At 34.2% G+C, this 72,089-nt stretch overlaps 1 protein-coding gene across 4 annotated transcripts; it reads left to right on the top strand.

Moving 5' to 3' along the window:
- Positions 1-62,206: 62,206 nt before the first annotated feature.
- Positions 62,207-70,433, top strand: LOC110672461 (putative RNA polymerase II subunit B1 CTD phosphatase RPAP2 homolog). Of its 4 annotated transcripts, none has more exons than XM_021835251.2 (7): positions 62,207-62,355; positions 63,026-63,667; positions 64,231-64,890; positions 65,430-65,605; positions 65,686-65,952; positions 67,470-67,628; positions 70,026-70,433. In XM_021835251.2, the coding sequence occupies exons 2-7, from the start codon at positions 63,079-63,081 to the stop codon at positions 70,122-70,124; spliced, it is 1,950 nt and encodes a 649-aa protein (XP_021690943.2). In that variant the 5' UTR covers positions 62,207-62,355; positions 63,026-63,078; the 3' UTR covers positions 70,125-70,433. The 4 variants fall into 4 exon arrangements, with proteins under 4 accessions (XP_021690943.2, XP_021690945.2, XP_021690941.2 ...); XM_021835253.2 differs by lacking the exon at positions 70,026-70,433 and adding an exon at positions 69,863-70,019; XM_021835249.2 differs by lacking the exon at positions 70,026-70,433 and adding an exon at positions 68,822-69,668.
- The last annotated feature ends 1,656 nt before the right edge of the window (positions 70,434-72,089 follow it).

Here is a 72,089-nt window from a genome sequence, read left to right as displayed (position 1 = left end):
TAGTCTGCTGCCCTGTCAGTCTGTCTACCTGCGACAGCAATGAAAAGTTATCGCTGAGTAAAATTTACTCAGTGGTGCACAATAACAATTTGAAATGCAATATATAAAACTTTTATTGACAATTAGCAAATTAAATAATTGACAATTCCATTTTACAATTTACAAAGTTCATATAACACAAATTTGATCAAACAATTGAATAACATAGTTTTGGCCAATCAATAACACCATTTGATCAAATAACTGAATAACACAGTTTTGCCAATCAATAACACCATTTGATCAAATAACTGAATAACACAGTTTTGCCAATCAATAACACAATTTGATCAAATAACTGAATAACACAGTGTTGCCAATCGATAACACAATTTAGGTCATGACACAAACTTTTCCGAACATGCCGTGTGTACATCACGACAAGGCACACTCACCCCACTAATTGAAATCAATGAGGGAGGAAGCTAGCTAGATAATGAGAACTCATCCAAACTCATCTCAGACTGGCAAGTCAAAGAGGGAGGAATATAATCACACTCACCCCATAAATGGAGGAGGAACATAGTAACATTATCATGCCAAGTGTGAATCAAAACAATTCCAAATCACAATATTTCATACAAACCATAATTCACATTTTATCTCAAAATTTCCATTTGCAAAGTAGGCAACACAATAATTTCCAAATAAAATTCTCACAGCTAAAACAATAAAAAATTATTCATAACTCATTTCTCTAAATAAATTTTATGGTAAAAGCAATAAATATGAAAAAGTATTGTGCACAAACACAATTTAAAACTATAATGTTCAATTAAATTTTTAAGTAGAAAATGAGAAGTCAAAATTATTGTGCACAAACCTTTGATATATGCCTCTTGGCCCTGACTCAGTGTTCCTTACACTTCTCAATATCCTTTTCAACTGAAACACACAATTTAAATTGTTTCAGTACTCAATGAATTTGTTTCTAACAATAAAATCCAATATTTAAATTTCCTTGGTACTATTCCCTTCAATTCATTTCATTAGTCAACCTATCATGTTGACCCTTGATGCACCCTAAGTGAGTCAATTGTAATGTTATCAATATGTCACATTTTATAGCCCTTTAGTGTTGGTACATGTTACCAAATTCATTTTCAAGTATATTGCATTTTATTGCAATTTGCCGGATTTTGGTATACTAATTTGACCTAGCCGGATGACCTAGTTCCCTTGGTTTTCGGGTTTCGGTCCAAACTACAAACTTGTAGGTCTATGTCTTATTGCATGCGGGGCAAAATTTCAGATCATTCTGAGTTGTGTAGACCAAGATATGGTCAATTTACCAATGCTGGACAGAATGCACCAAAATGGTAACTTTAGGTCATTTTTAGGTCACTTTTGGTTCGACCAGTTTTGATACCTGAATTTTTGCAAGCTATTTGTCTTGGTTCTGGCCATTTATGGGCTTTGGTGTCATCATAAGAATTGTAGATATATGTCTAAACTATTCATGGTAAAAATTTTAGGTTAATTGGACCTTATTCGAGTAAGTTATGGTCAAAACACTAACTACTGCCCAAATGGTCAATTTTCAGGCTTTCAAGTCACTAATCCAGATTTGGTCATTTTTCAAGTCACCTTTTAGGCAGAATTTTGGTAAGCTTCCTTCATGAAAGTTGGCACATTTTGTGCCTTGTTTCACCTCCAATTGGTCTCATACCAATTGGAGTCACACACTTAAGGTTCTAAGCCAAAACATACACTGCCCTACTACACACTCTTCATCACATACCAATTACATATTCAACACTTACCAATTTACTTCCTTCATGCCATTTCTAGTTTGTATCTTACCATTAACACATTTAACAACACATTTTGGTCATTTTGGACAGCTTGTAACCATTCTCAATATGCACACTATAACACAGAATTTTTCAAAGTCCATTTACACCATTTAACCACATGAACATACCCCATTTACATACCCAATTCCAAACCATGATACACATATCCATGCTGCCATCAATAACAACATCTTAAACAACCATAATCAAGTAAAAACAAGCTACATATACTGAATTCCCATGGCTACTGAAATGGTGTATCACCATTCAATCATCAAACATCAAAAATTCTTCCATAAATCAACTACCCACAACCTTGGTTACACTTTTAATGAAACAAGAATTGAAAACACTCACTTACCACTTTTCAACTTCTTCAAAACCTCACCAAAACTTAACTTTCTTGCTCCAAGAATTCTGCCCAAGGTATGGTGGTTAAGTTTAATGAAGAAAGCTAGTGTAAAGGATGGCTAAATCATGGTGAACTTGAGCTTGGAGTGTGGATGGCCATAGAGGACTCCCATGGAGGTTTTCGGCTGGTTCTCTTCCTAAGGTTGAAGATGAGTGCTGCACCTCCCAAGTGTCCCTTTAGGTGTCCAAATGCTGAAGTTAGTGGAGCACTATTAAACATTTTAATAGTTATTTATTTAGTTTCCAATTTTTGCACATTTTCCTCCTATCTTTTGCTATTTAGATTATGTACCACCATTTTAATTTTTCATGACATTTTCTTAGTGTAATATCATTTATTTTTAATAGACATTTAGGCCAAAAGGCAACTTAGGGTGTCAAATGACCACAATGCCCCTATTCGGGTTGCATTCCTAATTTTTCGGTAACACCGAGTTTTGTCATTTTCTCGATTTTTCGTTTTTCTTTGTACTAATTAATTAATTTTTCTTTGATATTTCTAATGACATTTATACTTCAATAGATATTCATTTAAGCCTTAAAAATATTTTTCAGGGTTTCCCGTGGTCCAAGGCTAGTCAACGGTCCACGCCGTAACTTCTCGGTGCGGTCACCCATCGCTATGGTTCTCGGCTCGTTTAACTTGGTTACATTTCATTGCTATTATTTTTTCTTTTTTTTCTTGTGTTTTCTTTTCTTGTATTTCATTATTTTATGTCTCTTCACTAATATTTAAATATAATTTCAAGCATCCTAGCTGTTCGGACAGACACTGTCACCAGAACAGTAGAACGCACTACCAAACATAGGGGTGTTACAAGTTGGGACATACACTTGCCTTTGATTGAGTTTGCTTGCAACAACAGCTACCAATCAAGCATTGGAATGCCTCCATATGAAGCTTTGTATGGAAAAAAATGCAGAACTCTCCTGTGTTGGGATGAAGTAGGTGAAAAGAAGATGGTTGGGCCCGAAATTATTCAACAGACCGAGGAAAAGGTCAGGGTGATTAGAGATTGACTTAAGATAACATCAGACCGTCAGAAGTCCTATATTGATCTGAAGAGAAGGGATATTAAGTATGCAGTGGGTGACAAAGTATTCCTCAAGGTTTTCCCTTGGAAGAGAATTATGAGATTCGTCAGAAAGGGGAAACTGAGTCTTCATTTCATTAGGGCATATGAGGTTCTGAAAAAAGTCAATCCTTTGGCATATCGATTGGCACTACCTCCAGAGTTGGAGAAGATACATAACGTCTTCCATGTGTCTATGTTGAGGAGGTATCGATTAGACTCATCTCATGTACTACCAGTAGAAGAAATTGAAGTGAATCCAAACCTCACATATGAAGAAGAACCCATAGAGATTCTGGCTTATGAGGTGAAGTAGCCACGGAACAAGCAGATCCCATTAGTAAAAGTGCTGTGGAACCATCATTTGGGCCAGGAGGCTACTTGGGAACGAAAGGAGGACATGAGAAGAAAGCACCCACAGCTGTTCAGAGACTGATTACCAGGTAAAATTTCTAGACGAAATTTATTTTAAGGGGAGGAGAATTATAACACCCCTATTTGTATAGCCTGGTATATTTCACTATTCCGGTGACCGGTGTCAGTCCGAAAAATTAAGGGGATTAGAACCATATCTAAGATAACTAGATAAGTCCTAAACATAAGTAATTATTAATTGTCAATTAGTTAAGTATAAATAAGAAAAACAGAACATAATAAGTTAAATGAGCCAAGAGTCACAGCGTTGGGTGACCTTCTCAGGAAGGATTGCGAAGTCGATTTAAACTCAAATTTCAAACCGTAAAATGTGACGCTGCGGTCCTTAGGACTATTGCGAACACAGTGGAAAAGAGAAAATCACAAAAAAGAATTGCTAAGCCAATCAAATAATTAGGTCAGGGATCCAGAAGAAATATTGAATTATTTGCAAACCGGTTTGAACCGGCGACGAGCAATTTGGTCAATCGACCCCTAGAGCTGATTTCTGACCTAACTTTCAAATAAAATCGGAGAAAAGAAAATTTCAAAATTGGGAATTAAATTAAAGAACTAATGAAAAAATAGAAAAAAAAAAGGAAAAAGAAAAAGTGAAAAAGTGATGATATCATGCATGACATCATGCATGATGCAATAAACATTATAATTAAAAAATTAATTTTGGATAATTGTGGTCTTCCTAAAGGATTAAAAAATGCATAAAAGAAAGAAAAAAAAACAAAAAGTCTCCTTCCTCATCCATTCTTGCCGTCCCTGTCCCTTGGTCTCTCTCTCATTTTTCTTTCTTGAAACCTCCATGGAAGCTTGACTCAAGCTTCATAAACCCTAATCTAGCCATAATTTCCCTAAGGTTTCTTAAGTAAATCTTGTCCTTGAACCTTGATTCACCTATTGATAACAAAAAGGAAGAAGAAAGTAAGAAGTTTTGAGGGAAAAAAAATTCTGCATAAAGGTTAGTTGATTTCTCTTTTTGTATCTTTACATATATACTTAGACAACTTGATGGAGTGATGATTTGTTGAAAAAGGAAACAAAATGATATGTTTAAGAACTATATGAAATTTGATCATCTATGAGTGGTTAGGGTTTAGTGTGCTTTAACCTAATTGAATATGATTTCTAAGGTTAGTGAAGTTATATGTATGTTTAAAGTATTGAAATTGCATGAATTGAAACAATTGTGTAATTAGGGTTTGGACCTAGGGTTTTGGAAGACAAAAATTGGAGAATTAGTAAAATGGTGTATTTGACCTTGTTTGAGTTGAAAAATGGTCATTTGTGACCAATTGTGGTATGTTGGAAGTGTTGGAATTGAATGGAAATTCGGATTGGATGTGGTCAGTTTTTTAGCAGCATGACCAAGGTCCATTTCAGGGACCAAACTAAAAATTTACCAACCTAATTGGTGTGAGGCCAATTGGGAATGAAACTAGACACAAAATGGCACATTTTTCATTTAGGAATCATGCTCAAAAAGTGACCAAAACCTAGTGAACAAATTGACCAAATATGGAATTAGGTATGCTGCCCTGTACAAAAATGATCAAATGAATAGTGTTTGTTCATTTGGCCATAACTTGGTCTAGGCAAGTGGAAATGACCTGAAATTTTACTAGTAGAAAGCTGAGATATAGACCTAAAACTTTCATGAAGAACACAAACTCAAATTACACCCTTAACTAATTCATTTAGTCACCCAAATTTGGTGACCTAAAACTTCCAGAACCCTAAAATTTGCCCAAAAAATATGGGTTAGACCAATCCGGCAGCTATGATTCAAATGGCTATAACTTGAGCTAAAAAACTCCAATTGGAGTGATTCAAAAAGGAGAATAAAGTTAAGACAATAAGAAACAATTTCTATGAAGAAAACTTAGCCAAATTCTAATAGCAACATGACCAATGGAATAATGCAACATAGGACACCAAAACTGAAAATTTGCAAATTTGCCTAAAAGACTTAAAATTTGAGTAAACGACCAAAACCAACAAATTTAGTAATCAAAATGTGGTATGTGGGTGAAATTGGAATTCCCATACCTATTAAGCATTAGAAAGTCAACAAATTGACTTGAATAGTGTAGTGAATAGTAACCCCGAAACACAAATATTAAAGAATGCCAATTTTAGCATATTAAAGCTAGGTAAAAGTAAATTTGAATTTATTTTTGGATTTATGATAAGTTATGTTACTGAAACACTATGAGACTGTGTGTTTCAGTTGAAAAGAATACCGGGAAAGAACCCGAGGGATTGAGTCAAGGCCAAGAGGCGACTCGTATAAGATTTGTGCACAACATAGAATTTCTGCAAATTTTCTTCTGCACATCGTTTTGAATGAAGTGAAATATTGAATTGTGATATCATTGTCTTGAAATGTTTATTATGCTTTTAATTTAAATTGTTGAAAGTTTAATTGTATATATTTGAAATGGCCTAAATGTTTAGTAAATTGTTAAGATAGTTTTGAAACTACAGTGTCATGACCATATATTTGAATACCTCACTAGCATGACTAGTGGGGAAAATCAGTTTTGAATTTTGATTCCTTCTCTGGCTGAAGTGTTGAGGTGTGTGCCAGTAGAAGAAGAAAGAGAATGGATTGCCATATATTTGAGCTAGCTAGCCTTGTGATGTGACTTCTCCTTAGCCTCTAGCTATTAAGATTATATTTGTTTCGAATGGCATGATATAACTGTGTTTTTTTGAAATTTGTTTTCAGACTTTTGCAATGAAATTGTTTGGATTAAAATCTTATAAACAATGTTTTGAATTTATATTTCATGTTCAGTTTAATTTTTGAATAAATATGATTTAAATTCCGCATAAAGATTATTTTTATTATGTTATGCACCACTGAGTCCTAGTACTCAGTGATGGCTGTTATTGCTGTCATAGATATAGAGACTAGAGGAGCAGCAGAGTGAGCTGCTGAGGATTGAGGAGCTACCTACTCTGAAGTTTATTAGGTATATTTTATACCCTGATTGTAAAAATTATTTTGATGTATGTGTAAATGTAGAAAATGGTCATGAGCAGTTGTATAGAGTTGTATAAAGCTTGTAATAAATTTTGGTTTGGATTTTCCCTAATGTAAATTTTTAGAATGATGTATGTAAATTATTTTATCTTTAATGAAATATGAATGGAAGTATTTTGTTTAATTTGAATGAAATTAATTAGTAGTATTTTGATGATGTTGAATTTTGAAATTTGAGAAATGATGTTGAAATTGGTTGGGGTGAATGTTGAATTGATGAAGTTGTTGCGATAAATTATTGGAAGTGCCTTTTTACAGGTATTTGAAGAACTGTTTTCTCAAAATATAGACGGCACTCTGCCGAAATTTTTATAAAATTTGTGAAAAAATAAATTGGGATAAAAATCTTAACTAGTTTTCAAACTCTAATTAAATGTTTTAATACCTATTAGAAAATGCTCACCACTTATAAAAAGTAAGAAAATGATTTTAAAATCTCTTGTAGGGTACTTAATGAGTTATCGGTAGGTAAAGTTCGGTAGTTCATTAGGTATTCTACGGGATCATGTTATGCCTTACAGAGGGGTAAGGTGTAATATATATTCTGTGGTGCATTCAACTGTTCCGGTGACCGGTGCCTGTCCGGATAGTTAGAATATCGGGAATTATACTTAAATGTTAGTGATGAGACATTAAATAATGAAATACATGATAAGAAAATAAAAGAAAAATAGAGGAAAAATAAGAGCAATTAAATGTTATTAGGTTAAACGAGCCAGAAACTGTAGCGATGGGTAACCGCACCGGGAAGTTACGACGAAGACCGTTGACTAGTCCTGGATCACAGGGAACCCTGAAAAATATTTTTAAGACTTAAATAAACATTTATTGAGGTATAATTGACTTAGAAAATGTCAAAGAAAATTGAAGTAGTTAGTACAAAGAAAAATAAAAAATTGAGAAATCGATAAAAATCGTTGTTACCGAAAATCGGGAATACAACCCAAATAGGAGCATTTTGGTCAATTGACACCTAGAGTTGACTTTTGACCTAAATGTCCATGAAAATAAAGTAGTGTTAAAGTTTGGAAATTACATGAAAAATTGAAATTGGAATGAAGTGGGATTAAGGGAAATTATGGGGTAAGAAAATTGAATAAATAAAAGTTTAATTAAACAAATAATTTCTTAATACTTAGTGGACCACTAAGCACTATATAAGGACACAAATCAACAAAAAATTCCACTAACTTCTGCAACTCATCTTCTCCATTTAATCTTACTTTGGCCGAAACCAAGCTTGTGAGAACTCTCCTATGGGCGCCCACTTTATGAACTCAAAATCCCCATGATCAAGCCACCATTTTCCCTAACTTGCCTTCATTGAAGTTAGTCCCCACCTTGCAAGGAAGAAGTTAGTAGTAAATTCAAGAAGTTTTGGAGAAGTTTGGTCAAGCTCCAAAAAAGGTAAGTTCTTGTTTTCAATTCTTGGTTCATTAAAGTTATAGTGGAGGTTATGGGAAGTTGTATTATAGAAGAAATTGTGGGATTTGATGAGTTATGGTGCTGTCCAATTCTTGCTTCATTAAAGTCGTGGGCCGTTGACTAACCTTAGACCACGGGAAACTCTGAAAAATATTTTTGGAACTTAAATAAACATCTATTGAAAAATAAATGATATTAGAAATGTCCAAGAAAAATTAATGAATTAGTGCAAAGAAAAGTGAAAAATCAAGAAATCGACAAAAATCGGTGTTACCGAAAAAGCCGAAAAGCAACCCCATTATGGGTATTGTGGTCAATTGACACCCCGAGTTGCTTTTTAACCTAAATGTACATTAAAAATAAATGATATTAAATTTTTGAAATACCATGAAAATTAAAATGGTGGTCCATAATTTAAATAGTGAAAAAAAAGGGGTATAATGTTGAATAATTGAAAGTTGAATTAAATTAATCTTATTCTTACATTAGTGGACCACTAAGCACTTTGAAAATCAATAAAAATGTTGTCAACTTCCACTAACTTTTGCAAACCTTCTTCTTCCTCAAATTCTCTCCATTGTCGAAACCAAACTTTCTCCAAGTCTTCCATGGCCGTCCACCATGCAAAGGATAATCCACCATCATCAAGCCATTAGTTCTTTTAGGTTTATTCACTAAAATTGTTCTATACAGCTTGAGCAACATTTTGGGAGCAAGAAAGGAAAGTTTTGGTGGAGTTTTGAAGAAGTCCATAAGAGGTAAGTGTGTATTTTTCAATCTTGCTTCATTAAACTTTGAGTGGATGTTGTAAGGAGTTGTTTTGTGGAAGAAATTTTGAAGTATGATGGAGTAATGGTGGTACACCATTTCGACAGCCATGGAAACTCACTATTTGTTGTTTGTTTTCACTTGTAAATGGTTGTTTAAGATGTTGGTATAAGTGTTTATGTGTATAGAAATAATTTGGATAATGTATACTAAGTGTATGTGTGATAGTGCACTTGGTTTTGAAAGCTTAGAAGCAATTTGAAGGAGATGTGAAATTCGGTAACTTTTAAAGTGTAGTTGAAATGTATTGTTTCATGGTTTGGTTTATTGAATTATATTGTTTATGGTGGCAGCATGTATATGTGTATAATAGATTGGAATTGGATATGTAAATGGGGTATGTTCATGTGGTTAAATTGTGTAAATGGACTTTGGAAAATTCTGAGTTATAATGTATATGTTGAGAATGGTTACAAGCTGTCCAAAATGACCAAAATGTGTTGTTAAGTGTGTTAATGGTATGGTACAAACCAGAATTGGCATGAAAGAGTTAGCTTGGTAAGTATATAATGTGTAATTGGTAAGTAATGAAGAATGTGTAGTAGGGCAGTGTATGTTTTAGCTTAGAAACTTAATTGTGTAACTCCAATTGGTATGAGAACAATTGGAGGTGAAACTAGGCACAAAATGTGCCAACTTTCATGAAGGAAGCTTACCTAAATTCTGTCTAGAAGGTGACTTGAAAAATAATCAAATCCGGATTAGTGACTTGAAAGCCTAAAAATTGACCATTTAGGCAGTAGTTAGTGTTTTTATCATAACTTACTCAAGAGGTCCAAATGACCTGAAATTTTTATCATGAATAGCTTAGACATAGATCTATAATTCTTATGAAGACACCAAAGCCCAGAAATGGCAATAACCAAGCCAAATAGCTTGCACAAGTTCGGGTACCAAAACTGGCCGAACCAAAAGTAACCTAAAAATGACCTAAGCCTACCATTTTAGTACATTCTATCCAGCATTGGTAAATTGACCAAATCTTGGTCTACACAACTTAGAATGACCTGAAATTTTACCCCACGTGCAATAAGACATAGATCTACAAGTTTGTAGTTTGGACCGGAACCCAAAAACCGAGGGAACTAGGTCATCCGGCTAGGTCAAAATAGTGTACTGAAATCCAATAAATTGCAATAAAATACAATACACTTGAAAATGAATTTGGTAACATATACCAACACTAAAGGGCTATAAAATGTGACATATTGGTAACATTGGAATTGACTCACTTAGAGTGCATCAAGGGTTAACATTATAAGTTGACTAATAAAATGAATTACAGCGAATAGTACCAAGAAAATTTAGATATTGGATTTTATGGTTGGAAACAAATTCATTGAGTACTGAAACACTTTAAATTATGTGTTTCAGTTGATAAGGATATTAAGAAGCATAAAGAACATTGAGTCAAGGCCTAGGAGCGACTCAAATCAGGTTTGTCCACAATTAGTTTTTAACTGATTTTGTTCTGAATATTTCATATTATTAAATGACATTTTTCTTATGTATTATGTTTAACAAGCATTGGATTTAATTCAATGATTATTGAAATTGTTATAGTATGTATGAATTTAGCTTTGTGAAATGGTATTTCCACAAGTATTAAGCATTGTTGTGGATTGAATAAATTATGTTTTAGAAAATTGTGATAGAACATGTTTAGAAATGTGATGGGCAATTTGCATGGAAAAATGTAAATTTATGATTTGAATTGTGATGAGCATAAAAATTATTAGATATTGGAATTGACTTTGAATCGAATTGTATTGTGATTTATGCTCACTAAAAGGATTGTGATATTGTTTTATATCTCACTATAGATGCTTGACTAGGTTAATACCCGTCTCTCTCATTTATTGAGAAGACAATGGAGTTAGTTGTGTTTTGATTACCATAGTACGTGCACAGGCTTAGATTCTCCTCTTATTAGAGGTTAGATCTAAGTTTTTATGTTATGGCCCTTTCGGAAGATTCATTATTGTGGTGTGTACTATGCACGATGATTCGACCTCTCCGACCATAGGGAGTTAGAATCACCCAGAAGATGGCCCTTTCGGATTAGTCTTGCATAGTTATTGAGATAAAGAATGGTTTTTGAAATAAATAATATTTTTTGAATAGTAAAAAATTTCAATTTCAAATGGGATTTATGTATAATTGATTTTATTGGAATTAATCATTATTTCCATAAATTGTTGGAATTACCTTAAATGTTTAGTTGTGATTTGATAAATTGAAATTCATGATCAAAGTCATTTTATACAAATGATTTATATTATTGCCAATGAATATTTTGAGTTTTGAAATTTGATGAGTATTCAGATTTCCAAATTATTTGCTGTAAATTTTGTCAATGTATATTGTACTATGTTTTAAATTATAATTGTGCACCACTAAGTTCATCACTCAGCGATAGCTTTGTATGCTGTCGCAGGTGAAAAGAGCACAAAGCAATTGAGTAAGCTTTTTTGAAGACACATTCAGATCAGCTCCAGGTATATCATAGGTATACCCATGTACGTAGGTTTTGATGTATGCATGTGATAATATGTATGTAAATTATTTAAGCAGTTGTATAAAAACTCTTGTAAAATATTTTGATATGTAATTAAATGAAAATCATTGTAATATAAATTTGAGATTTCATTTACCTGTATAGTTTAGTAATATCAATTTTTGAGTTTTGTAATTAATGAAATGTTCTTTATGATGAGATTGGTTTGAAAATGAATTGATTTGATTATTGAGATTTGAATTGTGAGTTGACATGAAGTTATTGGAGTTGTATTTGAGAAAACATATTGGGAGTGTTTCGTTTTTAGGTTTGAAGAACTGTTTTCTCAAAACACAGCCGACACTTTGCCAAAATTTTGAAAAAAAATTTATAACACCAGATTTTAATCGACGATTTAAATTGCACGAAAATTGTTTTAAAATCCCTTGTAGTATATCTAATGGGTTATCAGTAGGTGAAGTATGGTAATTCATTAGGTGCACTACGGGATCATGTTACATCTTACGGGGGAGTAGGGTGTGACAGGGGTAAGGTGTAACAGTGAAGAATCAAACCTAGTCCTGAATTGGGAAAAATGCCACTTCATGGTAAGAGAAGGCATAGTTTTTGGTCATCTAATATCAGAAAGAGGAATTGAAGTTGACAAAGCGAAGGTTGAGATCATTGAAAAGATGCCACCACCAACATCAGTCAAAGGAGTACGAACTTTTTGGGGCATTCAGGCTTCTGCAGAAGATTCATCAAAGATTTTTCCAAAATAGCTAAACCATTGACAAATTTATTAAGTCAAGATGTTCCCTTTAATTTTGATGAAAATTGTCTTGTTTCTTTCAACAGGATAAAAGAAGCCTTGATCTCAGCACCCATTAAGCAACCAACTGATTGGGAGCTACCATTTGAAATCAGGTGCGATGCAAGTGATTATGCTGTGGGAGCAGTATGTTAGTAGTATACCCTAGAGCATATCATTTAGTATGTATCTTGTATATATTTTTATTAATAAAAGGCATTTCCACTTTTCCGTTTACATAATATATTTATGTGTAATAGAAAAGGTCCATTGATATTTTGTTAGAAATATTATTCTTAAGTTGTTAAGAATATGAGTGACAATATTTCTAGCACAAAGTATCATAAATAGGTTCACAATCGAGGATACTTCATAATAAGGACATGACTTATCCAGAAAGATTGTATTCATGTTTGTTCCCAAGTTATTTATATGAGATATAAATAAGATGGAATGGTGAGTCTCATGCCATATAACAAACATGATAGGCACTTATAAATGATAAGTAGGCCGAACCAGTGACACTTATGACAAGCACATGGAGTTTACTCTTGTCAATGTTTTGTCATAAATCATATCAGTGCATATAATCTTTAGACCTGAGATAGCACAGTTATCTTGTATATAGGTAGTTTGAGTTTGATCTGCTTTCATACTTGTACTATGTATGGGTATATGGGCATGTGTTGGCTCACTAGTTATATATGGAGGTAGGTGTTGATCAAGATGGAATCTGTTCCTCTAAGTAAATAGAGATAAAATCCTATGTTCATTTAATTGTTCTTGATGTTTCAAGTTCTGGCCAGACAGATAGATTTATTGAAAAGAGTTTCGATGAGAAAAATCTTTTAATCAAGAACTGGAATTAAAAGAAAACATAATATTCATAGCAAATGGAGTTTGACATAAACCATGACTCCAGCTTGAGTTGGGATTTTGTAACAGAGAGATTCTAGTGCATGGTAACATATGATTATAGGTTCATTTAAGGTAAATCTTATTACTAATTGGGTGGCCATGGCATGCTATGCTAGGTGTTAACCATGGTCTATGAGGTTCATAAAATGATTTAGAGAAATCATTTATGGTAAGAAAGAGTTCTGATGATATTAAGAGTTGATATCATGTCTCATTGCCAATTAGTGATGAGCCTAGTAAGTCACACACATACACAAGTTATCACCTATTTAAATATGATTTAATTAATTAATTAAAGAGTTTAATTGATTAATTAAATAGGTTTGGTTTGCAATTAGATTGCAAAGTCCCTAGTATGACTTAAAACCAAATCTAGATTATTGGATGTATAATATAAGTTAAATTTATATTTAAAGTGTTTAAATATGAATTTAATTAATGAGAAATTGATTAATAGAGATTAATTAATTAATTTATATTTGATATAAATTAATTAGAAGAAGAAAATAATTATTTTGGGTTAAGAACTCAAAATTAAGACACGAGGGCATTTTGGTCATTTCACGATTGTGACACGTGGCACCATGAGATGGTGACACATGGAATTACACATAAGCTTGCCAAATGTTTTTTTAATCATGTAAGATGATTAAAATCAAGATTAAATATAGGTTTGACACTTGGCACAATGTGATTGGGTCACTTAAACCTAGAGCTAATCAAAAGGTGACATGTGGCTAGGGTTTAATGTGTTAACCTAGCTATTTAAGTGTGGTTATGAAAAGAAAAAATAACCAGCAGCCTCTCCTCTCATTTGTCACGCCACTTTGAGCCTCTCCAGCTATTTCTCTTCATCTCTCATCAATTCAAAGAGATTAGCCATCAATCTCTTGAATTAAGAACACTAGAAATTGTTTCTAGTGTCCTGTTTACATCACTAATCTCTTAAAAGGTAGAACTTGAATTTCTAATTAATAGAAAAGGCTTTAGAAGCTGTTCAAGGGCTGCCATAGGTGTTCTAGGTGTGGACAAGCTAGATGGACAACATTTGGTGTCCTGAAGACGACTCTCAAAGGCAGACATTTGCAGTGCATCAAGAGGTTAGTGTAATCGTTCTTGATTTAATCTAGGGTTCTAAAATTAATCTGATTAATTTTAAAATCTTAAATGGAAAATACAGATCCAAAAACATATTAAAAGAGTTTTAATATGTTGTTTATCATTGAAATCAAATAGATAAAAATAAATCTTGCATGGTGCATGTGACCCTAGGCGAAATTTTTGAATTCAATGGTATAATCTTGTGTTTTTCACGCTTCCGTTCCTTCAATTGGTATCAGAGCCACTATATTTGCCATTTAGATTGTTGATTATATGATTTAATTGTGTGATTTGATCATGAGATGATTGATTCATTGCTGGTTGGATCAAGAGGTGTGGCGGCACACATGGTGAAGCCACCATTGGTGGCGGCAAGTATGGTTCCATGGGTGGTTCAAGGTTTGGCTTTTAATTCTGCAATTGTTGTATGATCTAAGGCATATTCTTTGACTAATTAAAGTGTTTAATTAGTTGTTTTAATCACACAATTAAATTATGATTCAAATCAGAATTTTAAAAATTGTTTGAATGTGATTCAAATCTGAATTTTAAAAGTTGTTTGAATGTGATTCAAATCTGAATTTTTAAAGTTGTTTGAATCATATTTAAATCTGATTTTTTAAAATTGATTCAATAAAATTCAGATCTGATTTTTTAAAAAATGTTTGAATGTGATTCAAATCTGATTTTTTAAAAAATGTTTGAATGTGATTCAAATCTGAATTTTTGAAGTTGTTTGAATGTGATTCAAATCTAAATTTTTAAATTTGTTTGAATGAGATTCAAATCTGAATTTTTAAATTTATTTGAATCATATTCAAATCTGGATTTTTAAGTTGAATATGAGATATTCAATTTAATTTAAGTATGTATGTTTTATTTAATTGTTAAATAGTGATATGCATGATGGATGATCATGGACTATAAAAGACCAATGTGATTGGATTTATTTCTTTTATGTTTCTTTGGGATTGTAAATTAATTAATTTATTTTAATTTATTTTGGGCATGTATTATTAAGTTTGTAATATTTTTGGGTTGTAATTTCATTTATTTAAGTTCTTATAAATTCGCCTTGGTATGCTAAGGATTACTATGTAATATTGGATTGCAAGAAGTTCAAGGAGGTCAAGAGCATTGGTGGGACCAGTGGGAGGAATTCAAGATCAAGTGTTGATTATGTACTCCTTCAGCAACTCTTGTAAAATGAATGAATGAAATGCACCTAGGAATGCCCTGATTCAATTCTTGGTGGCTCAGAATTGAATCCCTTAGAAAGTCCATGATCATACCATATTTACTGCTTATCCATGAATGCATGAGATGTATGGGAATGTATGCAATTATATGATATATGCATGCTAAATGGATAATGTGCAAAGTGAGACCTTAATAGTAATAAGGATGGCTATAAAATCTTCCAAATAAATGATTAAGTTGGAGATGCTATAATTAAAATAATTATAACATAAGCCCTCCATTGGGGCAATTATTTTAAGAAATTTTAAATAGTTGCATGAGATGCAATTTATTTAAGAGATTTTCTTAAGAATAATTGTTAAGCATGAGATGTTGTAAATATGTAAATGGTTTAGTGGCCAATATTGGATGTACCTGAGGACATTAAAATTATTTGCATAATTACTGGCTCAATGGGATCAACTTAACTAATGCAAGATAAGTCAATAATGGATGTACCTGAGATTTTGAGCATTAGGGGCTAGGTAAAGGATTGAACCTCACATGAGATGTGATGGGCAAAGAGTTGCTCACTTATAGTTTATTGTAATTCCAATAATGGATGTACCTGAGGATGATCAATAGAATTATAAGAATTGAATCACCCACTAGAAATCCATCCAACTAGGATTTCCGTTTCTACTCTGGAAGTGTAGGATTCGCTAAGTTAGTGGGAGGACCAATTTGATTAAAAGACCATAATCATTTTGGTTAATTACATGATATATTTACTAATTAATCTGGTTATTTTCTGCAGTTAATTTTCTGATAAAAATGAGCACAAAACAACCACCACCATCCAATATCCTTGCAAGCATACTTGATCACAACAGGTTGACAGGACCTAATCATGCGATTGGCTAAGAAATTTGAAACTTGTCCTGAACCTTGAACATATAGGATATGTTCTAGATTCAAATGTTCCTGGTCCCTTACCTCCAGAGGCCACACAAGAGGAACATGAAACTTTGGACAAGTGGAAGGAGCATGATATGAGAGCTAAGTGTTACATGCTTGCTTCCATGAGTAATGAGTTACAGAAGCAACATGAGAACATGCAGAGTGCGAGTGAGATCCTCCTTCACCTACAAGAGTTGTATGGTGAGCACAGCAGGAATGCTAGGTATGAGATATCTAGATAGCTATTCCGTATGAGGATGTCTGAGGGACAGAATGTTGGGGATCATGTCCACAAGATGATTCGGCTGATTGAGCAGTTGGAACATCTTGACTTCAACATGGATTTCCAACTACAGACGGATTTGATCCTTCAATCCCTTCCTGAGTCTTTTGGGAATTTTGTGACAAATTTTCATATGACTCAACAGGAATGCACCTTAGCTGGTTTACTCAACATGCTGGTTATTGCCCAAAAGAATATGCCAGGCAATAAAGGAAAAGAGGTAGCTTTGGTTGCATCTTCTTCTGCTGGAAAGTCCAACAAGAAGAAGGGCAATAAGAAAAAGAAACCTCACATTCCTGGTCCTTCTAAGAAAATAGCTAAACAGAAAAGGAAGACTAAAGCTGATGAAGGCAAAGGAAAGTGTTTCCACTACCAACAGGAAAGTGTTTCCATTGCTAATAGGAAAGTGTTTCCATTGCCAGTAAGAAAGTGTTTCCACTGGCCAGAGTATAGCAATCTAAAAGAATACAATGCCATGGTGAAAACCAACTCAAGTTCAAAATATATTTGGCACTTAAGGTTATGTCATGTTGCAGAAGATAGGATTGCAAAATTGGAGAAAAATGGGGATTCTATCCTTATTGGACTCTGAGCATACTCCAACTTGTGAATCTTGCCTTCAGGGCAAAATGACTAGATCACCCTTTGTTGGACAGGGGCTAAGAGCTGAAAATATTTTGGAGCTAATACATAGTGATGTATGTGGTCCATTTAAAGAAATGGCTAGAGGGGGCTTTCATTATTTTATTACCTTTACTGATGATAAATCAAGGTTTGGGTATTTGTATTTGATGAAATACAAACATGAATCTTTTGAAAAGTTCAAAGAATTTAAATCTGAAGTAGAAAATCAAACAGGAAAGAATATTAAAGCTCTTCGATCAGATCGTGGAGGTGAATATTTGAGTACTGAATTTGATGAATACTTGAGAGAGCATGGCATTGTTTCTCAGCTGACTCCTCCAGGAACGCCACAGCTGAATGGTGTATCTGAAAGGAGAAATCGTGCCCTATTGGATATGGTACGTAGTATGATGAGCTATACTGATATGCCAATCTCTTTTTGGGGATTTACATTAGAATCAGCTTTGTATATTCTGAATAGGATTCCATCAAAATCAGTTTCTTCCACACCTTATGAGATATGGCATGGAAGAAAACCAAGTCTTAAGCATGTTAAGATTTGGGGTTGTCCAGCTTATATCAAAAAGCTGAACACTGATAAATTGGAGACCAGATCAAAAAAAGGTCGATTTGTTGGATATCCAAAAGATAGTTTTGGATATTATTTTTATTTGCCTACTTCACAAAAGGTTGTGATAAGTAGAGATGCCACATTTCTTGAACAACAGTTTGTTCAAGAATGAGGCAAAGGAAGGCAAATAGAGTTAGAATTGGAGAATTCTGACCAACCAACAGATCAGATGGATATAAATCCATCTAGTCAACCTATACCCATTGATGAAACATCTACAGCTGTTCCTCGTAGAACAACCAGGGTATCTCACCCACCAGTGAGATATGGTTTTCTTCATAAAGAAGAACAAGAGTTGTCTACTCATGAAGAAGTAGATCATGGAGATGATCCACTTACCTATGAAGAAGCTATATCAGATATAGACTCTTCAAAATGGATTGATGCTATGAAATCTGAGATTGATTCCATGTATAAGAATCAAGTTTGGGATCTTGTTGACCCACCTGAAGGTATTGTACCTATAGGGAACAAATGGGTTTTCAAGAAGAAAATTGGTTCTGATGGAAAGGTAGAGACCTATAAGGCAAGGCTAGTAGCGAAAGGGTTTCGCCAAAGGCAAGGAATAGACTATGAGGAGACTTTCTCTCCTGTTGCCATGCTTAAATCAATTAGGATTTTATTAGCAATAGCTGCATACTATGATTATGAGATTTGGCAGATGGATGTCAAAACAGCTTTTCTCAATGGATACATTGAAGAAAACATTTTCATGGAACAACCTAGGGGATTTGAATCCCAAGATGGTTCCAAGGTATGCAAGCTAAAGCGATCCATTTATGGGTTGAAACAAGTTTCGAGGAGTTGGAACATCCGTTTTGATGAAGCCATTAAATCCTTTGGTTTTATCAAAAATGAGGATGAGCCATGTGTATATAAGAAGGTTAGTGACAGTGCTATCACTTTCCTTGTCTTATATGTGGATGACATACTGTTGATGGGTAATGACACAGGTATGTTGACGACTATAAAGGTATGGTTGTCAAATACATTCTCCATGAAAGACTTAGGGGAGGCAACCTATATTCTTGGGATTCGCATCTATAGAGATAGAGTGAAAAGAATAATAGGTTTATCCCAAAGTCTATACTTGGAAAAGGTGTTAAAGAGGTTTAACATGCTTGATTCCAAGAGAGGATTGTTACCAGTGAGACATGGTATCCATCTTTCTAAAGAGATGTCTCCAAAGACACCCGAAGAAAGAGATAAGATGGCCAGGATTCCATATGCTTTGGCTATTGGAAGTTTAATGTATGCAATATTGTGTACTAGGCCAGATATCGCATATGCTGTTAGTTTGACTAGCAGGTATCAATCCAATCCAAGTTTAGAACACTGGATAGCAGTCAAGAATATCCTTAAGTACTTGAGAAGAACTAAGGATTTATTCTTGATTTATGGAGGTGGAGACTTACAATTAGATGGTTATCTCGATTCGACTTCCAATCGGATATCGATGATAGAAAGTCTACCTCGGATATGTGTTCATTTGTAATGGAGGTGCGATCGGTTGGAAGAGTTCCAAATAGAGCATGATTGCAGATTCCACTCATCGAGGTCGAGTACATTCTTTGCATCGGATGCGGCAAAAGAAAAGTCGTTTGGATAAAGAAGTTCGTGACAGAACTTACATGAGTTCCTTCCATTGAGTCGGCGGTTCCACTACCTTGTGACAATAATGGAGCGATCATACTGCTAAGGAACCAAGGTCTCACCGAAATCCAAACACATAGAAAGGCGCTACCACATTATCGGAGAAATAGTTGGGCGGCGATGTAGCCATACGAGAAAATAGCATCGGTGAAAATCCGGTGATCCATTCACTAAGCCTATGTCACAGACTCAGTTAGACCGACATCTTGAGAAGATAGGTCTAAGATATTGTAATGAATGGCTCTAGTGCTAGTGGGAGATTGTTAGTAGTATGCCCTAGAGCATATCATTTAGTATGTATCTTGTATATATTTTTATTAATAAAAGGCATTTCCACTTTTCCGTTTACATAATATTTTTATGTGTAATAGAAAAGGTCCATTGATATTTTGTTAGAAATATTATTCTTAAGTTGTTAAGAATATGAGTGATAATATTTCTAGCACAAAGTATCATAAATAGGTTCACAATCGAGGATACTTCATAATAAGGACATGACTTATCCAGAAAGATTGTATTCATGTTTGTTCCTAAGTTATTTATATGAGATATAAATAAGATGGAATGGTGAGTCTCATGCCATATAACAAACATGATAGGCACTTATAAATGATAAGTAGGCCGAACCAGTGACACTTATGACAAGCACATGGAGTTTACTCTTGTCAATGTTTTGTCATAAATCATATCGATGCATATAATCTTTAGACTGAGATAGCACAGTTATCTTGTATATAGGTAGTTTGAGTTTAATCGCTTTCATACTTGTACTATGTATGGGTATATGGGCATGTGTTGGCTCACCTAGTTATATATGGAGATAGGTGTTGATCAAGATGGAATCTGTTCCTCTAAGTAAATAGAGATAAAATCCTATGTTCATTTAATTGTTCTTGATGTTTCAAGTTCTGGCCAGACAGATAGATTTATTCGTAAAAGAGTTTCGATGAGAAAAATCTTTTAATCAAGAACTGGAATTAAAAGATAACATAATATTCATAGCAAATGGAGTTTGACATAAACCATGACTCGGCTTGAGTTGGGATTTTGTAATGAGAGATTCTAGTGCATGGTAACATATGATTATAAGTTCATTTAAGGTAAATCTTATTACTAATTGGGTGGCCATGGCATGCTATGCTAGGTGTTAACCATGGTCTATGAGGTTCATAAAATGATTTAGAGAAATCATTTATGGTAAGAAAGAGTTCTGATGATATTAAGAGTTGATATCATGTCTCATTGCCAATTAGTGATGAGCCTAGTAAGTCACACACATACACAAGTTATCACCTATTTAAATATGATTTAATTAATTAATTAAAGAGTTTAATTGATTAATTAAATAGGTTTGGTTTGCAATTAGATTGCAAAGTCCCTAACATGACTTGAAACCAAATCTAGATTATTGGATGTATAATATAAGTTAAATTTATATTTAAAGTGTTTAAATATGAATTTAATTAATGAGAAATTAATTAATAGAGATTAATTAATTAATTTATATTTGATATAAATTAATTAGAAGAAGAAAATAATTATTTTGGGTTAAGAACTCAAAATTAAGACACAGGGGTATTTTGGTCATTTCACAGTGTGACACGTGGCACCATGAGATGGTGACACATGGGATTACACATAAGCTTGCCAAATGTTTTTTTTTAATCATGTAAGATGATTAAAATCAAGATTAAATATAGGTTTGACACTTGGCACAATGTGATTGGGTCACTTAAACCTAGAGCTAATCAAAAGGTGACATGTGGCTAGGGTTTAATGTGTTAACCTAGCTATTTAAGTGTGGTTATGAAAAGAAAAAATAACCAGCAGCCTCTCCTCTCATTTGTCACGCCACTTTGAGCCTCTCCAGCTATTTCTCTTCATCTCTCATCAATTCAAGGAGATTAGCCATCAATCTCTTGAATTAAGAACACTAGAAATTGTTTCTAGTGTCCTGTTTACATCTCTAATCTCTTAAAAGGCAGAACTTGAATTTCTAATTAATAGAAAAAGCTTTAGAGGCTGTTCAAGGGCAGCCATAGGTGTTCTTGGTGTGGACAAGCTAGAGGGACAACATTTGGTGTCCTGAAGACGAATCTCAAAGGCGCAGACACGCTGCAGTGCATCAAGAGGTTAGTGTAATCGTTCTTGATTTAATCTAGGGTTCTAAAATTAATCTGATTAATTTTAAAATCTTAAATGACAAATACAGATCCAAAAACATATTAAAAGAGTTTTGATATGTTGTTTATCATTGAAATCAAATAGATAAAAATAAATCTTGCATGGTGCATGTGACCCTAGGCGAAATTTTTTGAATTCAATGGTATAATCTTGTGTTTTTCACGCTTCCGTTCCTTCACAGTACTTGGACAAAGGAAAGATAAAAAGCTCCTTGCATCTATTGCGCTAGCAAGACACTTGATGACGCACAAATCAATTATACTACCACAGAAAAGGAATTCTTAGCAGTAGTATTTATAATTGACAAATTCATATCGCACTTAATTAGCTCAAAAGTCATTGTATTCACAGATCATGCTACCATTCGGTACCTTTTGAATAAGAAAAAGGCAAAACCAAGGCTGGTTCAATGGATTTTACTCCTGCAAGAATTTGACCTAGAAATCAAGGACAAAAAGGGATTCAAAAATATAGTAGCTGACTATCTCTCTAGGATAAAATTGAAATACACAGGAGACATCGAGAATTTGCCAATTGATAATTAATTTCTCGATGAGCAATTATTAGCCTTATCCCTAGTTCCTTGGTATGCTGATTTTGTTAATTTTCTTATGTGCAGGGTTTTACCACCCAACATGACTTATTAATAAAAGAAGAAATTTCTGCACGATGTGTGATACTATACATGGGAGGAACCTCTGCTGTACAAGAGATGCAATGATGGGCTGATAAGACGATGCATACCGGAAGAGGATATAGAGAGTATTCTCTAGCACTGCCATTCATCACCATATGGGGGACACTTTGGCACCATAAAAATAGCAGCTAAAATTTTACAAGCAGGATTTTACTTGCCTAACCTGTTTAAGGATGTGAGATCCTTCGTGCTGGCTTGTGATCAATGCCAAAGAATAAGTAACATCTCCAGAAGGAATGAAATACCACTGCATGGTATACTTGTGGTAAAAATATTTGATGTGTGGGGGATAGACTTCATGGGCCCATTCCCCTCTTCTTTTGGAAACAAATATATTTTGGTTGGTATTAATAATGTGTCAAAATGGGTAGAAGCAATAGACACACCAACCAACGATGCCAGAGTGGTCACAAAATTCCTTAAGAAGAACATCTTCATAAGATTTGGTATTCCACTAGTGATAATCAGCAATGGAGGAAGTCACTTCTGCAACCAACAATTCGAAACACTATTGAAAAAATATGGAGTGACTCACAAGGTGGCCACACCTTATCATCCTCAAACCAGTGATCAAGTAGAAATTTAAAACAGGGAGCTCAAATGAATCCTAGAGAAAACAGTAAACCGCTCAAGGAAGGATTGGTCTGTGAAGTTAGATGATGCAATGTGGGCATACCGCACTGCATATAAAACTCCAATTGGAACGACACCCTTTTAGCTAATTTATGGAAATCATGCCACCTCCCTATCAAACTTGAACACAAAGCCTACTGGGCGATTCAGACACTGAATTTTGACCTCAAGGCTGCTAGTGAAAAAAGACTGCTATAGCTCGATGAGTTGGAAGAAATCTAACAGGATGCGTATGAGAATGCCAAAATCTTCAAAGACAAGACCAAAAGATGGCATGACAGATGCATAGCAAGAAAAGAAATAAGAGAAGGAGACCTTGTCCTACTCTTCAACTCCAGACTAAAACTTTTTTTAGGGAAGCTGAAATCAAGATGGTCAGGTCAATTTAAGGTTATGCAAATCTTCTCGCATGGAGCTATGAAAATCTAGAGTGAAACCTTAGGAGCATTCAAAGTGAACGGGCAAAGGCTGAAATCATATTTTCAAGGAGAACCCATAGAGGAGGGAACTAACTATACCTTCAACAACCCTCCAGACAGACCGTGATAGAACAAAGGCAGAGTCGAGCTAACGACTATAAACAAGTGCTCTTTGGGAGGCAACCCAAAATTTCTATTTTTATTTCTGTTTTTACTTTATTTTATAATTTCCTTTATTTCAACTCTCATTTGTGTTTTGTGTTTATTTATACTTTATTTCATAGGCACCCTAAGTCTCAAATCTATAAAAAGCAAAAAAATAAGGGCAATCAAGGAGAGGAGATGTCAAGTCTAAACCACACAAGAGGAGACTGTACAAACCGGGGAAGTAGCTCTGTTGCTAACTTTTTCATTCATTTTATGCATAGTGGTAAGCATAAATTTTTCATATGGGAAGAATTGAAGAGTCAAAAAATTACACAAGTCGTTTATTGGTTTTACACGCCCCGTGTAACCTTTTGGGATCTGGGAAAACCCATGCACAAGCCCCAGAAAGTTACACGGGTTGACCCCGTGTAACATTACATGGGTCGTACTTTGATAATGGAGAGAGAAACTTTTAATATGAAGGAGACAGAGAATTACATGGGTCCCAAATTAAATTTACACGGGCCATGTAATTCATGTAGCATTATCATTCTCGGATAAGAAGTTACACGGGTCCCTGAGTAAAGTTACATAGACCGTGTAACTCGACAAAAAAGAAAAAACTCGGACAGAAGATTACACGAGTCTCCAGGTCAGGACCCATGTAGTGATACACGACTCATGTATCATGTCACAGATGCGACTCCTGAGGTGCGAAACGAAGGGTCACAACGACCCTTTATATTCATCCCACTCCCTTAAACTTCCTCACAATAAAAAACCCTTCCTCTCTAAGCCTCCTTCTCTTTAAAAACCCCTCAAATCTCCTTCTTCTCTCACAAACCCTAGCTTCTCCTTCTTCAAAAACCATTAATGGCACTTGCAAAAAGACCAGCCCAATGAATGGGCTCTTCCTCAAGGCAAGGAGGTGACTCCATACCTTCTCTTCCTTAACCATTGCCCCAACGCTCAAGAACCAGGCAAACCTAGCAACAAGCTGCACCACAACCACCCCAACCACAACCACAACAACCCTAACCCCAACCACAAGCCCCACAACCTGAGTTTTCCATCGCTTGGCCATTTAGAATCAACACCCACCAAGACTTGTGTGCCTGGCTGAACAACAAGAGGATTATCTCCACCAAATACATGGACTTCGGGCTGTTAGAGCAAATCGGCCTTCAAGAGGAGATTGATGAACTGCTGGACAGCACTGGGTGGACTAGATTCGCCCAATTACAATTCCCAACCTACCAGGACACCACCCTGGAGTTCCTAGGGAGTTTTAAGGCCACCTTTGAAGGAGCGGAAGCATGAAAATTGTTAGAATAGAACATTGAATTCAAAAATTTTCTTCCAGGGTCTCATGCATCATGCAATATTTATTATGTACCTAATTGATTTCAATGTTCGCTTGCATATTAAAACACTTTTAATATGTATTGGGATCTATATTTATCATTTAAGATTTTTGAATCAACAAATTAATTCATTAGAACCCTAGATTAATACAAGAACATGTGCACTAACTGTCACACCCTACCCCTCCGTAAGGCATAACATGATCCCGTAGTATACCTAATGAATTACCAACTTCATCTACTGATAACCCATTAAATACACTACAAGGGATTTTAAACCTTTTCTTACTTCTTTTTTTTACAGTGGTGAGCACTATTGATAGATGTTAAAAATTTTCTTTTACTGAAGTGAAACCAGATAACACATTTGAAGAATTAATAATTTCTATAAAAATTTTGACAGAGTGCCATCTGTATTTTGAATAAAACAGTTCTTCAAAAACCTGTAAAAAGCACTTCCAATATATTTGTTCAATCCCCAAACTCCAATATCCAATCAATACAATAAGTTTCTCAACATTTGTCAACTTCAATCCACAATAATTTTCTAGTGTTTTCAAAAGATGAGATAAAAGAAATATATCACAATATTTACAAACCAAAATAATTTACAAATTTAGTTTACAACTTTAATGTACAATTTTAATTTACAACTGCTCAAAACCAAGAACAATATATACATACAGTGAACATACATTACAATACAAAATGCAAAATATGGTACACTCAATATACCTAATGAACACTCAATGAAGCACTAGCAACCTAGTCTGCTGCCCTGTCAGTCTGTCTACCTGCAACAGCAATGAAAAGCTATCGCTGAGCCAATGTCTCAGTGGTGCACAACATTAACAAAATGAAACTTTAAATCACAAATCATAAGTCATATAAATAGTGGATACTTAAAACCATAGTTAAATTCAAAGACAGTGAATGTCATAAAGAATTTAAACTCCATTTCACAATATCACAATAAATATCAATAAATCATACACACAGCTTAATCATGTTGCCAAAGTCCAATTCATCCCAAGAGCCGATGGCTAATGAGGAATAACATAGCTAGCTAGCAATAATATGAGTACTCATTCTATTCGTCCTCAGCAGGCACACACCTCAACACTTCAGCCAGAGAGCGAATTCAAAGTCAATTCATCCCACTAGAAAAGCTAGCGAGGAATTCAATCAATATACATGATAGCTATGGTTTCAAACCATTTACAATGTTTTTCAAGCAATAAGTATCCATAAAATATCATTCAAATAATTTTTCACAATTTAAAACAATAATATACAAATAGTCATAATTTATTTCAATTGAAAAATTCAAAAGAAATAACTATTGTGCACAAACCTCTTATAAATGTCTATTGGCTCTGACTCAGTGTTTCCTTCCCTTTTCCTGAGTCTTTGCTAACTGAAACACATAATTTGAAGTGTTTCAGTACTCATTTAAACTGTCTCTAACAATAAGGCTTAATAATTAATTTATTTAATTCTATTGTCTTTAGTTGTCAACCTTTAATGTTGACCTTCAATGCACTCTAGGGGAATAAGTTTTAATGTTACCAATATGTCACATTTTATAGCCTTTTAGTGTTGGTACATGTTACCAAATTCATTTTAAAGTATATTGCATTTTATTGCAATTTATCGGATTTCAATATACTAATTTGACCTAACCGGATGACCTAATTCCCTCGGTTTTTAGGTTTCAGTCCAAACTACAAACTTGTAGGTCTATGTCTTATTGCATGCGGAGCAAAAATTCAGGTCATTTTGAGTTGTGTAGACCAAGTTATGCTCAATTTATCAATGCTAGATAGAATGCACCAAAATGGTAACTTTAGGTCATTTTTACGTCACTTTTGGTTTGGCCAGTTTTTGGACCTGAGCTTGTACAAGCTATTTGGCTTGGTTCTGGCCATTTCTGGGTTTTGGTGTCTTCATAAGAATTGTAGATATATGTCTAAAATATTCATGGTAAAAATTTCAGGTCAATTGGACCTGTTTTGAGTAAGTTATGGTCAAAACACTGACTACTGGCCAAATGGTCAATTTTCAGGCTTTCAAATCACTAATCCAGATTTGGTCATTTTTCAAGTCACCTTCTAGGCAGAATTTTGGTAAGCTTCCTTCATGAAAGTTAGCACTTTTTGTGCCTAGTTTCACCTCCAATTGGTCTCATACCAATTGGAGTCACACACTTAAGCTTCTAAGCCAAAACATACACTGCCCCACTACATATTGTTCATCCTTTACTAATTACACATTCAACACTTACCAAGTTAACTCTTCCATGTCAATTCTGGTTGTACCATACCATTAACACATTTTACTTCACATTTTTTGTCATTTTGGCAGCTTGTAACCACTCTCAACATATACATTATAATACAGAATTTTCCAAAGTCCCATTTACAACAATTTAACCACATGAAAATACCTCATTTCCATGTCAAACCCTAACAATTAAACACACACACATGCTGCCACCATAAGCAACATAATTCAACAAACCATTCCATGAAACTTAAACACTTCAATCTTTTTCGTGAGGCTGCCACAAATTTACACATACCCATCAACCTCCATTTGTAATTTTCAAGCTTACAAATCAAACCTTACACATGGAATTCAACTACAATACAATCAAACATTTAAATCATCATTCAAACCACTATTTAAATGCAAGAACAAGCTGTTCATAGTGAAGTTCCATGGCTGCCAAAATGTACATCTCCATTAATTCATCAAACTTAAAAAATTCTTCCATAAATCAATTACCCACAACCTTGGTTACACTTTTAATGAAACAAGAATTGAAAACGCTCACTTACCACTTTTGAAGTTCTTCAAAACCTCACCAAAACCTAACTTTCTTGCTGCCTATCTACTGCTCATGGTGTGAGGATCACTTTTAAGGAAGGGACTTACAAGAATTTATGGCTTGAAGGTGGTGAAATGGGAGCTTGCATGCAATTCGGCTATGGTGTTTTTGGGAGCTTCATTTCGGCCATCAATGGATGAGTGAAGGAGATAAAGTGATTAGTGGAAAATTCAGTCCACTTATAGCTATTTATATGTCCCACTAATCTCCACTAACTCAAAGTTAATTATTAATTAATCAACTTTTAATTATTCTAACTCATACCCCTTAATTTCTCTTAATTTCATTACATATTTAATTTCCTTTTTCATGGGGTTCTCAAAATTTAATACTACTTATTTTTAATAGATATTTAGGTCAAAAGGAAACTTGGTGTGTCAAATGACCACAATGCCCCTGTTCGGGTTGCATTCCCGATTTTTCGGTAACACCGAGTTTTGTCGTTTTCTCGATTTCTTGTTTTTCTTTGTACTAATTAATTAATTTTTCTTTGATATTTCTAATGACATTTATACTTCAATAGATGTTCATTTAAGTCTTAAAAATATTTTTCAGGGTTCCCCGCGGTCCAGGGCTAGTCAACGGTCCACGCCGCAACTTCCCGGTGTAGTCACCCATCGCTACGGCTTTCAGCTCGTTTAACTTGGTTACATTTCATTGCTATTATTTTTCCTTTATTTTTCTTGTATTTTATTTTCTTGTATTTCATTATTTTATGTCTCCTCACTAATATTTAAGTGTAGTTGTAGGCATCCTAGCTGTCTGGACAACACTGGTCATCGGAATAGTAGAACGCACTACCGAACATAGGGGTGTTACACTAACCTTTTGATGCACTGCAGATGTGATTGGTACCTTTGGAAAGCACCTAGGACCCCAAATGTTGTCCCTCTAATTTGTCCACACCAAGATCACCAATGGCAGCCCCTTGAACAGCTTCTCAAGCCTTGCCAACCAATTAGAAATTAAGGATTTGCCTTTAGAGAGGTTATAGATGTATATAGGACACTAGAAACAATTTCTGGCAATTTTAATTCAAGAGAATATGGACAATTCTCTTTGAATTGATAAAAGAAGAAGAAGCAGAGAGGAGAGTGAAGGAGCAGAAGCATGAAAATTGTTAGATTAGAACATTGAATTCAAAATTTTCTTCTAGGGTTTCATGCATCATGCCATATCCATTATGTACCTAATTGATTTCAATGTTCAATTGCATATTAAAACTCTTTTGATATGTATTAGGATCTACATTTGCCATTTAAGATTTTTAAATTAACAAATTAATTCATTAGAACCCCAGATTAATACAAGAGTATGTGCACTAACCTTTTGATGCACTGTAGATGTAATTGGTACCTTTGTGAAGCACCTAGGACTCCAAGAGTTGTCCCTCTAGCTTGTCCACACCAAGATCACTAATGGCAGCCCCTAAACTAGCTTACCAAGCCTTGCCAACCAATTAGAAATTAGGGATTTGCCTTTAGAGAGGTTGTAGATGTGTATAAAACACTAGAAACAATTTCTAGCAATTTTAATTCAAAAGAATTTGGGCAATTCTCTTTGAATTGATGAGAAAAGAAGAAGAGAAGAGGAAAAACATAGAGGTGGCGGAACCTTTAGAGAAAATAAGAATGTATGTTTTATTCTTTCATTCTTTCCCTTTTACAATTAGGTCATCACTCAAAACCCTTGCCACATGTCATCACCTGATTGCATCTTAATTTTAATTGACCTAATCACATTAAGCCAAGTGTCAAAGCTAGATTTAATCTTGACTTTGATCACCTTACATGATAGGAAGACAAATGGCAAACTTATATGGTGCCATGTGTCACCATATATGGTGCCACATGTCACCCTATGAAATGACCAAATTACCCTTGTGTTTTTATTTTGGGTTCTCAACCCAAAATAATTATTTCTCCTCTTCTAATCAATTTATATCAAATATAAACATGAAAATGAAGGGGGAACCTATTTTTTCACTATAAATTGACATGAAACTATTATAAAGCACTAATAGTGCATGACATGAAATGATAAGATCATAAGTAATTAGAAATATTTAATTTGCCTAAAGTATACCTAGACTTATTTATATAGCATGGATCGATTGGTATACCAATTAGGGACTACATATTGTAGTACTGCCCACAGGAATTATCATTGATAGACAATATATGTCTGATATGATTATTCTACATGCTTTATGCTTGTCCGTTGGCCATTGTGCCTGATTTTATTTCTGGATTTATGCCTGCCTGCTGGCCATGTGCCTGACATGACAAATATATACATGTTAGACATACGAATGTTTAACTAGTATACTCCTGTGTATCCAGTCTTTATAGTCTATTATAGGTTACTTGGGCACAGATATGAGTAAGAAATCTAAAATTTAAATAAATATATGAGAAGGCTAATAATGTAAATTTAATAAGATCGAATATATGATACATGATAAAAAGATCCCGATTAATTTAATTGTTCCAAAGTTCTATAAACATGTAAAAGACTTTAACTCCTAAAATTCTATATTTCTTTATAAGATTATATATGGAATAATTATTTCAATTATATAGTTATTTTTATTTCAATTTATGCACTACTAAGCGTTATGCTTAACACGTTGGTTTGTCCATCGCGTAGGTACAGGAGACCACCAGCAGCCGTAGTAGAGCTTAGACAAAACTTTGATCAAATCTGCTATAGAGTGGTTGTCACCTCAGACTGTTATTTTGAGTAGGGGCTCATGCATAGTTAAATTTTGCATTTTGGTTACTGTATGTAGTTTAGATGATGTAAATCATGTTGTGACTGTAAATAAAAATTATAAATATTGTACTTGATTTGTATGAATGTAATGAAGTACTTTATTTATTTGGAATCATTATGAATATATTAAAATGACATGACACGGTTTATGGAAAATGATATGGATATGGGATTTGAATAGGTAAATTATAGAAATCACCATGCACTAATAAAACAGAGGAGACTCTGTCTGAGTCTTCATAAAAATGAAATAGGATAAATAAAAAATAAAAAAATTTTCTACACGTAAGATAATATAATTAAATATATAATTAAATTAATTTTGTACACGACAAGAAAGGACAAGGCGCTTTGATACCAAATGTAGCACGCTCTGCTCGGCTACACTGTAAACGAGTGAGGGGTGTTACATGAAATTGACTGGAAGTCACTTGAATTCTGAGTTCAATCTGGAAATGGAAATCTGGAATTTTGAAAAATGATCAAATGAACTGTACATACTGAAATAAGCATAACATACACTAGGAAACTCCAAATGAGGTGATTTTTATTTTGTTGGAAAACTAAGACATAAAAGAATAACTTTCATGAAGAACAAACTGTCTAGTTCTAATTGTAAATTGGTCAAAGTTTTAGAGTAAGTCTATATTGCTAAAACTGAAATTCCCTATGATTCCAGCAAAATGCCCTGTGACCCCCATGTAGTAAACAGGGCATATCTTCCATTTTATAACTCCAATTGAGATGATTCAAAATTACTGAAAACCTAAGACATAGGCCTACAACTTTATTGTGGAGGCTTTGTCAAAATTTTGGGTGTAGAATATTAAAATATTGAATGCAAAATTAAGGTAAAAACCTAGAAATCACAGGATACTGCATGCAGGAACCAGGATTGGAAATCTAGCCATAGCTCACTCTAAAACTCCCAAATTGAGCGACTCTTAAGCCTGTGTAATCCTAAGACACAGGTAAATAATTTATATGAATAACACAAAGTCAGATTATGGCTGCAACCTATCCAAAATAGCTTGACAAAATGGGTCTAGAATCTGCCTAGATTCTGGAATGCCTGAAACTAAAAATTGATCACTGGACTAGTTTTGGTAAAATGGCTATAACTTAAGCTACACAAATGCAAATTGAATAATTCCAAAGTCAAAATAAAGATAAAACATAGATCTACAAGTCTCATAAAGAAGGTATAGCCTAATTCCTGTTATACCTTGGTCAAAATTATTAAAGAAGTTGAGGCAATAAATCTGAAAATTATGAAATGTTAACATAATGATTCAAAATATGAATGGTAATGAATGCCAATAGCATGAAAAACATGTATGAAATGTGAAATGGTATTTTGGGACTTACACTCGCTTGATGAAAAGAATGATGAAATAATGAGAATGTTGACTTGCTAATAATGATAAATTAGCCTGAGTATGCCTAGACAATAGTGTAAGGGTTAGATAGATTGGTGTGCCAAGAAGAGATGAGATTTAGTAGTACTGCATTAGGCTTTTATGCCTGGATACCATTGGCAGGCACCGATGTGTCCGATATGGTTATCCCATGTTCATGATTTCTTTAAATAATCATTGGCAGGCACCAATGTGTCCAATATGATTATTCCTTTGGCTTTTATGCCTGATTTACATAGCATACCCTGTAGGCACCGAAGTGTCCAACGGTATAACTCGAGACACCGATGTGTCCAGTGCTTGTAAACCCGTATATGCAATCCAGTCAATCCTTTAAAAGGTTACTTGGGCACTGAAATGAAATAAAAAAAGTTAAATATCAAGATAAAAAGAAAGAAAGATCCCAAAGAAATAAATGTTTCCAAAGATCACAAAAATGTGTAAACATGAGGAATCAAGGAAAATATTGTGAAAAGTCTTTAAATTTCATTATGTGATTAAACTACGAAGTGCTTACAAAAATTTGATCAACATAGTCTTTATTTTCTTTAAGATGGTTCATGATTAATTAAATATGTATTTTTTTTATATTACTTCAAGTATGAAATTATTACCTTTATTTATATATTGTACTTTCATTCTATTAGTGTACCACTAAGCAGAAATGCTTAGCGCGATAGTTTTTCCTCGCTCAGGTTCAAGTGATAAATTCCAGTAGACTCTGTGACTGGAAGATTTGAGCTAATCTGCAGTAGGAGCCAATGTCACCTCCATATTTCATTTTGATATACATATTATTGGCCTACAGTCATGCATCATCACATGTATTGTAGTTAAATATAAGTTCGTAACTAAATTTTAAGTTGTGTAATAATTATATACATTAAGTACATTAAAGACATGAAAGAAATTCATATACAAAAATGGATGTAAATGATTATGTGAATGAATATGGAATTTGATTGAGATGTTAGATTGATACAATTGAGATTATATTATTTGAGATATTTGAGCAGGTTAATGATTTATCAGGTCAATGATTAATAATATGGGGAAACTCTTGCAGTTTTTCTGTTAAAATTTTTTAAATTTAAATTATAATGAAAAATAATCGATCCCTGATTGAATACGATATGATTAGGTGCTTTGGCATAAGATGTAGCATTCCTTTGCTTGGCTACACTGTAGACCAGGTAAGGAGGTGTTACATTACAGACTATCTTTTATAAGATCAAACTTGAGGGAGCCGAAAAGCCAAGGTTGAAAGGATTAGCTGCTTAACATAAAAACAACAATATTTTTCCAATCAGATATAATTTTTCCTTTAATCTTTTTTGTGGCTTCTTTTTTCTAAATTGTTCTTTAGTGCCTCAAGAGCATCTCTGTAAAATTTCATTAAATTTCGTACATGTTTGACATTTTTTATGTAATTTTTACTGCTATTGTATCCAAACAAAAAAGGTAAAGTTTCTTAGTTTTTCTTATTAATTTGCTGTGTCTTATTATTTGATCTTTAATAAATTTTTTTTCTATTTTAGGAGACCTTAAACCACCTTTTGGATCAAAAGAAGGAGATGACTTGGGTTAATACCCAACCCTACCCAAATGCCTTATTAAACTTTTAGGAAAGTTTCTTGTTTATCTGATGTATTTTCCTTCAATAATTGTTTGTTTCCTTATTTTAATTTTCAAATATGGTAAGTAGCCATTTTGATAAGCTTTATATATATGGCAACTATCTCAAACAAGGAAAGTACCCAAGCAAGGAAAACACTCAAACAAGGAAGGTCGAACTAACTAAATGGGATTTCAAGGCCATTGCATGGGCATTGGGTCGATGGGCATTGTAATAAATTATAACTTTTAATTTAATGTTTTAATTGGGTTTGTAATCTTTTTTACTTCCTCCTTTCTTTTAGTTGTAGGGATTGTGATCTTTCCTCCTTCCTTTTTTCTTTGAATGTTTTATTTTACTACAATCTAATCAATGTATGTAATCAACTTAATAAATTGACTTAAGGAAATTAGGTAAAAGTAAATTAAAGAATTGAATGATAGAAATTGTTTGTTGGTTTTACAACCTCGCAAGTACACGGATCACTAATAAGTAATAAAGTGATGAGTAGAGTATCGTTCTCACGATGAATTATAGGTGTAAGTACCGAACTACACGGCAATTTTGACTGTCTAAACTTTCAAAGGTTATAAGGGAGTAAATTTTGAGAATTCAAATTGGGTGAACAATTCTGGAATTTTAGATTTCACACCTTAACCTTGTTATGGTTTTAACCTTGCTTTATCAATGGGTTCTGTGTTGTTACTTTGATAGAAATTAATCCTAAAATATCCTAGATCCTCTCTCAAGGTATCTAAAGTGTATTTTAATTAGGCCTAAACCCTACTTTCATGGTGATTAGTCCTTATCAAAATTCTTTAAGATCTATGATTAATTTTGGAACCCCACAAAGGTCATCAGCCTATCTCTTGATCAGATTTCCTAGGTTTAAAATCCTGATTTTCTGATATTAATCTTCACCTTTCAATTCTTCAATTAATATCTTAGATCATAACTAAGTGAGTACCAATACATAGCATGCATTAAGAACACAAGAGATTGAATCAAAGAACTAAACTCAATTCCATTAAATAAAACTCAATATATATCCACAATAAAAGTCAAGAATATTATTTTCCAAATTCCATAATTGAAGGAACTACTCACTCATGGTGAGTTTGACAAGCATAATATAATGAAAATAAAAGAACGTAAAACCAGTCCAAAGAATTAAAACAAAAGAACCGAGAAAAGATTCTGCATCTGTGGACTTATGGAACTTTGACTGAGAGATCTATCCCTTGGCTCTGATGCAATCTCTTTCAAGATGGCTAGGGTTTTTTTTTTTTTCTTGGAAGTCTTTTATCAAAGCTCTTCCTTTTTTTCTCTTTGAAAGATAGGTTTTTCTCTTCAAGATTCTCCCTTTTTTGCTTGCTGCTGGCTGCTATTTATATTAGATGTCTTAGTGCTAAGCTTTTAGAGTCTTAAGGGTAAAAGGAGTCCAATTAGTATGCCAAAATTAGAGTTGGAGTCAAATGTGGAAATTAACTAAAACATAGTACATGGCCCGTCTGTCACTACATGGCCTGCGGCGTGTAAGTTGCTGGAGTTTTTTTGGCCTCTTTGCATGGAAGACGTTACATGGGCCTTTGTTGTTTACACGGGCCAGATTGCACAGCCCATATACTGTGTAGATTCCTTTTATCACTTCAAGCCTTAACGATTGAGAGTTATATGGGGCACTAGATGGTTACACGGGTCAAATTACACAACTCGTGTACGGAGATTTTTCTAGGACTCCTTCAATTATTACTAGACAAAAGGTTACACAGATCTTTGGCTATGATTACACGACCCGTGTAAGGTTTATCAATAGATTGCCTTGCTTTTAAGTCCTTTCGAGCTTCTTTCTTTACTCTTATGCCTCGGATTTCCTTTAGAACACCTATAAATGCAGAAAACATAGATTTTAATGAAGATTAATGGAATTAATAAAAGCTAATGAAGCTAATAAATATGTATGCAATTATCTATCTAAATGCTATGAAATATTGTACAATTATGTTTAAAAATATCTATATAATATAAGTGTATTAGAAATATGAGATGCATGCTTGGGTGTTGTTTACTTTCTTATTTATCTTCCAATATGTGCAAATTAATCCCAAGGCATGAAAAGAGTATAGAAACATGATAATAGGGCAATAAGGTAAACACGCTAACAATCTTAAACATAGAAACTACGACACCCCGTACCCGTCTACAGTATAGCCGAGTAAGATATGTCACACAGTGTACCAGAACACCCTATTTTATTTCAATCATTTTTATTCTTCCTAATTTATTTCTTTCATAGTTATAAAGTAAAGTATAATTCATTTAAGTCATTTATTGAAATCATAAATTTATTTGAGGTTCAGCAAATTTTATAGAAAATCCGGCAGAGTACCGGCTAAAAATGGAGAAAACAGTTCTTCAGAACCTGTCAAAAACGCTTCCAAAACTTTCAATCAATCCCAAACTCCATTTCATCAACAAAATCTCAATGTTTTTCAACAACATTTCCATTTCTCAATCATTCATATCATATGATATTCATGTAAAAGTCATAAATAAATATTCACTTTTTCATTCATAAACACAATTTTCACTATTTACATTAATACCAAATACATTACATAAGTTTCAATTACATATGAGAAAATAAAAGTTAATTACAAAATACCCAAAATGAAACCTACTGTCCTACCAATACACTGACGTCGGTGAGGTGACACGGACACTATGCAGAGCTGCAGATGATCTCACCCAGTCTATGGTCTACTAGGCTCTCTATCAGTCTCTCTAGAACCTAGGCGTGGCAAAAAGCAACACGCTAAGTAATAATTCTTAGTGGTACCAATAATATAAATAAAAAAATAACAGAAAATAAATATGTAGTGCATGTTCTGATGTCTTATGCAGACAATTTTTTTATCATTATTGGTAATCTTATTTATTTTGTACTTGTTATATTCATAATTTCATTAAATTTATTCACTTTCATTTTTGATTGCCCAAGTAACCTGTACTGGATGACAAGACTGGATAAACAAGTAAACTGGCACTGGGTATCAAATATCTCAGGTCGTCACACCATCGGTCACATATGTATCTCCCAGTGTGCAACAGAACAGCTAATAAGCTGTAATAAACATTAGGCACAAGACCAAGTATCATCACAATGTCAGAATGGCTAAAAGCCATAAAATCACAAAAATGGCATAATGCCATGTGTAGTACTGCTAACTGAACCCTATTGGCATGTCAACCTGTCCAAACCAATCTTGCTAGGTGTACTAGGGCATGTTACACTTTTAAATTGTACAATTCTTGAAATTTAAGTTTATGTGTTACTATTTATTTCATTAGTTAACTAAAATATTGACTTTTGCATAGGCAATAGGTACCTTGGTTTTAATGCTCCCAACATACCATATTTTGCATTCTAAAGTTGTTGATATTGGTTGCCAATACCATTTCTAAGCTTAGTGTTAGTTGTTCAAAATTTTTAGATTTTAAGCCTTGTGTTACTGTTCCATTGGTCATTTTTACAGTAGGAATTTGCCAAAGTTGTCAACATGAAAGTTGTTTCTTATTGTGCCTAGTTACATTTATTTTTTTGAATCACTCCATTTGGAGTTTTGTAGCTCAAGTTATGGCCTAAACACCATAACTGGCTGGATTGCAAACTTTCCAGATTTTCTGGACTGACCAAATCTATAGTGTTTTGTGCATTGATTACAGGTCACTTTTTGAACATGTTATAGTCAAAATTTGGGTTAGGTTTCTTCATGAAAGTTGTAGGTCTATATCTCAGCTTTCTTTTGGTAAAAGTTTAGGTCAATTGGACCTTTCTACACTGAGTTATGACCAAATGAATAAATAATGTTCATTTGGTCATTTTGCCCAGGCAGAATGCAAGTTACTCGGATTAGGGCAATTTTTAAGTCAACTTCGTTTGGTTTTCTAGGTAGGGTTTCTATACCAAAGTTGTGCCATTATGTGTCTAGTTTCATGTCCAATTGGCCTTGCATCAATTGAACCTCTACAACTCCATTTATAACTGCCCAAACCTGCTGGACTCATACTCAGTTCTGCAAGTCAGCCAAGGCAGCTTACCCCAACTCAAATACCAAGCCTCAACTCACTTCATTTCCTCATCATACACATTCAAATGGTCACTAATTGACCATTATAAGGTTAATGAACTATCACATGAGCAAACCCTAATGTTGTTAAGTGTCCATATTTTTCCATATTCATACATGCCAAATCTTTGCATTTCACCTACACAACTAAGTTCAATCATTTATTTAGCATCAAGGGCTGCTCATCAACACTTTGCTATCAAGCAAAATCACCAACCCTAACTGACCCTAGCTGCCTAAATTTGTAGGGTGCACACACACACTTGTTTGTTTCATTTTCTTACATTTCCTACACATTTCATGCCATTAAACATGAATTAAACTAAAAATAGCAAAAGTTTGGTCACTAACAACTTGGAGCAGAATTTTCTCCCTTCACAAACTTCTTTTTCTCTTCCTCTTTTGGCTACTTAGAGGATATTAAAGTTGCTAGGTTAATTTTTTGTGAAGCTAGGTTAGTGTTTCAAGTGAGTTTTTGGTGAGTTATAAAGCTTGTGTAAGCTTTAATAGTGGAAGGGCCATGGAGAGGTATTTCAGCTGGTTGAAGGAAGGAGAAAAGCAACTGATTTCTTTCTTTTTTCTCTGCCCATTAAGACATTTTAAATAAGTTAATGCCATGTGTCAATGTTTGATTGGGTGGGAGGATGTTTAATGACATCATAATGATGTCATAATTTCAATTTGTTTCATTTTCTTTCCTTTTCTTGTCTACTTAATTTCAATTTAATTTTTAGCAATATTTATTCACATTTTGTGTCATAATAATTATTTACTTAACTAGACAAGTCGGCCAAAAATCACCTCTGAAGGGGAAATGACCAAAATGCCCTGCGTTTGGCTTAACAGACCAAAATTGTCTGTACCAATTGAAAAATTTTTATAAGCATTTTCTTGGCATTCTAATGCCATAGGAACCTCAATGACCCTTCTCTGGAGTCTCAAAAATTAATTTATGAATTTTCTCCCGGGTCTAGGACTCCTAGATGCGAGAACCGCAACTTCCCACTGGGTTACCCATTGCTAGGGCACCGGCTTATTTAACTTGGTTGTATTTTATTTCTAAAATTTGTCCTAAATTTTTCTTATTAATATTTGAGTTAATTATGGTTCCTCACTTTAGTTTAAATATTTTTTCCAGCCGTTCTAGCTATCCAGACCGACACTGGTGACCAGAACAGTAGAATGTACAGAGTTGCTACAGGGAGGGTGTCACAACTCTTCCCCTCTAATTTAAATTTCGTCCTCGAAATTTATCTGATACAAACAGTTGAGGGAACTGTAACCTCATCGTCTTTTCACTTTCCCAAGTTGCCTCCTGGGTGTTGTGGAGCCTCCAAAGCACTTTCACCAGTGGAATCTGCTTATTCCTCAACTCTTTCACTTCCCAAGCTAGGATCCGTATGGGTTCTTCTTCATATGTCAAATCCGGTTATACTTTAATTTCTTCCATGGAGATGACATGTTAAGGATCTGGGCGATATCTTCTTAGAATAGACATGTGGAACACATTGTGGATATTGTCCAGCTCTAGTGGTAAAGCTAGCCTAAAGGCCACTGGACCCACACGTTCAATGACTTCATATGGGCCAATGAACCTAGGGCTTAACTTACCTTTCCTTCCAACCTCAGTACCTTCTTCCATGGTGACACCTTGAGGAACACTTTGTCGCCAACCGCATATTCTATTTCTTTTCTCTTTAGGTCGGCATAAGATTTTTGTCTGTCTGAAACAATCTTTAGATTGGCTTTGATTAGTTTTACCTTCTCCTCAGTCTGTTTCACCAGGTCTGGCCCTACTAGTTTATCTTCGCCTAATTCAGTCCAGCACACTAGAGTTCTACATTTCCTCCCATACAGTGCTTCATACGGGGCCATTTGGATACTAGCTTAGTAGCTATTGTTGTATGCAAATTTTGCCAGTGGGAGGTATCTATCCCAACTTCCCTCAAACTCAATGACACAACTCCTTAGCATATCCTCAAGGACCTGACATATATTTCATGTTATTGTTATCATTTCAGTTCAATATTTGTATTAGTTCAATTGGTTTCAATTGTTTACCTGGATTACTCTTTTCGATTGTCCATCCGTCTGAGGATGGAAAGCTGAGCTCAAGTGGAGTTGTGTACCCAAGGATTCATGCGACTTCTTCCAAAATCTCGATGTAAACCTTAGGTCTCAATCAGATATGATGGAAAGTGAGATTCCATGCAGTCTAACTATCTCACTGATATATAATTCTGCTAACTTCTCCAGTGAGTAGTCAGTCCTAACTGGCAGAAAGTGTGCTAACATCGTCAATCTATCTACTATCACCCATATTGCGTCATACTTCTTCTGGGTGAGAGGTAGACCACTTACACAATCCATGGTGACCCGATCCCATTTCCATTCAAGTATGCGTATAGGCTGTAGCAAACCCGATGGAACTTGATGTTCTGCCTTGACTTGCTAACATGTCAAGCATTTAGTCACATAGTCAGCTATGTCCTTCTTCATACCAGGCCACCAATACTGAAGCTTCAGATCATGATACATTTTTGTACTTCCTGGGTGCATAGCATAAACACTGGTGTGTACCTCTTTTAGAATACTGACCTTCAATTCCCCATCATCTGGTACACATAATCTTCCTTTGTAGTACAGATACCCATCTGTTTTCACTTCATAATCAGTTTCTTTCCCTTCTAGGATTTTGCTCATAATAGCCTTTAGCTTCTTATCTACCTTCTGCCCATTTAAAATCTTTTGTAGCAGGTTTGGCCTCACTTGCAACTCAGCCAAAATAGCTCCATCTCGAGCCAAAAATAGACGGGCATTCAATGATCTCAAAACTGTGATGGATTTTCTGCTCAAAGCATCAGCAACTACATTTGCCTTCCCAGGATGGTAGTCAATCACACAATTATAGTCCTTCAGGAACTCAATCCATCGCCTCTGTCTGAGGTTGAGCTCCTTCTGGGTTGGCAAGTATTTCAGACTTTTTGTGGTCTATGTAAATGTAGCACTTTTCACCATACAAGTAGTACCTCTATATCTTCAGTGCGAAGATAATTGCTGTAAGTTCAAGATCATGGGTAGGGTAATTTTGTTCACATGGCCTTAGCTGCCTGGAAGCATAGGCGACCACCATGCCCTCTTGCATCAATACACACCCTAACCCATTATGCGAGGCATCACTGTAGACCACAAATTACTTTCCTAACACTGGCTGTGTTAACACTAGTGCCTCTGTCAACATAGCCTTCAAATTCTTAAAACTGGTCTAACACTTGTCATTCCAGTCAAATCTGACATTCTTGTATAACAACTTGGTCATTGGAGCAGCTATTAAGGAAAATCCCTTCATAAATCTTCTGTAATACCCAGCTAGCACCAAGAAATTTCTGACCTCAGTTGTATTTCTAGGAGGCTTCCATTCCATCACTGCTTCTATTTTCTTGGGATCCACCCTAATCCCATCAGCTGGCACTATTTGTCCAAGGAATGCAATTTCATTCAACCAAAAGTCACAGTTGGACAACTTAGCATACAGCTTTTTTTCTCTCAGGGTTTGCAGAACAATCCTCAAATGCTCATCATGTTCTTTCCTGGTCCTGGAATACACCAAAATATCATCAATAAAGATCACTATGAACCGATCTAGGTATGGATGGAAGATATGATTCATAAGGTCCATGAATGCTACTGGTGCATTTGTTAGGCCAAAGGGCATCACTAGGAACTCATAATGCCCATACCGAGTCCTGAATGCAGTCTTTGGCACATCTGCATCCTTCACCCTCAACTGATGATACCCTGATCTGAGATCAATTTTAGAAAATACTCCTGCTCCCTTCAACTGATCAAACAGATCATCAATTCTAGGCAACGGATATTTGTTCTTCACTGTCACTTTATTCAACTGCCGGTAATCGATGCACAACCTCAAAGTCCCATCCTTCTTTTTCACAAACAGCACTGGAGCTCCCCATGGTGACACACTGAGGCATATGAACCCCTTATCCAGTAACTCCTGTAACTGCATTTTCAGTTCCTTCAATTCTGTGGGTGCCATCCTATATGGAGCAATAGAGATTGGTGCTGTACCTGGCAGTATCTCAATAGTAAATTCGACTTCCCTTGCTAGTGGCAAGCCAGGCAATTCTTCAGGGAACACATCTGGGAAGTCTCTTACTGTGGGTATGTCACACAGATTTGGCTTAGCTTGCCTAGTATCCATCACATGTGCTAGGTAGGCTTCACAGCCTTTTCTCATCAGTTTTCTTGTAACTGTGGCTGAGATGACATTGGACAAGAAATCTGTCCTTTCCCCCACAACTGTAATCTCATTACCCTTAGGAGTTTTCAATGAGATCCTCTTCAACTTGCAATCAACCATTGCCTGATGACGTGACAACCAGTCTATTCCTAAAATCAGGTCAAACTCATGGAAAGGCAATTCAATCAGGTCTGCCAAGAATTCATACCCCTAAATCCTTAACGAGCAACCTTTGTACACTTTATTCACCACTACACTGTGGCCCAATGGATTAGTGGCCAGAATGTCTTGGTCACTTTCCCCTACCAGTATCCCCCTTTCAATAGGTAAGTTGATGCAGATGTATGAATGAGTGGATCCTGGATCCACCAATGCATGCATAGATGTGTTGTAGAGGGAGAACGTACCCCTGATGACATTCGGGGCATCTTGCTCCTCTTGAGCTCTTATGGCATAGGCTCTGGCAGGTGCTCTGCCCTCAGGCCTCTCTACTGGCTCAGATGCAGGCCTCTTTGATGGTCCCACTACCTCAGATTTTCTAGATTTCCTACCCCTTTATGATGCAGGAGCAGGTCTGTCTGCTTGTGTTAGAGCAGCTGTAGTAGTTCTGCGTGGACAGTTCTTTAACTGATGCTCTGTCAACCCATACCTTAAGCAGGCACTCGTTACTCTCCAACACTCCCCCTTACGCCACTTCAAGCAATGCAGAAATGCAGAAGATACTGGGGCTAGTCCCCTGAACCCCGTCCCTGGAGAGCTGCCCACTAATGGTGTGGACTGACCTCTCCTAGGGGTGAACTGTGGCCTGGGCCCCTGGGACTGACCCTGACCTTGAGATTGACCTGAACTCTGTGCAGGTGGACCTTTGAACTTCTTCCCAGGTGCAGGAGATAAACTAGACTAACCCGGGCCCCTCTTCTGGTCTGCTCACTTATTCTTACATTTTCAACTTTTATTGTAGCTTCCACTAACTTGGTGAAGTCTGTGATTCCCAAGGCAGTGATCATGATTTTTATGTTATCATTTAATCCCTCTTCAAATCTTTTACACCTCTCGACTTCATTAGAGACTATCTCCCTTAAGTAACGACTCAATCTAACAAATTCCTTTTAATATTCTATCATTGTTAGCTGTCTCTGCCTCAGGTTAATGAACTCTCTTCTTCTCTCTTCTAGGTATACACTACCCATATACTTCTTCTTGAATTCTGAGAGGAAGAAGTCCCAAGTTATTAATTCTGGCTGCACTTCACTAGACACTGTATCCCACCATTGGTAGGCATCATCTTGCAACAGAGATACAGCAGCTTCTAGGTTTTGCTTTGGAGTGCAGTGGAGTTGCTTTAAAACTCTTCCTGTTCTGTTCAACCAGTTTTCGGCTGCAATAGAATCATTTTCTCTCTTGCCAAAGAAATCCACCACTCCAAATTTTCTCAGTCTTTCCAGATGTGATTTCTGTTGTGGAAGTGGTGGTGGTGGTGGCATTACCATAGCCATTTGTCTGAAGAACTCAGCCATTTGCTGGAACATGGCCCGTGGAGGCTGAGCAAGCTCTACTGGAGCTGGCGGAGCAGGTTCTCCCCTACCCCCAGTCACAGCTGGTGCAAGTGGAGCATGACTCTCCACTTCCTCCTCAACTGCCCTCTGAGATATGGGGTCCATATCCTATTCAAAATAACAAAGACAAACAGATCTGCATTAGTGTCACCTCGACTCTTACAAATGCAATGCATGGTATGGACTCAATTTAGACCCAGAAACGCCTAAACCGTGCTCTGGTACTACTAAATGTGACACCCCGTACCGGTCTACAGTATAGCCGAGTAAGATATGTCACACAATGTACCAAAACACCCTATTTTATTTCAATCATTTTTATTCTTCCTAATTTATTTCTTTCATAGTTATGAAGTAAAGTATAATTCATTTAAGTCATTTATTGAAATCATAAATTTATTTCAGGTTCCGCAAATTTTATAGAAAATTCGATAGAGTACCGGCTAAAAATGGAGAAAATAGTTCTTCGGAACCTGTCAAAAAATGCTTTCAAAATTTTCAATCAATTCCAAACTCCATTTCATCAACAAAATCTCAATATTTTTCAACAACATTTCCATTTCTCAATCATTCATCTCATATGATATTCATATAAAAGTCATAAATAAATATTCACTTTTTCATTCATAAACACAATTTTCACTATTTACATTAATACCAAATACATTACATAAGTTTCAATTACATATGAGAAAATAAAAGTTAATTACAAAATACCCAAAATGAAACCTACTATCCTACCAATGCACTGACGTCGGTGAGGTGACATGGACACTATGCAGAGTTGCAGTAGATCTCACCCAGTCTGTGGTCTACTGGGCTCTCTATCGGTCTCTCCAGAACCTACGCATGGCAAAAAGCAACGCGTTAAGCAATAATGCTGAGTGGTTCTAATAATATAAATAAAAAAATAACAGAAAATAAATATGCAGTGCATGTTCTGATGTCTTATGCAAACAATTTTTCGATCATTATTGGTAATCTTATTTATTTTGTACTTGTTATATTCATAATTTCATTAAATTATTTTTGGTTGCCCAAGTAACCTATACTGGATGACTGGACTGGATAAACAGGTAAACTGGCACTGGGTATCAAGTACCTCGGGTCGTAACACCATCGGTCAAATATGTATCTCTCAGTGTGCAACAGAACAGCTAATAAGCTGTAATAAATATTAGACATAAGGCCAAGTATCATCACAATGTCAGAATTGCTAAAAGTCATAAAATCACTGAATGGCATAATGCCATGTGCAGTACTGCTAACTAAATCCTATTGGCATGCCAACCTATCCAAACCAATCTTGCTAGGTGTACTAGGATATGTTACATTTTTAAATTGTACAATTCTTGAAATTTAAGTTTAGGTATTACTATTCATTTCATTAGTTAACTAAAATGTTGACTTTTGCATAGGCAATAGGTACCTTGGTTTTAATGCTCCCAACATACCACATTTTGCATTCTAAAGTTGTTGGTATTGGTTGCCAATACCATTCTAAGCTATCACACCTCACCTTATTGTAAGGCATGACATCATCACGTAGAATACCTAATGAACTACCGAACTTCACCTACCGATAACTCATTAAGTATCCTACAAGGAATTTTAAAACCATTTTCTTACATTTTGGAAGTGGTAAGCATTTTGGTAGGAATTAAAATCATTTATTCGAAGTTTTAAAACTACTTAAAATTTTTGTCTCATTTTATTTTTCCGCAAATTTTATAAAAATTTCAGCAGAGTGCCGTCTGTATTTTGAGAAAACAGTTCTTCAAATACCTAAGAAAAACAATTCCAATAAATTTTTCCACAACTCCTAACCCAAATCAACTCAAAATTCTCAAATGAAACCACTTCAAAATAATTCCATCAATATTGCATTCAATAAGGCTAATTTACATACACAAGTTTAATTTACAGATATAAAATCCAAAAATAATATTATTACAATTTATAAATAAAACTGCTCAACTTTACATTAATATATATGAAAAATATTTATTTACATCAAACTAAATTATATTGGGTATAAAATAATACCCGTACAAAATCAGCAAAGGCTTTTCCAGTTTAGCAGCTCACTCTGCTGCTTTTTCCTTGCTCCTATCAGCGATAGCAAAATAAGCTATCGCTGAATATAAAAATACTCAGTGGTGCACAATAAAAACTCGAAATGCAGTACATAAAACATTCATTAATAAATCACAATTTAAATATTTCACAAATTATCAAAACTCATTATAGCACAATTTTGGTCAAATAATTTAATAAACACAGTGTTGCCAATTCATACACAACTTAAGCCATGACACAAAATTTCCGATCAATGCCGCGTTGGATACCACGACAAAGCGATCTACAGCCCCACTAATCGAAATCAATAAGGGAGGTGGTTAGCTAGCTAATGAGTACTCATCCGATCTACAACCTCAACTGGTAAACCAGAGAGGGAGGAAAATAATCGATCTCACCCCATAAATGGAGGAGGAATAATAAGGCACTATCATGCTAAGTGTCAATCAGAAATCAATTTCAAACATTTTGTTAAAATAATTCATGAGAAATCCAATAAATTTCCAAAGTCATAGTTTCATTCACAAAGTAGCAACACAATTCATGACTAACACCAATTTTTCATAAATCATACTAAATCAATTTTTCAATGACAAAATGCTCAAATAAGGTTTATTGTGCACAAACCTGACGTGAGTCGCCTGTAGGCCTTGACTCAGTCTCTCAGACCTTCCAAGTCTTTTTCAACTAAAACACAAAATTTATAGTGTCTCAATATCTTTACTACATAAAAATTCCAATAACTAATTCCAATATGTTTAAACTTATATTCTTGCAAATTTTCATGTTGAGGTTACTATTTATGGTACTATTCAAGTCAAAATATTGACTTTCTTATTCTTAAAAGGTATGGGAACTCCAACTATACTCACATACCACATTTTGGTCACCAATTTTGTTGATTTTGGTTGTTTTCTCAAAACTTAGGTCTTTTAGGCAAAATTGCCAATTTTCAGTTTTGGTGTCTTATGTTGCACTATTCCATTAGTCATTTTGCTGTTAGAATTTGGCTAAGTTTTCTTCATAGAAATTGTTCCTTATTGTCTTAAATTTATTCTCCTTTTTGAATCACTCCAATTGGAGTTTTATAGCTCAAGTTATAGCCATTTGAATCATGGCTGCCGAATTGGACTTAACCCAGATTTCTAGGCACCAACCTGGTTCTGGCAGTTTTAGGTCACCAAATTTGGGTGGCTAAATGACTTGGTTAAGGGCATAATTTGGGTTTGTATTCTTCATGAAAATTTTAGGTCTATATCTCAGCTTTCTACTGGTAAAATTTCAGATTATTTAGACTTGCCTAGCCCAAGTTATGGCCAAATGAACAAACACTATTCATTTGGTCATTTTTGTACAGGTCAGATTGCCTAAGTCTAGATTTGGTCAATTTGTTCACTAGGTTTTAATCACTTTTTGGGCATGATTCCTAAATGAAAAATGTGTCATTTTGTGTCTAGTTTCATTTCCAATTAGCTTCACACCAATTGGGTTGGTAAAATTTCCGTTTTGATCCCTGAAAGGGACCTTGGTCATACTGCCTGCATACTGCCCATAACTAGTCCGAATTTCCAATTGGTTCTAACACTTCCAACACACATCAATTAGTTACAAATGACCATTTTTCATCTCCAAAAAAGTCAAACACATCATTTAACAAATTTTCACACTTTTATCTTCCAAACCCTAGGTGCAAACCCTAACTTTCATGCAATTCAACTTTAATGCATTCCAAACACCAATCCATAGTTTATATTCAATATTCAATTTAAACAACCATTTAAATACATCAAATTCACTCATTTCAACCTAAATTTACTGCTGGCCGAATTCACATATGGTCCCTCCACAGTAATTTTCTTTTCATTTTAAGCATATTTCCAAGTTCTTCATGCTATAAACACAATTAATTTAACTAACAAATCAAGTTTAGTTTACTAACCTTAGTGCAGAAAATTTTTCCTCTTCAAACCTCTTCCTTTCTTCTTTCTTTCTTCTTCAATCTTCTTCTCAACACTCACATACAAGTTTTAACTAAGAAATCTATAAATTATATGGCTCAAATCTTGGGTTTAAGAAGCTTTTTAGTGAGCTTCAATGGAGGAAGTTAATAAAAATGAGAGAGATGAGAGAGGAGAGGTGGATGGCATGGAGAAGAAGACAACCCTTTTTTTTTCTTTTGATTTTTATGTATTTATTTAGCTTTTTGACTTAGTCAATTTCTATTTACTTAATTATTCTTTTATTGCATCATGCATGATGTCATGCATGATGTCATTCACCTTTCACCTTTTTCTCTTTTTTTTTCCATTAGTTCTTTAATTTAATTCCCGATTCCAAAATTTTCTTTTCTCCGATTTTATTTGACAGTTAGGTCAGGAGTCAGCTCTCGGGGTCAATTAACCAAATTGCCCCTCGCCGGTTCGACCCGATTTGTAAATAATTCAATTTTTTTTCCGGATCCCTGACCTAATTATTTGACTAGCTTAACAGTTCTTTTTCGTGATTTTCTCTTTTCCACTGTGTTCGCAATAGTCCTAAGGACCACGGTGTCACATTTTACGGTTCAAAATTTGAGTTTAAATCGACTTCGCAGTCCTTTCCGAGAAGGTCACCCATCATTGTGACTCTCGGCTCGTTTAACTTCTTATGTTCTATTTTTCTTATTTATACTTAACTAATTGGCAATTACTAATTATTTGTGTTCAGGGCTTATCTAGTTGTCTTAAGTGTGGTTGTATTCCCCTCAGTTATCTGGACCGACACCGGTCACCGGAACAGTAAAATATACCAGGCTATGCAAATAGGGGTGTTACATAAGCTTAGTGTTAGTTGTTCAAAATTTTCAGATTTTAAGCCTTGTGTTTACTATTCCATTGGTCATTTTTACAGTAGGAATTTGGCAAAGTTGTCAACTTAAAAGTTGTTCCTTATTGTGCCTCATTACATTTCTTTTTTTGAATCACTCCATTTTGGAGTTTTATAGCTTAAGTTATGGCCTAAACACCATAACTGGCCGGATTGTAAACTTTCTAGATTTTCTAGACTGACTAAATCTACAGTGTTTTGCATAGCGACTGCAAGTCACTTTTTGAACATGTTATGGTCAAAATTTGGGTTAGGTTTCTTCATGAAAGTTGTAAGTCTATATCTCAGTTTTCTATTGGTAAAATTTCAGGTCAATTGGACCTTTCTACACTGAGTTATGACCAAATGAATAAACACTGTTCATTTGATCATTTTGCCCAGGCAGAGTGTAAGTCACCCGGATTAGGGCAATTTTGAAGTCAACTTAGTTTAGTTTTCTGGGAAGGGTTTCTATGCCAAAGTTGTGCCATTATGTGTCTAGTTTCATGTCCAATTGGCCTTGCACCAATTGAACCTCTACAACTCTATTTATAACTGCCCAAACCTGCTGGACTCATACTCAGTCTTGCAGGTCAGCCAAGGCAGCTTACCCCAACTCAAATGCCAAGCCTCAACTCACTTCATTTCCTCATTATACACATTCAAATGGTCACTATTTGACCATTACAAGGTTAATGAACCATCACATGAGCAAACCCTAATGTTGTTAAGTGTCCATATTTTTCCATATTCATACATGCCAAATCCTTGCATTTCACCTACACAACTAAGTTCAATCATTTATTTAGCATCAAGGGCTGCTCATCAACACTTTGCTATTAAGCAAAATCACCAACCCTAACTAACCTTAGCTGCCTAAATTTGTAGGTTGCACACACACACTTGTTTATTTCATTTTCTTATATTTCCTACACATTTCATGCCATTAAACATGAATTAAACTAAAAATAGCAAAAGTTTGGTCACTTACAACTTGGAGCAGAATTTTGTCCCTTCACAAACTTCTTTTTTTCTTCCTCCTTTGGCTGCCTAGAGGATAGTCAAGTTGCTAGGTTAATTTTTTGTGAAGCTAGGTTAGGGTTTCAAGTGAGTTTTTGGTGAGTTATAAAGCTTGTGTAAGCTTTAATGGTGGAAGGGCCATAAAGAGGTATTTCGGCTGGTTGAAGGAAGGAGAAAAGCATCTGATTTCTTTCTTTCTTTTTTTCTGCCCATTAAGACATTTTAAATAAATTAGTGCCATGTGTCAATGTTTGATTGGGTGGAAGGATGTTTAATGACATCATAATGATGTCATAATTCTAATGTCTTTCATTTTCTTTCCTTTTCTTGTTTACTTAATTTCAATTTAATTTTTAGCAATATTTATTCACTTTTTGTGTCATAATAATTATTTACTTACCTGGACAACTCGGCCAAAAATCACCTCTGAAGGCAAAATGACCAAAATGCCGTCTGTTTGGCTTAACAGACCAAAATTGTCTGTACCGATTGAAAAAACTTTTTAAGCATTTTCTTGGCATTATAATACCATAGGAACCTTAATGACCCTTCTCTGGAGTTCCAAAAATTATTTTATGAATTTTTCCCTAGGTCTAGGGCTCCTAGTTGCGAGAACCGCAACTTCCCACTGGATTACCCATCGCTAAGGCACCGGCTCATTTAACTTGGTTGTATTTTATTTCTAAAATTTGTCCTAAATTTTTCTTATTAATATTTGAGTTAATTATGGTTCCTCACTGTAACACCCTCACTGTATCCATTCTGTAGATTCTACTGTTCCGATGACTAGTGTCGGTCCGGACAGTTAGAACGTCTGGAAAATATTTAAACTAAAGTGAAGAACCATAATTAACTCAAATATTAATAAAAAAATAAAGGAAAAATTTTAAAAATAAAATACAACTAAGTTAAACGAGCCGGTGCCCTAGCGATGGGTAACCTAGTGGGAAGTTGCGGTCTTCGCAACTAGAAGCCCTAAACTCAGGAGAAAATTCATAAAATAATTTTTGGAACTCAAGGGAAGAGTCATTGAGGTTTCTATGGCATTAAAATGCCAAGAAAATGCTTAAAAGAATTTTTCAATTGGTACAGACAATTTTAGCCTGTTAAGCCAAACGGAGGGCATTTTGGTCACTTCGCCTTCAGAGGTGATTTTTGGCCGACTTGTCTAGTTAAGTAAATAACTATTATGACATAAAATATGAATAAATATTGCTAAAAATTAAATTGAAAATGAGTAGAAAAGAAAAGAAAAGAAAATGGATTAAATGGGACTTATGACATCACCATGATGTCATTAAAATGCCCTCCACCAATCACAACTCAACAAGCCATTTTAAATCAAATAACAAGGGATAAATTGAGACAAAAATGAAAACACAAATCTTCTCCTTCATGCCCAAACCAGCCGGCAACATAGGAAAAGTGAGAGAATAGAGAAAACCTCCATGGAAGCCTTGATACCAAGCTTGCTTTCCACCCAAAACCACCATAAAAGCTCATCCTCCCTTCATAAAAATTTATCCTCACACCTAGAGCAAGACATGGATAGCAAAAGGAAAGAGAGAAAGTAGAGTTGGCACACTTGAGAATTTCTTCAATGGAGGTTAGTGCATATTAACCTTTAAATCTCGTTTATTCCTTGAAAGTTAGCTTACATATGAGCAAATGATTAAGAGATTGAAAGAAATCATGTATAAAAGTGAGAGCTAAAATTTGGGTAGCAACCATAAGAGGAGGAATTGATGTTTTTTGTTGAATTAAAACTTGAATACAAGCTTATATATATATATATATATATGATTGATAACCTTGGTTGGTATGAATTTACATGAGATTTGATTTTGAAAATTGGAGTTAGGGTTTGAGTTAATTTTTTACCTTGGTAATATGGATTGAGATTGATATTTTTGAGGCTGTTTGTTGATCATTTTAAGTGTTATGAGTGATAAATTGTAGTTGGGAGTAAGGAGGATGGAATATTGGAAGTGATATTTCATATGCAGGAAATTCAGACCTATGAGTCCAGGGTCTTGTTTGACCTATAACTGAAGTTGTGTGACTCCAATTAGTATGAGGCCAATTGGAGATGAAACCTAGGACAAAATACCCCATTTTTCATGAAGAAACCATGCCCAAATTCTGTCCAAATCTTGACCAATTTACTGTCTCAATCCGAAAATCCAAACACTGAACCCAGAAAATTGACCATATATGTTCATTTGGCCATAACTTCCTCTAGACAGGTCCAAATGACCTGATTTTTGTGTCATTGGAAAGATTAGACATAGGACTACAACTTTCATTAAGAACACCAAGCCTAGAAATGCCTCTAACCAAATGAAATTGCTGGCCCAAGTGAGATCACCAAACTGACCAAAACCATTTTGCCCAGAATTTCCTGGACTAAAGCTCACCCGACCAGTTTTGGCAAAATGGCCATAACTTGGTCTACAAAACTCCAAATGCAATGAAGCCAATGGAAAAAGTTTTATAAGACATAATGGCACAACTTTGGTGAAGAAACCCTTCCCAGAAAACCAAACCAAGTTAATCTAAAAATTACCCTAATCTGGGTGACCAACATGCTGTCCCTGGAAAATGACCAAATGAACAGTGTTTGTTTAAATGGTCATAACTCAGTGTATAAAAGTTCAATTGATCTGAAATTTTACTAGCAGAAAGTTGAGACATATCCCTATAACTTTCATGAAGAACTTAAATTCAAATTCTGATCATAACCTAGTCAAATTGCCAACCAAACTTAGGTCACCAAATCTGGTAGAACCAAATTGCCCAGAAATTCTAGGTACAGGTCAATCCGGCCAGTTATGGTAAAATGACCATAACTTGAGCTACAAAACTCCAAATGGAGTGATTCAAAAAAAGAAATATAACTAGACACAATAAGGAACAACTTTCATGAAGATAATTTTGTCAAATTCCTACTATACAAATGACCAATAGAACAGTAAACCTAGGATATGAAATCCAAAAATTTTGAATAACATAAGATAAGCTTTGAAATGGTATTGGAAATCAATACCAACAAAAATAAAATGCAAAATGTGGTATCTTGGTGAACTTAGGTTCAATAAATTTATTATGTATTAAAAAGTCAACAATTTGAGTGAATAGTAATGTGAATGATAATACAAAGACACAAAGTGTAAGAACTATATTGTTAAAGGGAAATTAAGGCCATAAATTTAAAATCCATGAAATGTTCATGGATTGCTTGAAACATGAAAAGTAAACCACCTAATTGATGTGAATAGGTAGTTAGGGCTTACATGCCCATCACAAATAGAATTCATAAAATATTAGTAATTCAACTTGAAATATAAAATTTGTAATTACATAAGTAGATTTTCGAATGTATAAATGAGAAAGGAAAAATGTTTTGAATACAATGGTACATGTAAACCATTGTTTTGAATTGTGATCAATATGAATAACATAACGAATGAATAAATGAACCATATTAATGTATGAATGAGACATTAGTTCTCATTATTGTATAAAGGAAAAATACTTTGAGTACAATGGTATAAAAGGATAATTGATGTAAATTGTGATAATATAAATGATCAAATGAATGTATAAATTATAATTGAAATTTATTATGAAATAATGAAGTCATAAAACACAATATATTAATATTTAATGATATTATGTGCCCTTATATTGCCTAGACATGTGTGTCAGATTGGATAGGCATGCCAATAGGGTATTATTTTAGCAGTACTGTGAAAGGCTTTATGCCTGTATTCATGGCTTAATGCCCGTATTCATGGCTTTATGCCCGTATTCATGGCTTTATACCCGTATTCATGGCTTTTATGCCCGATTATGTGTTATCATGGCTTTTTATCTATACTGACTGCATACGTGGTTGACGTTCTGCGTCCCATGGTATGACGGCCTGAGGCATCGCGGTGTCCAGTGCCAACGACCCGTTATCCAGTTTAGTCAGCCTGTCGTAGGTTACTTGGGCAGTATAATTTATTGAAATAAATTAAGACTATTAGTAATTAAAAATATTAGAAATCAAATAAATAAGTTAATAAGACTTCAAAAGAATTAGTTAGAATTATGAAATGATCCAAACCACATAAAAATTGTTAAGTAAAATGATAAAAGAGTTGCAAAAACAGGTATAACTTTACTAAATATTTTAAATTTACCTTCTATTGCCATATGAATATAAACTGAGTATTTTTAATAATTCTGTATATTGTACATTATCACTATGAATTTAGGAATTAAACGCTTCCAAAGCGGAACAAATTAGAACAAAAGATAATTAATATTAGACACATTGTATTAAATTAAATTGATTCTTAAATATTCAAATTATGCTTCGTTCTTTCTTTATTTGTATATTTTATTTTTTTGTTATATTATTGCACCACTAAGCAGCAATGCTTAGCGCGATGGATTTGTTTCCTCGCGCAGGTACTTTGACTAAGATTTTTGGAGTCCAGATCTGCAGAAGTGTCTGAAGTATTCAAAGTTGTCACCTCCTCAGCAATGCATGTAGATAGGGCCCATATAGATTATATTTTGTATTTTGTATAAAATGCTAAATATTATATTGTAATGTAGATTATAAACAGGTAATTAATAAAAATATGATGTAAATTAATAAATTAGCTTTTTCATATGTAATTAATTTATATATCATGTAAATTATGAAATTATGTAAATTAATGAAATTTGAAAATTTTACTTATGTGATTTGAGCATGAATGAGATTGTATGGATTTGAAGACAGATTTGAAATATATAGATAATGCATGGAAATGAATATAAAATTGAGATATATGAATGAGATGTGAATTATAAGATGGTTATGAGAATAATTGATAAGATTTTATTTTGAAAATATTATTGAATTCCAAGCAGGTGAATAGTAAAATACGCCAATGTGAAATAAAATAGGAGAAACCCTGCTGGTTTCTCCAAAGAAAGATAATTGATATTAAATTAAACGAATTCAAAATTACTAAAATAATAAAGTAAGATAAGATAGGGTGCTCCAGCACCAAATGTAGCATACTTTGCTCGGCTACACTGTAGTCGGGTGAGGGGTGTTACATTTATAAAGGTCCCTTAGGCAAATCCCACATCGGCAAAGCACGGAGTTGGTCTTGGGTTCAAAAAGTAATGACATATAAAATGGGAAAACTAATCACTAGAGGCACCTTTTGGTGGAATGGCCTGGAGAATTGGAAGAACTCTAGGGTTAAGTGTGCTCGCTTGAGAGAAATCCTAGGATGGGTGACCTCCTGAGAAGTTCTCCATTCCACCTATGGGACAAAACTGTGAGGCTTATGGCCAAAGCGAACAATTCCTCTAGTGGTTAGAGCCCGACTATTACAATTGGTATCAGAGCCGCTCGCGTGTTCTCTTGGGCGATGGTGGGGCAAACCTCAATGAGGACGCTGAGTCCCGAAAGGGGGGGAGAAAGATCACTTAGGCAAATCCCACATCGGCAAAGCACGGAGTTGGACTTGGGTTCAAAAAGTAATGATATATAAAATGGGAAAACTAATCACTAGATGCGCCTTTTGGTGGAATGGCCTGGAGAGTTGGAAGAACTCCAGGGTTAAGCATGCTCGCTAGAGAGAAATCCTAGGATGGGTGACCTCCTGGGAAGTTCTCCATTCCACCTATGGGACAAAACCGTGAGGCTTATGGCCAAAGCAGACAATTCCTCTAGTGGTTAGAGCCTGACCATTACACTCACTTTAGTTTAAATTTTTTTTTTCCGGACGTTCTAGCTGTCCGGACCGACACTGGTCACCGGAACAGTAGAATGTACGGAGTTGCTACAGGGAGGGTGTTACATAAACTAAGCATTTTTAAGGCTACAATATTAACATATGAATGGGCGTAATGTGTTTAAATGTACAAAGTGTGCATGTTTAGTTTAGATTTGCATTGTATGAGCAAGAACTTTAATAAGGAAACACTATGACAAGCTATAACAAACACAAGTAGGGGGGTTGGCTCTTGTTCTAAGATTAGTCTAGGTAGAAAGGTGCTTAACACCTTCCCTCTTCTGTATCCGCTATCCCGAACCTAGGCCATTGGGCTAATAGAAAAAGAATAGTAATGGACCTCTGTAAGGCATAGAGTTATCATCCACGTCCTTCTGAAGAATTTGTCTCAGTTATCATCTAGGCGAAGACTCCAGTCAATCCTCCACTTCTCAAGGCATTTATATCTAAGCTTCATGGTAGTGTTATGTGAAGATGGAGCTAAACAAGCAATAGAGAACAAACTCGCTGATGAAGTCAAATTATATAGACATTTAAGGTTAACATTCATTGCATTTTATTGGCATTTAGTCTCCTTTCATGTTTATTTTTATGTGTTTTTAGTATTATTTTAAAAAACATGTTAATCCAACTCAATTCATTGATTTTTATATTTTATCAAGTGTTTTTATGTGGTTCTAGAGCCAAAGATGAGTTTGGAAGAGATTTGAATATCAAAACGTAAAGAATACAGGGCTAGAAGCATTACATGAGCTGTGTACCTACCCCGTGTAACTTCCTAGACCCCGTGTAACCTTTTGGATAGAAGAAAACTTGAAAAACAAGCAACAGAAAGTTACACAGGACGTGTAACACTACACGGCCCATGTAAAGTCCCCTGACAGCAATTCTGATGTGGTTTTTCTTGCTTCCAACCCAACCCGGATGGACGCTTAATGCTTCTAGGACTTTAAAATTAGGGTTTTTACACTAGATATAAATATAACAAGTCAAGAATTGAAAGGAGGATCGAATTTACATTCAAGAATGCACATCAACTTCAAGAAAGGCAAAAGAGAAATAAAAATTGCAAGATTGCTAGAAGGGATTTTCAGTTGAAGTTTCAAAAGTCCAAGGCTGCGATTCTCCATCTAGGTTCTTTCATTCTTTTTCTTCTCATGTCTTTTCTTTATTTTATAAACTTGATTATAAAACTCACCATGTGTGAGTAGTCTCTTTATTCTAGGGTTAGGAGTGTAGCACTCTCAATTTAATTATAGATCTGATTTGATTTTATTTAATATATTGTTGGCTTTGCTCTTTGATTCAATCTCTTGTGTTCTTAATGCATGCTCTATGTTGGTACCCACCTAGCTATGATCTAAGATATTAATTGAAGAACTGAAAGGTGAAGATTAGTATTAGAAAATTAGGATTTTGAACCTAGGAAATTTGACCTAGAGATAGGCTGATGACCTTTGTGGAGTTCTAAAATTAATCAAGATCTTAAAGGGTTTTAATTAATTTAATCACCATGAAAAGTAGAGTTTAGGTTAATTAAAATATACCTTGAGTGCCTTAAGAGAGGACTTAAGATAACTTAGGATTAATTCCATCAAAGTAATAATCTCTCATTTATTGAATGAATTAGATTGATTCTATAATTGATTAAAGTATGGACCCCCAGCTCTAGAATGTCTTTATCCATTAATATTCAACTTTAGTTAATTGTTTTAGATTTTATTTCTTTTAATTTAGATTTAATTACTATTTCTATACAATACGATCGTCTAGATAATTAAAATCACTGTAGTTCGATACTCAATACGGTCCTCGTGAGAACGATACTTTACTTATCACTTATTACTTGTTAGCTATTTGTACACTTACGATGGTTGTAAAACCAGCAGACACTGGCCTCCCACACCCACTATCCTGAACCTAGGCTACAGGGCTCATGGTAAGAGAAGGGTAGTGGACCTCTGTAAAAGGTAGAGTCATTACCCACATCCCTTCTGAAGTTTTATCTCGGTTATCATCTGAGTGGCAACTCTAATCAATCCTTCACCTATAAAGGCGTTAATATCTAAGCTCTATGATAGTGTTATAGAAAGATGGGGCTAAACCAATTGGAGAAAACCATGCGATGTGCTGGTAATTAATGGATGATCCACTAGTTCCCAACTAAAAATGATGTGATAAAGGAAAGGAATAACATGCATGCATAATGAGCTCATTATGATATAAGATGCTAGTAATTCTGTCTCTAGCCTAACTTGTTTGATATAATATGATATGATATGATAGAAGAAGTCCTTAAGAGCCCATGTAATAAGCCAGGTACATTGGATATATGATTATGATAAATGACATGGTTAGGAGAAACCACTAATGACATGAATTACCTTATTGTAACTTGTTTATGCTATGAATCACATATGGTTGTTGCATTACATATGTTTGCATGTATAATATATGTTTTTCTTCCCTTAAGTAGGCTTTTACTCTTTGAGCGCCAAAGCTCACCCCCTTTCTCTCTCTTCCTTTTTAAAGTATAAGAATTAAAGATATAGTCAGTATATTCAAGTTATGAGTTTTAGAGGCTATTGCATCATTATGCATTAAAAACTATAAGTGGAAATTAGTGAAACTCTTTAATGATATGAAATGTATAAAGATTTACTGTGTTTGTAACTAAATGTTTTATGATATAAGTAAATTGCTTTATATGTTTGCATGTGTTTTATGACTAAAAAGGGGCCCACAAATGATTTATGAAAGTAATGTTTACACTTGCTATGGATTATGGTGGCTTCTTGCCTACTCAGATTGGGTTGTTACAGATTAGATCTAAGATCTATAGTTGTTACCATAACTTTTGTAATAAAATCTATATATAACAGCAATATATATAGAATTATCTATAAAATCCATATTCTTAGATTTAACAGTTAATGTCAAAGTGTCAAGAATATTTAGATCAAACAAAGAAACAAAGAAAATAGGATAACAATTAAAATAAATAAGACCATTGACAAGATTAGATTTAGCTATAGCAAGTAAGGAATTTTCAAAATTTAAATGTTTAGCATCACATAAACATGAAAAGATATATATATATATATATATAAACCAATACGGAATAAAGGTCTAATTGCAACTTGAACTAGGCCAATGCGTAAAAACTTATTTTCATGATTTTCAAGAATAGCAATAGGAGAAAATGAAGTTGAAGATTTACAAGCTTGATTATTTATAGATAAACCAATACGGAATAAAGGTCTAATTGCAACTTGAACTAGGCCAATGCATAAAAACTTATTTTCATGATTTTCAAGAATAGCAATAGGAGAAAATGAAGTTGAAGATTTACAAGCTTGATTTCAAGAAATAGTTTGTTCAATTTGTTCAATTGAATAATTAGAAACAAAATCAAAAGAACTAATTTTATAAATGGATTTAATATTTTGCTTCTGGATGGACTAATTATGTAATTGATTTTCAATTCGACCAATATTAGACTCTCGAATATTAAACTCTTCTTCATTTAGATTAGAAAGAGAAGTAGAAGGAGAAGGGGCTTTAACATTAAGGTTTTTAAACAAAAAAATCTATGACAGCTTACTGGGTTTCACAAAACTCAGTTTGTTCTAGGACGGAGCTTGCAATGGAACCATCAATCGGACTACCTACCTCTTAAAAGACTTTATGGTTAACCAACGCTCAATACTTGGTTGACTAATACGAAAACTACTTCCAAACATAGTTACTGTCTCAGAATCCTTGGCTTTAATACCATTAAAGGAGAAACAAATAAGGATCAAATAATAAAAAATATTTTAGAAAAAATTTTCATCCACTGTATTTATAGTTTGAAAGGTGAAGCAATAACTTCTCTATTTTGAAAACTTGGCTTTATTTCTTCCAGATGTGGATGAACATAAGTAACAATATTATTGGAAGAACATATTCTTTGATAATTTTATTATTTACTAAAATACTATGAAAAGGAAAATTAATTTGATTGTTAAAATGATAAATTTCAAACCACTAGAAAAAAAAAAAGAATATTTATTTGAACAGAATTCATATAATCATACCACTTATGTTGAGAAGGAAATCCATAAATATTCTTACACATAAGTAATTCTATTAATAATATATAATATTCCTAACTCTCCACAATAATATTTTTATTTTAAATTTTAAAAAATAATAAAAAAATAAAATAAAATAAAATAAAATAAAATAAAAATTGAATGACCAACTTCATAATTAAATGAGATTATCTCATTTTTATATTTTTAACTTAGAATTTGGGTAATTTAAAAGGAAAAAAGAACATTTAATTGTTTTAATATTTGAATAAATTTAGGATTATATAAATGAAATTTGATTAGAAAAGAAAGTTAAAGAGAGAGAATGTCAGCTTCTTCTACATTTATAGATTTTTTTGAAAAAATATGCGGTTGATTATTGACAAAAAAAAATAATATTTGCAAATTATGATTATAAATAACGAATCTTGATTGCTCTTATATATTACATCATTTTCTTTTATATACATTCTATTTAAAATTAAAAAAATATTTGACTTAATTTATTGGATAAGTATTCATACTAAACCTTTTTAACAAATAGTCAAAACATCCTACTTCAATTTGAATTTTAGAAGCATTATTTTATTTTATTTTTTATTTGATTTTAATCTTATGTTAATTTGAATTTAATCATAGGCTCCGTAACACTTTTTTTTTTTTTTAACTAGAAAGATATTTCATTAAAATGAAATAATATTACAAAGGCCAAGTCCACTAGAATTAAAATACTACATACACTCCCATCCAAACCCAAGAAAAGAGAGGGTCCAAGCCCTCTCAAAAAAATCCCTAGACTAACATGGGTTAGACTTGATTATCATTTTCAACAGCAACTAGCTTGAAAGGCATCTTCATTGGCAGCACTTCACTAGCCCCAATGGGAAGAGGCTTGGCAGAAGAGAACACAATCAAAATAGTGAAGATCCAACTTCAACATCAAAGGGAGCATAAACACCCAATACAAATTGAAAGTCTCCCCTGTTTCACACACTTGCTCACCCAAATGAAATGGGAGATTTGTAGCACCACTAGTTAAAATAGGGACTTGGACCAGTGCCAAATGGATCGAGAAAGGGCATGGCACATCCAAGACCAATTGCATGCAAAGCCTTAGCAGAGAAGATTACCTCATCAACATCGAACCTTTGATATTGCCAGCCAAAACTACTGCTAGCAGCATCTCAACAACAATCAGAGGGAAACTCTTGCAAAAACATAGAGTAACCCACATAAACCAACTAAATTCCCATCCAAGAGGGGTACGAGGACTCCATTATAGGAGACTGAGAAAACTAAATAAAAGACACAAGGAAGAAACTTAAAAAAAAAAAAAAAGAAAAGACCAAAGAAAAGCAAATTTAACAAAAAGATGGGGGAGGATCAATAGCCAAAAACGGCAGGGCCTCCCCTTTGGTTTGTACATCCCCGTAACAAGGTAAATATCACATGTAGTTACTCAATTTTATAAGTATTTTTATAAAAATCACTAAATTTTAGTTTCTTTCATAAAACTTACTGAATTTTAAGTTGATTTTATAAAAGTCATTGTGAATGGAAATTAAAGGTTTCCATATTAACCTACTAACTTGTCAACTATTTTACAAATAAAATTATCTTATTTTATTAATTTCTTGAAAAAAAAAGAAAAAAGAATGCACAAAACACATCCGGCTACCCTTGCTTGTCATCAAACCGCTCCCCTTTTGTTATTTCTTCTCTACCAACAGTTACTAGTTAGATAATTTTATTTGGATAATAGTTGATAAGTCAATAATTTAACCTATAAAAACCTTTAATTTTCGATTTTAATGACTTACAAATTAAATTAAAGTTTAGTGAATTTTGTTTTTTAAAAAAAAATTTAATAATTTTTATAAAAATACTTATAAAATTGAACGACCGCATATGATAACCACCTTATAACACCTTATAAATGAGCTTTTTTAATAAAATTATTATTATTATCTTTCATCATCATCTTTGAGCAATTAATAAAGAAAAAAAATTATCAATTAATTTATTCATTAAATTATAATAAATTAATAATAGTACAAGAGGATAATTTAACCCTGCATTATATATATATGAATGGTAAAAAAAAAAAATTCTGAACTTTATAAATAGTAAAATCAAAGAAAATTAGTTTAAAAAATACAATCTAATTTTATTTAAGACTTATAAATTTAATGTATAAAAAATAAAATATACAAACTAACTTTAATTAGGTGTAAAATACAATCATATTAATTTAATATTATGATAATAGTGAATTAAATTTAATTAGTTATCAAAAATTAAAATATTATAATAACACTATATCATATATAAAAAATTAATAAAAAAATATATAAAAAATTAAATTATGAATAAGTACAATGAATATTAATAACATGCAATGCATAAAATAATTATTATAAAAGTTTAATATGTTATTTTAATATTTAATTTTTTTAAATAAAATAATTATATATTATAAATTATTTGATGTAAATACCTAGTGACCTATTAAAAAACACAGCAAGTCACCACATCAATTTTTTTTTTTTTTTTAAATCAATTCGGTTTGATTTTATCTTTAAAAGGTTTCGGCCTATTTGGTTTGATGCTCAAGAAAACCTTCTTATCCTCCACCGCAGGATTATATCGAGGTCGTCGTCGTTTGCTCCCTATATAATTTTGCTGATCTAATAACAAGCATCAACTTGCTTCTCTCAAACCTCTCCCAAATACCGGTTTAGTTCTTTACAATTTCAGGTATTCTCTTCTCTTTTTTCTTTTAATTCTATGTCCAAAAAATATTAAAGAAATAAAAAGCTCGACATTCTCTTGTTCGATTATTCATAGATTGGGTGTGTGTAATAGTTTCGTGGGATTAAGAGAAATTCAATAATTTTTTTCTGTAGGGATTAAACTTTCAATTTTCTTAACTTTTCGTGTGGGTGGGATGAGAGGGAGGAATGATGGATGAGCTTTTTCGTAAGAAAATAAGTGGGGTGGTTTGGTTTCTGCTGTTTTAGGCTGTATGTATGTGGGAAGAACAACAAATGTTATTGTTCTTGGTTCTATTGTTGCAACAGCAGCTTGCTGGAGCTGTTCACAGTATACATGTCCTGCTTTACTGTAACAGGCGGCACTTAGCTTTAGAAATGTATGGTATATATCATGACTATGTGATTAATTGCATTCAGTAATATTTGCTTTTCATATTGTAGCATCAAATGTGAATTTTAGCTCATCTTTGTGAATATCTGCAATTATTGCATTTTTCAATTCTTGGCAGTTTTCAATTGTTAGAATCTCTTTGTTTATTACATGATTACGGTATCAGCAGTGAATTTTCCTCGTTTATATATGACGTGATTATAGAATGAATTTAGGGTTGGTTTTACTTGCTTGCAATTCTGATGTTCTGCCATTTTAGCAGTTCACTCAAGGTTAATTTCTCAATACGATCTCTCCTTCATAATATATTCTCCAATGGAAAAGGATCAATCAATTACCGTGAAAGACACTGTTTATCGGTTGCAACTTTCCCTTCTTGAAGGCATAAAAAATGAAGACCAACTATTTGCAGCTGGATCTTTGATGTCTCTTAGTGACTATGAAGATGTTGTTATTGAGCGGTCAATTGCAAATCTATGTGGTTATCCGCTTTGCAAAAATTTTCTGCCATTAGATCGTTCTCACAAGGGTCGATATCGCATTTCCTTGAAGGAGCATAAGGTTTATGATCAACATGAGACATATATGTATTGCTCTTCCAGTTGTGTTGTTAATAGTCGAGCTTTTGCAGGGAGCTTGCAAAAGGAGAGATGTTCTGTTCTAAATCCAATGAAACTTAATGAGATTCTAAAGATGTTTGATAGTTTGGGTTTAGATTCTGAAGATTTGGGGGAAAATGGGGACTTAGGGCTGTCTAAATTGAAGATTCAGGAGAAGATGGAAACCAATGTGGGGGAGGTGCCTTTGGAAGAGTGGATTGGTCCATCAAATTCAATTGAAGGCTATGTTCCACAGAGAGATCACGATTCCATACATTCACCATCAAAAAATAATCGCAAAGAAGGTACATTCTAAATACTCAGCTTTGTTTAGAATATTGTTACATATTTTTGTTCCTCTATATTGTGGATATCTTGGTCTTATTTGGATGTTCTTGACAAGCATGCCACAATTAAGACTGTAGTTCCAGAGTTGTTGGATTGGAAATCTAGCAGCTTCAGCTGCAGGAGAAGGGGAAAAAAACTCATATAGCTGGCTTGAATTTGTTTTCTTTTCTTTTCTTTTCTTTTATTTTCTCCCCTAATTTTCACTTGGGACCTTAAAAGTAAAGAATCAGAGAATGAAGTCCACCGCCCGCAACCCCCCCCACTCCCCTCCCTCCCTTCTCCTTTTTTGTCATATTTTTTTTCAACCACCACATCGTCAGTGGCATTTAGGAGGTTTTCAATCCCTGAAATGGTTGATTTTACAGGGTGCATGTTGCCTCTTCCTAGTGATGTTGCTTTCTTGTCATTAATAAAAATAACTTTCCCTTCTCCTTTCATTCATACGTTTCCATTTCCTGATGATGATTTTTTCTTGACATCATATTTTCTTGATCTAAGTGAGCTTGAATTTTTGCTGCAGGATCAAAAGCCAAGTGTACCAAACCAGTTAATAAACAAGATTGTTTCTTTGATGACATGAACTTTATGAGCACTATAATTACTGAAGATGAGTACAGCATTTCAAAAGCTCCCTCTGGTTCAACAAGCACCGCCTTTACCACGAAATTACAAGAGCAAAGAGGGAAAGAATTTCATAAAGGCTTAAAGTTTCAATCATCTTCACCAGGAAAGCATGACTTCAATAAGACATCAAGAAATTCAAAAGGGGTGGGGAGAAAAAAGGTCACAAAAGATGAGCTTAATGGTCAAGGCCTGTCTACTTCAAATTCTTCTCAGATCAGTTCAAATGCAAGTAATGCTGAAGTTGAAGGAAAATCTAAAACTAAGAAATCAGCTAATTTGAGTGAATCCATGCTCAAACCCTCTCTTAAATCTTTTGGTGCAAAGAAATCTAATTGCACTGTTACTTGGGCTGATGAGAAAGTTGATGCTGGAAGTAGAGATCTTTGTGAGTTCAGGGAAATGGGAGATACAAAGGCAGTTCTTGGTATTCCAGACAGTATGGACGGGGGACATGATGGTAACATGTTACGATTTGAATCAGCTGAAGCGTGTGCAATAGCAATAAGCCAGGCAGCAGAAGCTATTGCGTCCGGAGATGCTGATGTTACTGATGCCAGTAGGGTGTTTTTATGATAATTTTGGTTAATTACAAATCCCATAATGAGGTTTTGCATAACATTTACTTGCATCGTGCTTTTTTGAAAATATGCACTCTAATCCCACAAGTTTATTAATGGTATAACACATTTTTCCATGAGGTTAAAGTTGTAAAATTTTAATCGTTCAATTTTAAAATGTAGCCACACTTCAATCTTTGAACATTAATTTGAATATGTTTTAGCTTCTGAGGTTCAATTTTATTAAAAAATTTGGTTCAACCAATCATCTATGTTTGTATTGTTAGCATAATTTGGTAAATTAAGGAGCATATATCCTAAACTGGAGAGTTTCAAATGTATTTTGGAGGATATTTCTGCATGGGGTGGATATTTCTTAAACTGGAGATTTACAAATGTATTTTAGAGGAAATTTCTGCTTTGGGAGGGGGGAAGGTTGTGGAGGCAAGTGCTGATAATTATCCCAAATAAATTAGTTTTTTTCAGTTCATGTAATTTAAGAATTTTTTAGCTGAGACTTTCTTCTCTCTTGCATCAGTGTCTGAAGCTGGAGTCATCATATTACCACATCCACATGATATAGAGAGTGTTGGCATGCTTGAACAAGAATCTGCTTCTCTTAAGTGGCCAACAAGGCCAGGGATTCCACATTCAGATTTGTTTGACCCTGAGGATTCATGGTATGATGCTCCACCAGAAGGATTCAGTTTGTCGGTAAGTCTAATTGAGTTTAAAACTGTTGTCATGTAATTTGGTATGCACTGTTTTATATTTATATTTGGCTATTCTTCCAGTTATCCCCTTTTGCGACAATGTGGATGGCACTCTTTGCATGGGTAACTTCATCTTCTTTGGCTTATGTATATGGGAGAGACGATGAAAGTTCCCATGAAGATTATTTATCTGTTAATGGAAGGGAGTACCCTCGAAAGGTTGTCTTGAGAGATGGCCGTTCTTCTGAAATCAAGCTTACTGTTGAGGGTTGTCTTGCTCGGGCTTTACCTGGACTTGTTGCTGATCTTAGGTTGCCGATACCAATATCTACACTGGAGCAAGGAGTGGTATTAATTCTTGAACCTTTTTTTTTTTTTTTTTTTTTTGCTATTAAGGGATTGTTAGGATCAGAAACCCTTAATGCCCTGTCATTGAAAGAATTTGAGAAATAAATAGGGAGAAATAGAACAAATAGAAAGATAGGAAGGAATAGATGAGAATCTAATAAAGAATAGAAGTTACTTTGATATTTGTTGAGTGCCATATAAAGAAGCCTCAGCTTCTATTTATCCAGGTATTTTAACTGCTTTCTAACTGACTAGAACATTTCTAACTGCCATTAACAGCTTGTAACCACCTGTAACAACCTGCTAACAATTCCGGCTACAACTCTTACTGCTATCAGACATCCCTAACTGCTGTTACTGGCTTTTGCCTGAACCTAGTCCTCCTATATGTGACTGGGACTTGCAGTAATGCCATCCTTGAAAGTAAATTGGGCAACATATGTTGTTTTTGGCCATCAAGGTTGTTGAATATTTTATCTATTATACAACCATATATTTACTATATAGAGTATAGTATTTGGTTCAGAAATACAAAATATTTGGTATCAAAATAAACGAATAATGTATTACTTACCCATGCACTGCAGGCGATTAACTAGTGTCCAAAATTTGATATGATATTACTGTCTTTCCCTTTTCCAGCAACAAATTTCCACGATTTGATATTGAAGAGGTTTCATGTTGTTAATTAACAGTTGTGTATGCTGTGGCTTATTTTCATTAAACTAAGTTATATCATTCATTTCTGTTGATTACTTTGTACTGTCATCAACATAATCACAGATTCACAGTTTGCAAGTTCACTGTCTAAATAAATTTACATCTGAAAATTTTGTTGTTAAAACATCATGCATCTTTAGTTGTGACAACAGCTTAACTGGTTGATCTGTACTGCTTATGTTGTGCCTAATGGTTTGTCAGGCCTGATGGTCTCAAAAATCATGAACTTTGCTTTGTTTCTTTAATTACCGCTGATACCTATAATTTTTATTATTCGGTTCTTAAGTTATTAATTTTGTTTCAATTATATCATAGAGGTCTAAGGTGTGTGCCTATATTCATATAATATTGAGGTGAACTTCCAATGTGCTAAAAAATAGTCAACATGGTCCTTGGATGATGTAGTTTCACTTGAGCCCTAGAAGCTACTAAACGATGGAGTTTGTAAAATATCTCAAGAGGCATTTAAACCACTTTCCTGAAGGAAGAATTTTGCAAACCACCATCATTAGGTGGCTTTTAGGACTCAATTGGAACCATTTCTTCCAATTTAGTAAGTTATCTTCATATTTGCCTTCCATATTAGTGACATGTTTGTATGGACGAATGTTCTAGACCAATGGATATAATTGAAATAAATTCAGCAACTCACAAATGTAGTCAATAAAATTAAAACATAAGATTAGCATGGAAAGTTATGATTTTTATTTTTCAGACTATTAGCCCAATTTGTTATCCACAAACTTCGGAAAAGCCATTTTTTTGTTGTGAACTAGCCTGAGAAATATTTAATGCAGGGGCGCTTGTTGGACACAATGTCCTTTTATGATGCAATTCCTGCATTCAGAATGAAACAATGGCAAGTCATAGCATTTCTCTTGGTTGAGGCTCTATCTGTATGTAGGATTCCAGCACTCACTTCATACATGACTAATAGGAGGATGATGCTTCACCAGGTGAGACCCTAGATATTATATTTGGCTTAATTGTATTATTTCCTTTATTTATGATTGGATTAATTTGTAGTGAGTTTTACTTATTAGAAAAATCTTCAGATGAATCCTTGGACTTAAATTTGTTTCTTCACGTGTGTGCATTTGTGGGTGAAATGGACCTTTTTTTTTTTTTTCTCACCCTAGTGGCTAAAGGACATTTTAGGGCTTGCCTTTTGGTGCTCCAAGCGAGACCATTGAGAAAGGATTGCAGCAGCCATTGGTTAAGAAAACTAGAAGGAAAGAGTGCTAGAAGAAGTTATCTTTTTCTTTCGAGAAACTTTCCTTTTTCTTTGAAATGTTAAAAATTTGTTAAAAAATATTTGCAGATATAAAATAATAATATTTTATTATTTCTGTCAAACATTGAACTAATTTCGCCTTAAATAATAATTGTGTTTGAATTGGACCAACAGAGTTTTTGGACTAAACTGGACTTTCCCTAATTGTTTTAGAGGCCAATTCGGCTTTTTATAATTACTAATATTAGGCCCAATCAGAAATCCTTCTTTTCCTCCACACCTAGCAATTTGTGCGCTGTATCACATGATCTGAATTATGGATCATTAGGAATTTTGAACATCAAAATTAGCATTCCAAAGTGAATATCAACCATGGGTAGAGATTCAAACAATCTCAATCACAAAAATCTGAAATGGTGGTATTTACTTTTATTATTATGCTGCAGAATATTTTTTATTTGATTATTTTGAAGCAGTTAGCATAGCAACTTAAGTTGAAACTAATTTATTATAATAGTAAAATCTTAGAAAATTTTGTGGTGGTGCTCATTTCAAATTCTACATGATTTTTTTGCATATATATTTGTATATAGGGGACATAATAAAAAAAGTACTTTGTGGTTTATCACCTTTTTCAACTAGGGTCCTGTGGATTAGTTTTTAATAAATAGGTACTTGTGGTTTGATGCCGCTGGCAAAGTGAGGCTTTTTCACTTAACATCATTTAATTTTACGGATGTGGCATTAAATATTTAATTAAAAATATTTTTTTAATTTAATAATGATTTCTACTTAAAATAAAAATAAAAAACATAATTCCACCATTGTTCATACCCATTTTTTTTCTCTCTCTCATACCCCTCATGCATGTATCTGTTGAACAACTTGCACCTCCATGGTCTTGGCCTTCCTTAGCTCCGGCGGTGGCTGCTTCTCTGCGATCACGGTCACAGATATGCAACTGGAATCTCAATATTGGCTGTCAGCACTGGTGGTGGAACATACTCTTCTTCTTCCTTGGGAATACCAAGGGTGACCAGATCAGGCAAAGTTGTCATTGGACCCACCTTGCCGTTAGGATCCCAGTCAAGCATGATCTTGACCTAGACCTTGATACAAAGCATACCACTCTCCATTATTAATCTCAAGACATCATAGCAAGGCCTCTGAACCGCAAGGCCTCCAAGGAGTTTGTAACGCATAGACTTGGCCTTTGCAATTGCACTGAGGCCTCTATTGTTAACTTGCGCAGTCTAGTGATCAATTGGATATCAAGGCTTGGACTGAGACCAACTTGTCCCGGAAAAACGAGTGTGTTTATGGCCTGCCTTGGAGCATCCTTTTTGGTGTTGCTTGTTGGACATTCTGGAAGTGATGTAACGCCATTATCTTCTCTAATGATGACTGCTTTCGTGGAAATATCTGAGTCTATTTTTAATACAGCTAAGTAATTTTCTATAGTTGCCTGCAAGGTGCAATTAGGAAGAAGACCTGTAATTCAATGACGAGCGATTATTAGCTGGTCTGTCCCTCCTGAAGGCTTTATGAAACTAAATTCTGATGGGGCATGCAGGAATGATGCGGGTGATGCTTCTGCTGATGGTTTACTAAGAAATAGTCGAGGCTCTTGGGGCAAGGGTTTTGTGAATGTGGGGAAGTAAAAAAAAAAAAGGTTTGTTAATGGGATATATATATATTTTATGTGGGACCCACTTATCACAATGAAAAAATATTTTTAATTAAATATTCAATTTAATGCCAACTATATTTAACGGTGTTAGGAAAAAGTCTCAAGTTGCCAATGGAGTAAAACCATGAGGTATTTGTTTGTTACAAACTAATACCAAATGATCCTAACAGCAAAATCGCGCAACCATAGGGTATTATTTTATAATTTTTCCTTGTATATATCAGTATGTGTACAATCTGCATAATTATAATTTTGTTCCCACTTAGTGATCTGGAGGACTTGTTACACAAGAGGCACTGCTGATAGTTGTTGAATGCATTTGGATGTTAAGACTTTGTTTGATCCTAAATTTTGAAACCTTGGAAATTTATTACCCTTTTACTAAGGAATTTTTCAACTGTATTTCTGGTTTTGATGTTGGCCAAATAGCTCCTTGATGGTGCCCAGATAAATGCAGAAGAGTATGAGGTTATGAAGGATCTCATGATACCTCTTGGCCGAGACCCTCGAGCACGGAGTGGAGCATAGTTTGTCAAATATTTTTCAGTTCCTTGGAAAACTTGATTATGGACATCATAGCTATCACTGTTTTGAACAATGATTCTCAAAAGTTCTTGGGGGATGAAAGGCTTATGCATAGATACCGTTTTTGATACTTGGAAAATGATTTAGTCTTGGTATTGGCATATCTTTATAACAAGACCATATCAAGGCAGTGATGCTGATGTGGAAGTCTGTGCTTGGTCTCATCCGTACATAGAATTATCTTGTTAAAGTTTGAGATCAAATGAAAAATGCTATGCTCATTCCCTCGAAGTTTGTCGAGGAAAGATACCACTTATTTTTTGCTATTTGATTGTCACATTGGTGCTTGATTATGTGCGCGCTCGTGCACACACGCGCGCGCACGCGTTTCTTTTATTTAGCTTAGAATTCTTATTTAATTAGACATGAGACATTCTATTTAATTTGTGTTCTTAGTTTGTATATGTAGTCCATATTATGAGATCAGATATAAGGGAACTTTCCCTTTATTTCTTTAGAAAATTCTTACATGTATAGATTATTTTATGCTTTCAACCAATCAGAATTTAAGAAATCATATTTTATGATGAGTTTTACTATGTTTTGTATTACAACTAATCATCATGATGTATGAAGTATTAATTGAATGGGTGTATACATGTAGGTTATTATTATGAGATTTAAAAAAAAAAAAATTAATGTCAAACAACAATAGTTCTTCGACTCTCTCAACTTCGTCTACTTCCAACCCAAATTCTGTTGCATCCGCTCTGTGCACGGACAACGCGAGAACTATTATTGTTTCACAACCCTTAATTAGAGACAATTAACCCAATTAGAGTCGAGCCATGCATATGGATGTTGAAGGCAAACAGAGAGTTGTGTTCATCAATGGCAATTTACCCAAATTAGCAGCAAATTCATCCACCTCCTTCAATGGATGTGTTGCAACAAAATCGTACTCTCTTGGATTCTTGATGACATGTCCAAATATATTGCCTATAATGTAATTGATAGATTATGACATCTATAAAACAGAACTTGAAATTGAAAAGGGAAGGGCGACTGCGGTTTCGTTGATATTTATATTAGCTAAATACACAAAATATTGTTGCCTGGAGTTTACAGTAATAGTGACTTGGGGGTAAAATGGTCTTTTGGCTAATGCTACATGTTTTTTTAATTATTTTTTGGCAAAGTTATGCTACGTCATTTAAGGGTAATTGTGGGACAGAGGCTGCGTAGGTTATTCTAACATTGACTCTGGTAAATTGCTTAAAATATAAAAAACTGTAATAGATGGTAAATACTAGATCCTCTTTCTTCTAAGAAGGTTGTTTCTTTTTTAAAATTTTGTTATGAAGTTTTTGTTTAAAAAAATTATTGACTAAAAAATAACACGGCTATAAATAATCATCTCTTAATATTCTTTCCGAAATTTTTTATTAAAAATAATAATTTTTTTAATATTTTATAGATACCTTCTGTCACGACTCAACCTATGGGCTGGACCGGCACCAGGACCTGAGTCAGTTTAAAGCCCCCGAGACTCGTAGTAAGCTTAACTATTCCTCAACCCATGATCAGGCCCACAATTTAGGTCTAATATGCATATAAAATAATTTTAATTAAATTGTTATAATTTTATTTCGAGCCAACTTAGTCCAGTAATTATCAGAAACTAAAATTAGAGGAGTCCAGCTCAACCCTGTTGCATCATTTACAAACTATTTAAAACTTATAAAAATTTTTCATTTGTTAATACAAAAACTTAAATTCATGCAGTCCCTAACAGGATTAATGCTACTACTAGTACATGCGGAGTTCTAAATTACAAATTTAGACAATAATAATACAGTTAAGTAATTTTTTCATAACCTGCGAGGAAAGGAACAAGTTATTCTGAAAAAAAAACCTCCTCTTGTAGCCTGGAAAAATAAGGTGAACAGGAATGAGCGTTCGACTCAG

Source organism: Hevea brasiliensis, chromosome 13 (genome assembly GCF_030052815.1).
Source record: "Hevea brasiliensis isolate MT/VB/25A 57/8 chromosome 13, ASM3005281v1, whole genome shotgun sequence".
Classification (NCBI taxonomy): Eukaryota; Viridiplantae; Streptophyta; class Magnoliopsida; order Malpighiales; family Euphorbiaceae; genus Hevea; species Hevea brasiliensis.
The sequence above is the reverse complement of the archived record's forward strand: the minus strand, read 5'-3'. Positions and strand labels throughout refer to the sequence as shown.

Bases quoted from the DNA above. Each gene is read 5' to 3' on its own strand.
- LOC110672461 (XM_021835249.2), top strand. From the start codon at position 63,079: ATGGAAAAGGATCAATCAATTACCGTGAAAGACACTGTTTATCGGTTG. The intron at 63,668-64,230 runs GTACATTCTAAA...TTTTTGCTGCAG, and splicing joins AAAAAATAATCGCAAAGAAG to GATCAAAAGCCAAGTGTACC. The intron at 67,629-68,821 runs GTGAGACCCTAG...GGCCTTCCTTAG, and splicing joins GGAGGATGATGCTTCACCAG to CTCCGGCGGTGGCTGCTTCT.